The sequence below is a fragment of the Pseudorca crassidens genome, chromosome 16 (genome assembly GCF_039906515.1).
Source record: "Pseudorca crassidens isolate mPseCra1 chromosome 16, mPseCra1.hap1, whole genome shotgun sequence".
Classification (NCBI taxonomy): Eukaryota; Metazoa; Chordata; class Mammalia; order Artiodactyla; family Delphinidae; genus Pseudorca; species Pseudorca crassidens.
In genome coordinates, this window is record NC_090311.1 from 20,053,411 (window position 1) to 20,124,581 (window position 71,171).

At 45.0% G+C, this 71,171-nt stretch overlaps 1 protein-coding gene across 8 annotated transcripts; it reads left to right on the forward strand.

Annotated features, from left to right (window-relative positions):
* Positions 1 to 576: 576 nt before the first annotated feature.
* On the forward strand, positions 577 to 55,342 carry XPNPEP1 (X-prolyl aminopeptidase 1). Of its 8 annotated transcripts, none has more exons than XM_067709459.1 (23): positions 577 to 789; positions 929 to 1,021; positions 1,512 to 1,634; positions 8,440 to 8,528; positions 13,416 to 13,540; positions 25,297 to 25,360; positions 26,570 to 26,674; positions 30,096 to 30,188; positions 30,442 to 30,585; positions 32,820 to 32,915; positions 35,054 to 35,135; positions 36,702 to 36,912; positions 40,950 to 41,039; positions 41,651 to 41,701; positions 42,886 to 42,944; positions 43,079 to 43,156; positions 45,058 to 45,129; positions 46,873 to 46,933; positions 48,423 to 48,492; positions 49,357 to 49,530; positions 50,147 to 50,223; positions 51,442 to 51,540; positions 52,549 to 52,693. In XM_067709459.1, exons 2-23 carry the CDS (start codon positions 990 to 992, stop codon positions 52,561 to 52,563), a joined length of 2,010 nt encoding a protein of 669 aa, XP_067565560.1. In that variant the 5' UTR covers positions 577 to 789; positions 929 to 989; the 3' UTR covers positions 52,564 to 52,693. The 8 variants fall into 8 exon arrangements, with proteins under 8 accessions (XP_067565560.1, XP_067565559.1, XP_067565558.1 ...); XM_067709457.1 differs by lacking the exon at positions 52,549 to 52,693 and adding an exon at positions 54,792 to 55,342 and having other exon boundaries at positions 579 to 789; XM_067709458.1 differs by lacking the exons at positions 26,570 to 26,674; positions 52,549 to 52,693 and adding an exon at positions 54,792 to 55,342 and having other exon boundaries at positions 578 to 789.
* Positions 55,343 to 71,171: the final 15,829 nt, after the last annotated feature.

Below are 71,171 nucleotides of genomic sequence, written 5' to 3' on the forward strand. Positions count from 1 at the left end.
TGGGGCATGAGTGTGCCTGGCTTTTTCAAGGAAAGCAAGGAGGTCAGATTCACTGGAGCAGAGCGATCAGTGTGAGAACAGCAGGAAATGGTTAGGGGCAAATCAAGCAGAGATTTTAGCCTGAGTGAAATGAGGAACCATCAGAAAGTGCTAAGCAGAGCAGGGACAAGATCTCAGACTTCAAAGGACTGAGCTGGCTGCTGTGTTTAGACTAGACTGTGCAGGTGCCCGTGGCATTAGGGAAGCCTGAGTAATCAATCTCAAGGGTGAGAAGGTAGTGACGCAGACCTAGAGGGGGGACAGGTGTGGGTAGTGAGGAGCGGTTGGATTAGGGATCTGTTTTGAAGACATGGCCGACACGATTTTCTGACAGACTGGACGTGGGGTGTAAAAAAGGCAGGGATGACTCCAAGATCTAGCCACTGATTGTTTGGTGGAGCACAGTTTTGTTTTGGTGCATTGGGCCAGGAGTGCCGTTCGGACATTGTAAGTCTGAGGAGCCTATTGGCTATCCAAGTGGAGTGTGCAGCGGGATTTTGCCTGTATAAGTGATCTGGGGGATATGGTAAAGCTTCAGGAAGTGAGGTCGTGCTGAGGTACTTCCAGAACCGGCCACGTCCTCCTAAAAGCTAGAACATCCCTGAAGGGCAGCTCATCGCGCCGAAGCCCCTTCAGCCGACAAAGCCCTTCTTTTTCCTCCTTGGGGAATGGCGAGAAAAATGAACAGAACTGACGCGCCGCGGCACAGCCTCCACCCTCTCGCTCGCCGCAAGGAAAGACGCGATGCGGGTTGGGATGGGAGCGCAGACGGGTCCCGGGGGGTGGGGCGGTCTGGAGGGCGGGTGGGCGGGTGCCTGAGGGTGGGCGGGGCCGCGGCGCGGGCGTACGTCACAGAGGCGGGCGAGGCCGGCCTCCTTCCCTCTCGCAGGTCCACGGGAGATCAGCTGGTCTGCGCTGCTGTGACGTCGGCCGGGGTACGTCACCACCGAATGGCAGCCTCCAGAAAGGCACCGCGAGTAAGGTGAGGGCACTCTGCCGCGGAGCCGGTGTCCGGGCAGCGCGCGCCACCCCCGGCCCCGAGCGCGCATGTTGCACTCTGGAGGGCAGGGACGAGCGGGTGAGGAGCGGTGGGCTGCCCACCGCAGTCGGGCGCCGGCCGGGGCTGACCGGAGCCCCGCGAGCGAGGCCACGGGGAGGGAGCCATGCAGCCGGGCAAGTTCCGGTTCGTTTCCGGCGGGGTCGCGGGCATCCCCGGGCAGCCCGAGCCGGGTCCCCGGACAAGTGTGTGTGCGGAGCTGCGGCGCTCGGCCTGAGGGGGCGGTGGCCATCGCAGCCCCCTCCCCGGCCCGGCCAGAGGCCCCGCTGTGGCAGGAAGTTGACCCCTCCTGGCCCCTCCCGGGGTTCGCGGAGGCGGGCGAGCCCCTGCCCTCGCCCCTCTACCCTGGGAATGTAATTCTCAAATTACAGTATGACACCTTCAGTTCGTCTTCCTGATCTGTCACCGCCACTAGGATCGGCAGCCGCGGCCCTTCCCACCTAGATGGTTTCAGAGGCTGTGTACGGGAATACTTGGGCATAATCTCCAGGAAAATCCCACCAGTAACCTGCCCTGGGTTCTCCCTGGATTCAGGGAGGTGAGAAGGATAATCCTCTGGTTTCACATTAAACGGCTTTCAGCCTGTGCTTCCGCCACAACCAGGGTATACTTAACCAGAGCAGCTGACAAAATGGGAGACTGAGAGTTACGTTGAGATGTCACAAAGGCCAGAAGCCAAACTCCCTGGCAATCCGCACGGGATCAGCTGTCCTCTGAACAGTTGCAACTTGAATGAAGAGGCTGGACAGCATGACCAGACTCACTTGCTGAACACAGACCATGGCTTGTGCTTGTGTTTGTGAGTGGACAGATCCCAAGCTGACCTTGACTTGGACTTGGCCTTGCCACAGCATGTTGGGGATGAGTAGAGGACCTGCCCGCTCGGTGGAAGGGTGTCTGATGTGCGGCTAACCTGCATGGGGAAGGAGCTGCCTATGTGTTAAGTGCTGGAAGTGGGGTCAGGCAAGTGGATAATGAGTTCTCTTTCTAGAAACTTATAGGCTGAGAAGTAGCCTTCGAGGACCAAGTTGGTCTTTGCTGGATTCATAGAATCACAACATTTTAAGGGTAGAAGGGTCTTTCAGTATCAGCTGAGAGAGCCTCCTTACCTCACACAAGAGGCAATTGAGAGGCTGAGAGAAGGGAGGCCATTTGCCCCAGGCACCTCCCCTAATGGCAGAATTTGAGTGCCATTCAGTGTAAACATGACTTAGTTTAGGTGATGGAAACTAAACTCAAATGGACTTAGGTAAGGGGGTGAGCTGGCTTCTAGTGCAGCTGAGTCCACGAGACCACACTGGCATCAGACTTGGCTTCTCTCTTACACCTCTTGGCTCTGATTTCTTCAGTGTTGGCTTCATTCTCAGGCAGACTTTCTCCTTTGGCAGGTTATGACAGTTCTAGTCTGACAGCCCCCGCAGAAATAGAGCCCTTTTACCCAATGGTTGGAGCAGAAATTCCAGATCTGATCCTTGCTGGACTGATTTGATCCTAATGTCCATCCCAGAACCGATCATTGTGATTTGGAGGGGTGGATTGAGCAGGTCTGGGTCCCAGTACTTGGTGGGTGAATGGGTGAGGCTCATTCCAACTCTGTGGACTGAAAGTGGAGAAGAGACGTTCTCAGAAAGAAAACCTAGGTGCTCTGATCAAAAGAAGGAGGGTTGGATTCTGGGTAGGCAAAATAACATTGCCCACTTCTTCATCCTAGAACTTGTTCCATTCTCCCCTTGTCTCACCTCACAGGGCATGATTGAGCATTTTGGTCCTTGTTTTGCCCCATCCTGAATGATATACATGTACGATTCTCATCATGGACTGGGGGAAGGGGGAGGGTAACAACACTGCGGGGAGTTCTTTAAAAAGAGAGAGGGAGAAAAATGTGCCATAACCATCTTATAAAAAGATTGAACAGGAAGTTCTCTGCATGCTTCTTTCTTCTTACCCATCTCATGACACATCATGACACTGAGAAGGTGTAGACTGAAGAAGTCCTGGGCAGGAGAAGAGCACTGAGCTGGAGGTTGACAGGCCTGGACTCCAGTTCTAGCTGTGTCATCCTATAGCCCCGAGGCCTTGAGCGAATTGTGTGATCTCTGTTTCTCAGTTTCTTTCTAGAGGGGGGAGCTGAGCTGGATCATCCCTGAGGTATATTCTAGCTCTAACATTTAATGATAGCCCTGCTTTGACTGAGAGTCTGAGAATGTGTCTGTCCAAGTAAGTGAAGGGTAGATAGATCTTGGACTCTACAGAGACCAGGGTATGACAGGAGCATGACCATTTTAATGTTTAGCTGCTTTGTGGCTCCTTTGATCCTTACAGGCAGGTGGAGGTGGTGATGCTGACAGAGAGAGCTTAAACTCAAGTTCTCTGTGAGCATCAGCTGTCAGACCTGATTTCTGGTCTTGGCTTTGCAGCTCCTGATGTGTATGGCCTGTGGCAAGTTATCTTTGTTTCTTCTCTTGTGAAGTGAATGAATAGGGCTACTTCTGAATAACCTCCCTCCAGCTCTCTTGTCCTGTGTCTGAACCAGTCACTGGCACCAGTTAAATTTGAATAGAGAAATTGACTTCCTTGGTTCACCATCTTGTAAATGTGCCTATGAAGTCAATGGAGATCAGGTGAGAATGTGACTTGTATCGCTGTCCGAGAAAAGGTTTCTTACTTTGTAAAATATAACAGCTTTATTGAGATATAATTCATGTACCACACAATTCACCTATTAAAAAGTACAATTAAGTGGTTTTGAGAATATTCCCAGAGTTGTACAACCATTACCACGGTCAATTTTTAGAACATTTTAATCCTCCACAGAAGAAACCCTGTACACATTGCAGTCACTCCTCATTTCCCCAACTCCACCGCTGCCCTAGGCAACCATTAATCTACTTTCTGTCTCTATGGATTTGCCCATTCTGGACACTGAATATGGAATCAAACAATATATGGTCTAATTTGACTGGCTTTTTTCACTTAGCATAAAATGTGTTCCAGGTTTACTGTGATGTAACATGTATCAGTAATTATTCCTTTTTATTGCCAAATAATATTCCATTGTGAGTTGAGACCACTTTTATTTATCCATCAATTGATGGACGTTTGGGTTGTTTCTACTTTTTGGCCATTATGAATAATGCTGCTATGAACATTTGTGTGTAAGCTTTTTTTTTTTTTTTTTCCATTTTGGGCATTTTAACATGGAGACAAAAGTGGTAACAATAGCAAAGCAAAAAAAAATAATAAAAAAGACCAATATTTAACTTTCCCGTCACCCAAGTCTCACACTGAAGTTCTATTCCCGTGTCCCCCATAAGCACCACTGAACTAAAAAATCTATTTTAAAGCACCCAAACCAGTCCAGACCCTCTCGAAACCAAGAGCCCCAGCCAGAGCTGTCGTCTCTCTTGGGTCCAAGCGAGAGGAGGGTTCCGGGAAAGGCACCACCTCATAACTCACGCAGTGCAACGCCGGGGACGGGTTCGGGCACAGGGCACTTGGCGGGGAACCTGGGTGGCAGTCACAGCCTCTGTGCTGACATGCAGGGAAGGGGACTTCTTCTGTGATCCCAACTATTTGGTTACACAGCCAAGCAAACGTGACTAGAGAGTTGGGTTAGCGGAACAGGAACCCGGGCCTCAGAAACAGACCAGGCTGCTTCCAGCAGGATCCAGTGCGGGGAAGGGGGTTGGAATACAGACAGAAGCACAAAGGCGATAAAGGCTGATTGTGTGTAAGCTTTTATGTGGACTTAGTTTTCTTCGGTATGCACTTAGGAGTGGAATTGCTGGGTCATAGGCTAACTCTGTATTTAATCTTTTCAGGAATGCTAGACAATTTTCCAAAGCTATTATACCATTTTACATTCCCACCAGCAATGTCTGGGTGTTCCAGTTTTTCCACATCCTTGCCCATACTTGTTACTGTCCGGTTTTTTTTGTTTGTTTGTTTGTTTTTAATTATAATCTTCCTAGTGGATGTGAAGTGGTATCTCATTGTGGTTTTGATTTGCATTTCCCTAATGAATGATGATGTTGAAAATCTTTTCCTGTGATTATTGGCCATTTGTATATCTTCTTAGGAGAAATATCTATTAAAGCCTTTGACCATTTGAAAATTGTAATATTTGTCTTTTTATTTTTGAGTTGTAATAGTTATATACTCTGGATACTAGAATCTTATCATATATATGAGTTGCAAATATTTTCTTATTTTATGGGTTGTCTTTTCACTTTCTTTATGGTATCCTTTGAAGCATAAAAGTCTTTAATTTAGTGAAGTCCAGTCTATTTATTTTTGTTTTGGGGCATGTGCTTTTGATGTCATATCTAAGAAACCATTGCCTAATTCAAGGTTAGGCAGTGTTTTCTTCATGCCTGTGTTTTCTTCTAAAAAAACATTTATGTCTGTGTGATCCATTTTGAGTTAAGTTTTGTATATAGTGTGAGGGTAGATGGTCAGCTTGGTTCTTTTACATGTGAATATCCAGGTGTCCCATCATCATTTGTTGAAGAGACTATAGTTTTCTCCATTGAATGGTACCCTTGTAAAAAATTGGCAGTAAATGTGACGGTTTATTTCTGAATTCCATTTCATTGATCTATAAGTCTATCCTTTTGCCAGGACCACACTGTCTTGATTACTGTAGGTTTATTAGTTTTGAAATCAGGAAGGGTGAATCCTTCAACTTTGTTCTTTTTCATGATTGTTTTGGTTATTCTGGATTCCTTGCATTTCTGTATGAATTTAGGATCTGCTTGTAAATTTCTACATAGAAGCCAGCCAGAATTGGATAGGAATTGCATTGAATCTGTAGATTATTTGGGGGAGTATTGCCATTTTAACAATATTGTCTTCCAACCCATGAACATGGAAAGTCTTTCCATTTATTTAGGTCTTCTTTAATTTCTTTCAAAATGCTTTGTAGTTTTCAGAGTATAGGTTTTTTACCTCTTTTGTTAAATTTATTCTTAGGTATTTATTGGTTTGATGCTGTCATAAATGAACTTTTCTTAATTTCATTTTTGCATTGTCCATTGCAAGTATGTAGAAATACAACAGATTTTTGTATATTGATTTAATATACTGCATTCTTCTTTTTTTGGCCACGTTACATGACATGCAGGATCTTAGTTCCCCAACCAGGGATCGAACCCGTGCCCCTGCAGTGGAAGCGTGGAGTCCTAACCACTGGACCACCAGGGAATGCCCTGTATCCTGCATTCTTGATGAGCTTGTTTGCTAGTTCTGATTTTTTGTGTGGATTCTTTAGGATTTTCTATATTGAAGATAATGCCATTTGCAGTAGAGATAGTTTTACTTCGTTTTTGCTAATCTGGATGGCTTTTGTTTTAGTTTCTTGCCTTATTGCCCTGGATAGGACCTCCAGCACAATCTTGACTAGAGGTAGCAAGAGTGGACATCTCTATTTTGTTCCTGATCTTAGGGAGAAAGCATTCAGCCTTTTGACATTAAGGTTGATGTTAGCCATGGCTTTTGTAGTATTCTTGATCAGACTGAGGAACTTCTCCTTTTCTAGTTTGTTGAGTACTTTCATCATGAAGGGGTGTTGGATTTTGTCAAATGCTTTTTCTGTGTTTATTGAGATGATGATGTAGTTTTTGTTCTTTATTCTATTGACGTTGTGTATTACATTAATTTTTATATGTTGAACCAATCTTGAATACCTGGGATAAATTCCACTTGGTGATGGTGTGTGATCCTTTTATATCTTACTGGATTCAGTTTGCTAGTATTTTGTTGAGGATATTTGCATTTATATTTATAAGAAATATTTAGGTACCTTACTTTTTAATGAAAGAGTATACGGTTCCCCCAGTAAAGGACACCTCATTCTGTCCAAGGAAATTAAAGTAGCAGCCATCTAAGAGCAGGCCTGGAGTGACTGGTGAAAATGTCTGGCTGTGTGGTGGTCTAAGCACATACAAGTGTGGTAAAATTAAAACTATTTTTAAGTTCATAGCTGAATAAAACCTAAAACCCTTTCTATAGCCAACAACAGGCTCCTTGTTGCCTCTGATCTTGTCTCCTAACCACTTACCTCCCTGTCCTCCAACACACACATCAATACCACACTGGCCTCCTTGCTTTCCTTCAGGTATACCATGCGTTAGGGCCCTTGCACTTGCTGTTCCCCTTTTCTGGAGTGTTCTTCCCCTAGACATCCACATGGCTCCATCCCTCACTTTTGTTTAGGTCTCTGCTAAAATGTCATCTGTTAGTAAAGAGGCCTTGCATGGCAACCCCATCTAAAATAACCTTTCCTCTTACCTCTCTGACAGTCTTCCCCTTGCCCTGCTTGACTTTTTTTCATAGAACACATACTCACTGCCTGTTAGACTGTTTTCTTGTGTCTGTTGCCTCTCCTCCTATATCCTCCCCTTCTAGGATCCTCCTGCTTTCCCCTGCCCCACCATGTAAACCTCTTGAGGTCAGAGATGTTCTCTGTTTTGTTCACTGTTGTGTCTAGAATAGGGCCTGGATTATAGAAGATTTTCAGTAATTCAGTAAATATTTATTGACTGAATGGGCTTGAAAGAAAGAGAAATCCTCAGGTGCCAGAAATGTAGGGGAGCTTAAAGCCTGCATGACATCTGGTAAACTGAGCCTTGAGGGATTTTACACGCTGTAGGCCTTCGTAGTTGGGGTCCATGGCACCAGACTATCCTTGTATGAGGACAGGACACTTGTATGTAAATCTCCTTGCTGAGAAGTTAAAGTGAAAATTAATCTCAGAAGCAAACAGCAGGGACAGTAGTGCTTGTACAATCCAGGATACGTCTCATTCTCATAGATAAAATAGTCTGTGAGTCTGTAAGAAAAAGAATGACCCACCAAGAGGGAGCCAGCAGACCGAGCAAACTTGAGGATTACTATTCCAAGACCTTCTAGTGGAGGGTCTGAAATGAATTTTAAAATAAGGGCCCCAAATAATTAAAGCTAAGAGAAGGAATAGAAACCATAGTGAAGGAATATGACACCATGAAGAAAGGACAGGCAAATTTGAAAAAGAACCAAATAGAGCTGTACATGTGAAAAATATAGTCATTGCAAATAAAATATTTTTAGACTAGTTAAACAGGAGATTAGACATAGCTGAAGAGAAATCATGAATTAGAGATTGAGACTGAGAAGGTTTACCTGCCAGTGGTCTTGTTGTATCTGCAAGTTTTATCTGAAACTTATTTCATCACTGATACTGGGGTGAGAGTTCTTCTGACTCACGAAGGAAAACGGCTAAGTCAAGTTGATGTTCCTCTCTGACTAAGCCTTGCCACGTTTACTAAGGTCAAAGTCTGCAATATCCTGTTCTTTCTCTTCCTTAGGGCAAACTACCAGGATTTTCAGCTGAAAAATCTAAGAATAATTGAACCTAACGAGGCGACACACTCAGGAGACCCAGGTGTAGAAACAGGTAATAATTTTATCTGTTACTGAGATGGAACATCTCAAAAGGATTTTGGGTTCCCTCACCCCAACACCAAGTTGGGAGAGAAGAGAGGGTAAGGGATTAATAATTGATCATGCGTGGGGATGAAGGGATATATATCTGGAAATTAAAAACCATTTTGTCTTTTGGTTTCCCGGGTTGTTGGTTATTGTTTTTATGTGTGTGTGTGCGTATAGTTATTTTTCAGTAGAAAGTTAGAGTTATGGTTTTTGCATTTCCTGTTCTTGGGATGGTGGTGACGGTGGTGGTAGTGGTAGAGACAGGTTGTTATTGAAAAAGTCCTATTCTGATTTTTCTAATTTCTAATGTAATCCTTTATTGACCACCTTAGAGATTAGCTTTCAGTTTTCATCATAAGACTATGAAATAAGAAAAGTTTATGGTGTATTATTGTGCTTTATAAATTGAATGGGCATTCAGGAAAATCTTTTTGGGAAAATTTTCTGGAACCGTATCCTCTTCCCAGGACTGGTTAGTTATATTATTGGGTTGCCAGAAACCTGAATTCTGAAAAGTGGTGTATTTCTATATTTCTGGCCCATGTAAACTGGTGCTTTTCTGTGGGCTACCCAGGAGAACTATAGTGTTTCCTTCTAGTTGACTGAAAAAATCAATCCCGTGAAGCACATTAGAAACCGTAACGGATCTTTCTTTGGAAGGTCAATGCTGCAGCTACATCCAATTTTAGGTCCTTTTTCTTTAAAAATGTAGATGTACCCAACACATTTGGGGCCGTGTTAGGAGGGAGGAGAGGAAGGAATGGGAAAAAGAGGAAGCAGGAAAGGGAAAAGTGATAGAATAATTGAATTTAGAGTTTGAAGAGAACTTACCTTTCTTTTTATTACATATGAAGAAATAGAGGTTCAGGGAGCTTCAGTTGTCTGAGGTTGTAAATCCCAGCTGGAAACTGGAAAGCTTCAGTTGTCTGAGGTTGTAAATCCCAGCTGGAAACTGGAGCCCACTTGTTTCGATTCCTTTGGTCTTAGAATGCTTTAAGAGAGCCTCTGTTATGTCCCCTAGATAATATGATCTAATAGAGCGTGGGCTTGGTGATTCGCTAGAGCTGGGGTCCTGGTCCTGATGACCCAGCTGATTTGGGCAAGGATTTAACTCCTGTTTATTTATCTGTAAAATGGGAATAGTGAAATCTCCCTGGGGGGGATTATTGTGAGAATTAACCACTAATGTATGTAAAGCCCTTGGCCCTTGCTCAGCAGTGGGACAGAGAAACAAACCACCATCTCTAAAGCTATGGATGCTGGAAAAGCAGCTTGGCATCTGTACAAATGTTAAGATGCTGAAATTGGAGTAAACTAGTCCCTTCTCTTATAACAAGGCATGGAGGAATCCCAGCTGGTGCTTCAGAGTCAGATTCAAATAATATTTCTTGAGCTTCTACAATGTATCAGATGCTGTGCATGGAGCTTTCACACATGCTGTCATGTTAAATTCTCCTAGCCACCCAGTGAGGTAAATAGGGTGTGCTCTTCATGTACTTCCAAGCAGTGAAAAGTCTTTTGTTTGTGATAAAGGCTGAAGGTTTAGGAGCTTATGTCTAAAAGCAGACCCACATATGCAAGAGACTTTCAAATGAGTCATTCTTTTTAAAGCATGATTTAAAAATGCCTGGCAATGTATGGGCTAATTTTACATCATGGCCTAGGTTTGTTGTTCTTGGCTCCCCGCTTCCCTGCACACCCTGATTAGCTCTTGGCTGCTTCTAACATTTCTGAAAAGTAATGGGATATGGAATGAGCAGATGCTATTATACAGCATCTTCTAGGATACTAGCTTTCTTTCACTGAAGATTCATTACTGTTATGCTGAGTCTGAAAAGATCATAGACACAAAGTTGTGATATTCATTCAGCCATCTTTGAGTGAGTGTATGCATATGTTAGGTGCTTGGCTAGATACATGGATTCAGAGATGAAGATGACATGGTCTCTGCCTTAAGGAGAAGCAATATATACACCTAATGCACCATTTATCACGTTGCTTTCATAGTTAGTTAATTGTGTATCTACCTCTAGTAATTGCAAACAGAACATTTACTATATGCCAGGCCCTATTTCTAAGTGCTTTGTATATAGTAGCCCATTTAATCCTCATAAAAATTACCCTATGAGGATCACCAGCCATAATTTTCACCTCCGCCATCTTGACTCATTTCAACTGCTGCCACCTCATTGGCTGGGTCTTATAATTATACCTGCTCTGTCTCCTCCTCAGCTCTAGCTGCTCACCCATTCAGTCACTTTTAAGGCCTGTTGGCCTGTGGCCACCTCTCCCTCAGCCACCTTTGCCCATTGTATCCTCCTCCTTGATAGGTGCTTCCACTGCCACAGCCCATTCGTTGCCTCAGCCACTGCCCCTTATCACATCTTTTTTTTTTTTAACATCTTTATTGGGGTATAATTGCTTTACGTTGGTGTGTTAGTTTCTGCTTTATAACAAAGTGAATCAGTTATACATATACATATGTTCCCATATCTCTTCCTTCTTGAATCTCCCTCCCTCCCACCCTCCCTATCCCACCCCTCCAGACGGTCACAAAGCACTGAGCTGATATCCCTGTGCTATGCGGCTGCTTCCCACCCCTTATCACATCTTATCTGTTAGTTGTGGTATTGGGAGTTCTTTCATTGGGTCTGATATAGGTGACAAGTGGCTGCATCAGACTCAGGACACCGACCAAATATGAAGGGCATGAAGGATGAGGAAGGAAGGCTCAGGGGAGATGTTAATAGTGGTGAGGGGGGCAGGTGGCATTGTGGAGGGAAGTGTGAAGATGCCACTGTAGTGGAGTGAAACTGAGGATGCTGGTGATTCTGGGGAGGCCAGTCAAGAGGAGGAATGTAATGATGAGGCAAGAGATGGTGATGAAGGTCAGAATGTGGTGTTGAGGAGGACGGTTGTGGTGACCAGGAAGCAGAGGATGTCTTTGACCGGCTCCATTTTGCCTTTGATGGTTTTCAGTTTGTAACTGAGGATTTTGTGCTTGCCGTTAGTTCTGTTGACTTCATTGATGAAGTCAGTAACAAAATATCGATCCATACTACAGTCAGTGCTATAAACACCTAGTCAGTGCCATCAAAATCTGTTAAGTCAGGATGTGCCCAAATAGAAGCCCAATTCTATGAGGAAATTAATGATCTTGAAAGAAAATATACTGGCTGCTGTCATATAGTTGCTTTTTAAAATTCCAGATGCTCAGGCTGTACTCCAGACTAATTAAATAAGTTCCCCAGGTAGTTCTTATGTGCAGCCAAGGTTGGAATACTGCTCCAAAGGATGTCTACGTTTTTGCTTGACTTTTAAAAATGTTAAATTGCTCAGAAATATGGTTCGGAAACACAGATTTATTCTGAAGCTCCTGAAAGACGTCATAATAAAGTTTTCAGATACTGGCAAGCTTATGAGGTCATAATAGGCTTCATTTTGAACCCAATGGAGGTATTGACATATAAATTTAGGTCAGATTAGATACTTCTGATCCCTCTTTTTCAAGTACATGAGAAATTATAGGCTCAGTAGGTCAGACAAAAGGAAAGGATGTCCCTCTGAAAAGTATTCAGAAGCATCTGTAATGCAGGGATCATGGACATGTTTGAATCATGAATAGGACCATTTCCATTGTCTCTCTCTTTGAGTACTTCTGTCTTTTGGAGACTTCTGAGTGGGAGCCCTGAGGCCAGCAGCTGAAGCTGCCCTTGCAGATTATGAATAAAATGGGGCACTTTTTCAGTGAGTCCCAATAGTAGTAGTATGGTACCTCGTAGGGGAATCTGTTGGAGATAACCATAAAGACAGGCTTTTATAGCCTAAGGTGCTGGTGATGATGGAGAAGCAGCAGATAAAAATGCTAAAGAAAAAAACCAAAAAAAGGATCTATACCTAGCAGAGTACAAGCCACAGTGAGCCAGGGTGTAAATTCTTGAGGATAACCTGTAGTACAATAGCCTCAACGTAAATTACTTACAGCATTGTACATTAGGATGTTTTTGGTTAAGTCAGGTATTTTGTATTTGTTTAAAAAATGGGTTGGCAAAATCCAAAAGTCTGACAACACCAAATGGTGGCTAGGATGTGGACCAGCAGGAACTTGCATTCATTAATGGTGGGAATGCAAAATGGTACAACCACTTTAGAAGACATTTTGGTAGTTTCTTACAAAACCAAATATACTCTTACCATGTGATCCAGCAATCATGTGCCTTGGTATTTATCCAAAGGAATTGAAAACTTACGTCTACAGAAAAACCTGCAACATGGATGTTTTATTTTTATTCATAATCACCAAAACTTGGGAGCAACCAAGGTGTCCTTCAGTTTGTGAATGAATAAACAAACGGTGGTACATCCAGACAATGGAATATTATTCAGCAATGAAAAGAGATGAACTATTAATCCATGAAGAGACATGGAGGAATCTTAAATGCATATTGCTAAGTGAAAGAAGCCTATCTGAAAAGGCTATATACTGTAAGATTACAACAATATGACTTTCTGGAAAAGGCAAAACTATGGAGACAGTAAAAAGATTAGTCATTCCAATGGATTGGGGGGAGGGGAAAGAAGGAGGAATAGACTGAGCAGAGAGGATTTTTAGGGCAATGAAAACTATTAAACTATTAAATCATAATGATGGATACATGTCATTATACATTTGTCAAAACCCATAGAGTATACAGCACCAACAGTGAACCCTAATGTAAACTGTGGACTTCGGGGGATCGTGATGTGTCAATATAGATCATCAGTTATAACAAATGTACCACTCTGGTACTTAACTAGTCATTGAGTGGCGTGGAGCAGTCTGGTTTTGGTACAAACTCTCCTGTTGTTGCAGACAGCAGAATGGCTCCAAAGGTAACTTCGGAGCTGCTTCGGCAGCTGAGACAAGCCATGAGGAACCTGGAGTATGTGACAGAACCAATCCAGGCCTACATCATCCCGTCGGGAGATGCCCACCAGGTACTGAGTGGAGATGGGCTGGTGATGGAACTCGTCAGCCCCTCGTTTCTTTTTATTCCTTTCCCTCAGCCCCAATGTGTTTGTAGGATTCAAGTTGTCAACTCACATCTAAGCATGTTCTCCAGGGCTAGGCACAGGGACCTGTGTCCAGTAGAGTCTCACTGAATGCTTATTGATGTGGCCCTGGCTTCCTTATTTCCAGTGTATATAGCTAGCTTTCAATAAATTGTGGAACAATTAGGAGATAAACGAAGGGGCAGAAGTCTGGACCTCTCTGTTGCTTATGCACTTTACCCCATCTCCTTTGCCACACCATGTCCCCAGCAGAATTGTCTGTCCTGCCTCCCTTCTCCCCATCCAGACTGTCCTGTCCCACTGGCACAGCCAGAAGGGCAGCCAGAAATTCATCTTGGATCTCCACTCTAGCAGGTTTTAGGGATGATTCTGTATATTACCCCCGTCATCCCCCCAGCCACTGCCTTTGGCGGAAGCATTTCAATAAGTGCCCTCTATATCTGAGAACACGAGTGATTTAATTATGGGAGAGTCGGGTTTAGAGAGGTGGAGACTGCATGTGATGGGGCTGAAAAGCAGAGGACGAAAGGATTCTAGGATTTACTTTTTTAGCTCATTGAGTCAGCAGGTGTTTGGATGCCTACACCATGGTCATGGTACTGCAGGGTTACAAAGACGAATTTAAGTTTGAATTCCTGCCCTCCCGTGTTTACGGTTTAGTAGAGACCTGAGACGGTATACAAAGTGCTATTCTTCCATAGAGTCATCTACACATATACTTTTTATAGCCTTTGTTTATGTGCACTGCCTTAGGTATGGTACATGACACAAAGATGAGAATGGTCCTGGTCTCAAGAAGCAGACAGTTTAGTGATGGAGTTAAGATATGCATACACGTGTCTATATTGCAAGGTGGAATGTGGATGTTCCATCAAGAAAATCTGGGCAGAGGGCTGTGGATGTTTGAGGGTAAGAGGGGAGGGTGATGGAAGGCTTCATGGGCACGGGAGGCATGTGAACGTGGCCTTGAAGGACGCATAGAGTTGGGTAAATAGAGAAGGGGGAAGGGATTCTAGATAGAAGGATTAGTAGGAGCAAAGGCAGAGAAGCAGGGAAGCTTAGGGTGCTTTTCAGAAACAAGGTGGTAAGTTCCTCTGGCAAAAGCCTAAGGAAGTAAAAAGCAATAGTCAGAAATACTGGTGTTCTAGAATTCTTTAGTTGCAGGCAATAGAAACCACCTTGAAGTACTCTGAGCAATAAAAATGCTGCTTTATAAGGACTTAGGGGCAGGGCCACTGCACTGGCACAACTCCAGGTTGTGAATGGTACTCTCTGGAGTTGTGCCTCAGGTAGGATGTCCCGTGGAACCTGAGGGCAGGGTGCAGCTGGCCCCCTAGGAGGACTGGAATGGGAGGGGTTTCAGCTCTTGCTGCAGATAAGTTTCTTTCTGTCTCAGGCAACAAGGTAGATAGTGAATAGATGGCCACCCCACAATTTCTGCATATATATCTCTTTATCTGTTACTTTCAAGATACCAGATTGAACCAGAACCTTAATTGCAAATCCGGAGTCCTGGGTGAGAATTTGATCAGTGTAGTAGCTTGGTGTTTACCCTTGGTCACTGTGAGTGTATAAGTACGTGTGTGTGCGTGCGTGTGTGTGTGTGTGTGTGTGTGCGTGCTCACAAGTGAGATCACGTGTGGCACTGACATGACTGATGAGGGTCTGCCATGATGGAGGGGGTGGCAGATAAGGGTATTACTGTTAGCTGAAGCTAAATTCCCCAAAGAGGTCCACCCTAGCTGACCTCCTTTCTGCCCCTTCTCCAACGGTGGCAAACCATATGGTCGTGACAATATCAGGCCAGTGTTAACCTGGGGACAGCATCAAGATTGGACCCCTGCTTGGAGGCACAGGAGTCTTCCTGGCCTCAGAAGCAAATGAAGGGCTGAAATGAATAACCAAAGGGATTGGATGATTTGAGGCGACAGCATGACATTCAGGATATTTTGATGTTTAGAACAGAGTTTCCCAAACCGTATTCTACAGCATTCCTGTTGTGTTTTGTAAGGTGTTCTGCAAAAAATGTAGTCAGGGGTCAAGAACATAGTGAAATGAGCGGAACAGTTCCTTTTTTTTTTTATTGTGGTAAAAAAACTTAACATTTAACCATTTTTCACACCACTGTACAATGCATCAGTGTTAACTGTGTGCACATAATTGTACAGCAGATCTCTAGAACGTTTTCGTCTTACAAACCTGAAACTACAGCCACTGAACACCTCTCCCTGTCCCCGCCGACTTCCATCCTACTTTCTAAGAATTTGACCACCTTAGGTGCCTCATCTAAGTGGAATCATGCAGTATTGTCTTTTGGTAGCTGGCTTAATTTCACTTAGTGTAATGTCCTCAAGGTTCATCCATGTTGTAGCTTATGACGGGATTTCCTCTTTTATAAGGCTAAATAATAATCCATTGTATGCACATACTACATTTTCTTTATTCATTTGTGTATGAACATTCAGGTTGCTTCCACCTCTTGGCTCTTGTGAATAATGCTGCACTGAACATGGATCTGTAAATGTCTCTTTGAGATCTTGTTCAATTCTTTTGGATATATACCTGAAGTGGGATTGCTGGATCCTATAGTAATTCTATTTTTAATTTTTTCAGGAACCTCCATACTGTTGCCCATGGTGGCCATGCCATTTTACATTTACCCCAACAGCGTGCAAGAATTCCAATTTCTTTACATCCTTGCCGGCACTTGTTATTTCTTTTTTTTGGTGGTGGTGTCCTAATGGATATGAGGTAATATGTCGTGGTTTTGACTCATATTTCCCTGGTGATTAGTGATGTTGAGCATCCTTTCATGTGCTTGTTGGCCATTTGTGTATCTTCTTTGGAGAAGTGTCTATTCAAGTCCTTTGCCCATTTGAACAGTTTCTTAACTGTAGGATTTCTCAGGGCCTTTAATATATGAGTGTGTACTGTACAACTCTAAGGAACAGATGAAGTATTCAGCACTTTTCAGATTTAAATGTCCATGGAATTTCCACAGTCATCTCAGGAGTGGGGTAGGGACTCTGTTCCATGGAATTCCTTAGTCTGTTGACCTTCAGTAGCACTTTTTGTACCACAGTGGGTTTGAACTTGCTCCTTGAAGACGTGAGAGGAAGCGGCGGTGTAAAGAGGAGAGGCCCCTGAAGATGAGGGTTTGGCAAGTAGAAGTGGTTGAAGGGGTGAAGGGGGAGGTGGGAGAACAATGTGTAAGTGTAGGAGAAGCAGCAGATCAGGCCAGAAGGGGGCTGTTGGCACGTGAGAAAGCCGAGGTGGCCCTGTACTGTAGACGGGGGGAGGTAAGGAGAGACTGGTGGGGTTTAGGGTGGGGCTTTGGTAACAGAATTCTTCCATTCACCTCTGTTCTCTAGATGAACAAGATTCACCAGCTTCATAGGAACCAAAGTTTCATCTTGACTAAGGGCTGGATGAGTAGGTAGGGTAGCCAACATAGCTTGGGCCTGAGGAGGTGTAAGTAGCAGAGGAACTGGGCATCCCACCATTTAAGAAGGGCAGACCTTGTCCTTGTCCTCAAGGAGCTCCTTTTTTCTTCTCCTGCCTGGGTGCCTCTGATGGGCTCTTCCTTGCCTCCTGTCAGGCCCAGGCTTCAGCCTTTGGACTTGGGCCTCCTGTCACATGGATTCTCTGCTGGATTCAGCAGTGGTGTTTTTCATTCTCTGCCTTTCAGCTGATTGGATGCAGCCCATGTGTATCTGTGAGGGCGATCTTTATTGGGTCTACCAATTCAAATGTTAATCTTTTCCAGAAACAACCTCGCAGACACACCGAGAAATAATGTTTTACCAGCTGGCTATCTGGGAATCCCTTAGCAAGTCAAGTTGACACATAACCTTAACCCTCATAGCACTAGCACACTGTTTTCCGAAACTGGGTCTCTCCTTTGAAAGGGTCTCACAGGCTGTTGTGGAGCAGCAGCCAAACTCCTACTAGTTCTGCTTTATTTATGAACCTTCACCTCTAGGTGAGGCCTCATCGTATGGAAAGATTTGACCTGTGAGTATTACTTGCAGTAACCTTTGAAGGTTTCCAGTTAAGGGTGTGCTGGAAGCTTTGTAGTGTTGGTATTTAGGTTTCAGTTTTCTTTTGCCTGGAGTTAGGATAAAATCTGTGTTTACTGGTAGGGGACGTTCTTGTAGCCAAGCCAAGTTTATCTTGATGTTCTTGGTCCTGGGTGCTGTTCCTGAGCCAACTTTTTTTGGTATCATAATGCTGGTTTTTGGTCTAATACCCTGATTGATGTTTTAAAATTCTGTCTTTGACATTAGGTGTGACCTAATAGACCCAAAGCAATTTCCTATTCAGCTTTGGGAATGGCAGCGACTCTGGCCAAACCCCAGTGATGTTCCAGGCTTTCCCTCAGTGTTTCACCTCCTGCTAATGGATCTGGAATATCAGAATTGGATGGCTCCTCCCTAAATGAGGAAGTTGAAGCTCTAATCCTGGAAAGCTTGCTTGATATGAGCTGGCGGCACTTTTATTGCAGAAGTGTCTATTTGTTTAGGCTTCACAAACATATTTTTGTACTCTTGCTGTCCTCTTCTCTCTCACTTCCCTCCCCACTAGCCCCCCCCCATTTTTCTTTTATAATCTTTGGTTATCATTTCTATTGCTGTAGCTTAGCCATCTGCCTTACAAGGCAGGGGAAGTTGTGTTTTGCTTGTCTGGTACATATTTCCTGACTGCCATATCAGGGCCAAGTATTGGGACAAATGTAAAAGGCAAGCAGTTAGCATACAGGTAAGCGTATGGGCTCTAGAAACTGTCTGGGTTCAGGTGGCAGATTTGCCACTTAACTAGCTGCTTGACCTCAAGTAAGTTACCTCAAACTCCTAAGTGTCAGGTAAACTCTCTGCATCTCAGTTTCCCCACCAGCAAAAATGGGACAGTGACATATCTATCTCTTAGGGCTGTTGTTAGGATCAAATGAGTTAATAGATATAAATGCTTAAAGCATGTCTGTCACCTAATAAGTCTCATTATATTAGCTGCTATTTCTGTTGTTGTTATTATTACTATTATAGAAATGAATGAGGGAAAATATTCCCTTAAAGAGGTTAAAGAGTAGATAGCCCCAGTCACAAATCTAACACAAAATGTGACTAGTAAATGTCATAGGAAAGAACTTAATCAGCACTGTCCAGTAGAAGTATATGAGGCACATATGTAGTTTTAACTATTCTAATAGCCATAGTAAAAAAAAAGTAAAAAGAAACAGTGAAATTATTTTTAATAATACATTTTATTTACCCCGGTATGTCCAAAATATTATCATTTCATCACATCATCAGTATAAAAAATCATTAGTGAGATAGTTTACATTTCTTTTTTTATACTGAGTCTTCAATTCCGGTATGTATTTCATTACAAAACATCTCAACTTGAATGTGGAATGTTTGTTGGAAATATTTGATCTGTATTTAGATTTCATAAAATTTACAGTTGAAAAAGTGGCCTTACATACCAAAGTTGTTCTAAACATACTTAAAAGTTTTGTAATATCTGAGCCTTGAGCATCAGTTTTAAAATTTATATTTAAATTAGTTGAAATAAAATCAGACATTTAGTTTCTCAGTCACATTAGCCACATTTCAAGTGCTTGGTAGCTACATGTGTCTGGTGGCTACTCTAATGCTAAGCACAGATTTAAAGTGTGGACTGAACTCATAGGTGAGAGGGAATATTTTAAGCTGGTAGGGTCAAGGAAGGCTTCATGATGGAAATGCATTTAAATTGGAATGTGAACAGATAGAATTTGGGTGCTTATAGGTAGAGAGGTGCAAGAAATACCATGGGCAAATCCATGGAAGTAGGAGAACATGAATAATGATAACCCTAAAGAAGAAAGAATAATAGGGTCTGGTCAAGGCCACTCAGGAGCCACCAGAGTCAGGAGTTTAGGTTTCTGTTACACAGTAGGGACCCACTGAAGGTCTTTGAATAAGAGAGTGACACGATCAATCAACGGGAGCAGTGTTCAGTGTGGATTGGAGAAGGGAGACACTGGGAACTGAGAAGCCTGTTCCGAGGCCAGTGCAGGATCCCAGCGTCGGGGTACAGAGGGCCTGGACTTGGGTGCTGGTCTTAGGAGCAGAGAAGAAGGGAAGGATTTGGAGGAGAAGCGGTAGATAGATTGAGCGAGGACCTTGCAGGCAGATGACCGAGGGAACTGGGAAGTTTGGAAGCTGAGAGGGTTTGTGTTGCCATCCAAAGAAAGAAATGAGAAGCCCCACGTTCCTTGTTTCAGGTCCTGTGGAGAGGAGGGCCCTCGTTGGATGACTGTTAAGTGGGACTCTGGGTCCTTGCCAGGACTGTGAGGACAGGAAGTGCTGGCTTTGTGTGTGACCTGCCGCAGGAGCCTCCTCAGTAATAGAGAGGCTGCTGTGCTCTGGGGCTCTTGTTCCTGTTTCGTTTCAGGCTAGATTCAGTGTTGATGGAATTTCTCCTACGGTTGGGGAGGGGGAGGGTGTTAGAGAAATGAAGAGGAGTCTTGAATCTGTCCTTTGTGTACTTTCCAAAGCACAAATACACACACCCACACACTGTTGCATGTTGGAGACAACACGCACCCTGAATATGTAATTGTGCAAGGACTTGGCACTCCAGGGGTCTGCTCCTCTCTGTCCTTTTCGACTCTAAGGTTTTTTTCTTTTAAACTCAGAACAATGGTTGTAGTATTAATGAGTTTGGGCCCGGGGGGACTTTTGCAGTGAAGAAGTGTCCATTCTCTCTTGTAATCTAGGTGTTTTCTTGTACCTTCTAAGGCAAATGTTGGGATTTGCGGGCACGACTGGCCCCAAACCAGGGGAATCATTGGCTGGGGCCAGAACTGCGCTGGCCCCACCTTTGAGAATTCCGAACTCTTCATCCTCCCCTTCTGTGAGGCCCCTCGTCTGCTTTTGGGCTCGGCTTAGTCCACAGATCCCATCCTTGTGGGGGTGGCTTTGCCACCTTGAGCTTTTGGCTGTGTTTATGGTTCCTCCTTCTGGAAGACATGACTCCGATTTTCCGAAACTCTTTTTGATTCTACTCCCATTCCTCCAGGAGCTGGCTTCCTGTTTGTATTTCTTAAATAGGCTTTCTCCTGGGGTGGAGGTAGTGATTTTTATCCCGGAGTGATTTTATTCACCGTATTAATTAGAGTAACACTAGCTGTGGTAACACATCTCAAAGTTTCAGTGACTCTGTATTGCAGAGCCTTATTTCTTGTTCATGTAGCAGTCCAGAGTGGGTGTTCCTGGTTGGTGGGTGACTTTCTTCCACTAGGAAGAAGAGTGATTCAGGGATCCAGGCACTTTCCATCATGTGATGCCACCATTCCAGCTGGAGGAAGGGAAGGAGTATGGAGAGGGTGCGTCCATCTTTAACTGCCCTGACTCAGATATCACTTCCCACCCTCTTTCCATTGGTGAGAACTAGTCATGTGATCCTGCCTAGATGCAAGGGGGCCTGGGAAATGAAGTCCTGGATGGGAAACCAACCGCTCTTCAGTGACTTTACAGTAAGGAAAGGGCGTGAATCTTTGGGCAGCTATCCATTTTTCCCACGTACCTTGACTTGGTTTCATTTAAGAGACAAGAAAGCCAGTAAGTGGGGGAGCCAGGCTTGAACATAGGTTTGATTCCTGCATGTAGGAGACATCTGTTATGTGGTTGATGAAGGTAGAGGTGAATGGGGGGCAGTTGCTTGGCAGTGTGGCAAAGGCATGGGCTTTTGAAAGTCAAACCTGAGATCAGATCTCGGCTCTGCCACTTAGAGCAGTGGTGTCTTGGTTCGGGCGGGGTGGGGGGGGGTGGTAAGTAAGTAATTTACTTCTCTGAGCTGCTGATTCTTCTTCTTCTTTTTTTTCTTTAAATCTGTAAATGGGAAGGATGCTACCTTCCAGAGCTGCTGTTGGGGTTAGAATTAGGGGAAATGAAGATAGTTATTGGCAAGTAGTCAGTCTTAGCCAGTATTATTTGTTATCATCACCCAAGGTGGGGAGCATGGATGAATGCCATTGTGGATGGTTTGGTAAAATCCAGAGGTGTGGGAGATCTCTGAAAGCCGGCTGGGTCAGAAAGCGTTGTGGAAGAGGGCATGTCTGAGCTAGATTTTGAGACATGGCTGAGGCTTTTTTTTTGTTTTTCTGTAGTTTACTGATATGCTTTATTTGTCTGTGTGTTATTTAAATTGTTTGAATTAGGTGCCAACGTTTAAAAATTGAGTGATCTCTCACGAACATACATATATTTAGCTTTTCCTGAAATACTGAAGGTTGGCAACACGTGGTTCACATTCCAGCATGACAGGAATCAGAGCTGAGTGGGAGCTGCTCTCTCTAGAAGAGACAACCTCTTGTCCTGCTTTACTCATTTCGTTTACCTGCCTGTACCCTAGGGCTTTTGAGTTTGAAACCCCAGTTGTAATCCCTTCTGGCCTTTTTCCTGTTGGATAAAGCATTAGTTTCCTGTTGCTGCTGTGACGAACTTAGTGGCTTACAACAACACAAATTTATTATCTTACAGTTCTGGAGGGCTGGAGTCTGCAGTGGTCAGCAGGGCTAAAGTGACTTCTGGAGGCTCTGGGGAGAATCCATTTCCTTGTCTTTTCCGGTTTCTAGAGGGCACCTGCATTTCTTGGCTTGTAGCCCTTTCTCTGTCTTCAAAGAGGTGGCTAAGGTCTTAACTACGGAGAAAGGTTCATCTCTCTTCCTGCTCTTCCTTTATTCTGCAAGTATTGGTTGCGGGCCTAGTGTGTGTCACCTGTGCCCTGTACAGGGACAGTGACAAACAAGACAGACAAACACCCTGATCTCATGGGACTTACATTCTGGGGGGCAGGACAATAACAGTGTAAAAGAGTCATTAAGAAAAGAAACATCTAGAAAAATGTACTGTACAGAGAGGTAGAAGAGGCTGAGTGGCTACTGTAGTTGGATAGTCTAGGCAAGCCTCTCTGGGGAGGTGACATCTGACCTGAAATATAATGATGGGAAGGAGCCTGCCATACCATGACCAGAGGGAGACTTTTATAGGCACAAGGAAAGCATGTGCAAAGGCCTTTAAGCAGGAATGAGATTGGCAAGCGCGAGGAGCAGAAAGCAGGTGGTGTGGCTGGAGCACTGTGAGTGGGAGGACTGTGGGCAGAGAGCAGGGCGGGACCAAGCTATGCCTTGGGGACCGGCCTGGGGTTTGGATTTTATCCTAAGTGTGATGGGAAGTCATTGGAGGATTTTAAGCGGGATGCTAACATGACACATACACATTTTGAAAAGCTCCCTCTGAGTGTGTGTGAAGAGTGGATTGTAGGGACAGTGGTCCAGGTAGAGATGAGGGAGGCTTGGACAGGGACATATTAGAGATGGAGATAAATGGACAGTTTTGGAGAAAAAAGCCAACGGCTGTGTTTCTTTGCGGCTTTTTCCTAGTATGCTAAGGCTTTGGCTTATTTTAGGCCTTTTGCTGTTCTCTAGGGAGAATGTTCCCGGGCTTTGCCAGCTTCATGGCTGGGGGAAGAGTGGGAGGCCCAGGCCCAGTGCTTGTCTGGCCTCTGCTTAGCCTGTTGGTGTGGAGGTGACAGCTTTGGTCAGTGATGTCTTTCTGGCGTGTTGACCACTTAGGTCATGTCTAGACATTCTTGCTCCACCCTCATCTCGATCCCAAACCAAACACATCCACCTGCTGTTAATTCCATCTCCCTTTGGAGAAACTCTTCTCCTGCCTTTGCTGAGAGGCAGCTCCAGGTAACCCCTGGGGGGACGTGAGCCTCCGCCCCGGCTTCCCCAGGTAAGGGTGAGGCACTGCTCGAGAGCTGTGTCCCTGTGTGCCAGAGCCCAGCCAGGCCGAGCCCCTCACCTGCCTCCTCACTGTGCGTCGGGTGGGAGAGCACCCAGCCAGGCGGACCTCCTTGTTGGTCCAGAGTGCCCCCTCTGTATTTTCCTTGTTGTGTACTCTGAGTTTTAGCACAAGGTTTTTTTTGTTAACTGAGTTTTCCCAGCCTCTTAGCTGCTTTTTCACCCCTCAGGAGGAAGAGATTAATATCGTCTCTTCTGTTGCATATACGCAGCACTCCCAGGTTTCTGGTGAGTTGTTTTGAACATTCACTTACTGTTCCTCACAACAGAACTAGGAGAAGGGTAGGAACAGACTCTCCCATTTTGGCCTTTTTTTTTTCAGTCTTGCACTCACTAATTCCTGGGTCAGTAAACAAAGGAGGGCTCTGCAGTTCACAAATGATGCCGGAGGCCACTTCCTTTTATGTCCTTAGTGCTGTCTGGTCAATGTTCCCTTGTGTTTTCGGGATCAAACATTTGCTTGCCATTGCATTCAGCAATCTGAAATGACCCGTTGTAGAAATGAGGAACTGAGGCTGAAAGAGGTGAGGAGACTCGTTGCAGACCACATAGCTGGGCCTGCTAGAGGGCGGGTGCGACCCAGAGCTCTCAGAGCCCCTTCATCCTGCCATCATGATTCTTTCTGCTGACCCTTCCAGCACCTCTGTGGGTCATGGTCTTGTGACTGGTCTGAGGCTGCGATTGTGGCTGCCTTGGTGAAAGGGGCAGCTCTCATCCACGCGGCAGGACTAGAACCTGGGAGCCGTTTTCCCCTACATCATGTTGACTGTCCCAAAATGCCTTGGGGTCCAGCCAGCAGCCCCCTTCTCTATCCTAAGCATTCTTAACCCTGCCAAGTCCTTTAGCTCAGGAAAAACCTGCTAACAGGAGAAGGAGCAGTGGCTCTGGTCTCGAGTAGACCAGATCCTGGCCCTGCTATTGATGTGTTGGTTACTTAAAGATTCTGTGTTTGAACCTCAGTTTTCTCATTTGCTATTGGTCTTATCCTGGAGAGTTATTTTGAGGATGGGATGCGATGTGTTTTATGGGGGCAGCGTGGCATAGGGCTTCAGAGTTGAGGCTCTGAAACCGCCCAGGTTCAAATCCTGCCTCTGCTACTTATTAGCTGTGTGACTTTGGACAAGTTACTTGACTCTCTGTGCCTCACTGGCTATTACCAGAAGTTACACAATGTGGCCTCGTACCCTTTCCCCAGGAATGGGAACCTCTTACCTTCTTAGCCCTAATCCCATTCCATTCAGAGGCAAGGGATTATCGGCTGGGAAGGACCTGGATTTGAACATGATGTTTTATTTTGCTGAAGCCTCCTGGGTTAGAGGAAGCATTTCCCTTTGTTCCCTAACAGGAAGGGACAGGGTCTGCGTGGGAGAGATTGGTGACACTGCCTTGGATGGAGGATACAAACAGGAAGTTCAGAAATAAGCTGATATCTAAAGAGACTTAAGTTAGAGAATTATTGGCACATAAAACAGAAATTCGGGCTTTTGAGAAAAATAACAGATGCCTAAATGTCAGTGGCAAGGAAGGGAGAAGGCTATTGGTTTGTTTTTTGAGTAAGATCTCAGTGAGGAAAGAGCAGTTTTGATCTGTTTCTCTTGACTTGCTTTGTTCTCCAGATGAAAAAATTGAGGTTTTTAGCCCGTAATTAATTAGGGTCTTCTGTAGTGTGCACTAATTAAAAAAAAATGTTCAGCTTGCCTTTTCAGCTAGATTGGCAGTTCCTTGAAGGCAGGTGCCCAGCTTTTGCCAGCTTTGCAGCCCTGCTGGGCTGAGCAGGAGTCGCATGTGACTGATCAAGGTCCAATTCCTTGTCCTTTTTGTTTTCCAGAGTGAGTACATTGCTCCCTGTGACTGTCGGCGGGCCTTTGTCTCTGGATTTGATGGCTCTGCAGGTGAGTTTCTAAATTCTCTTTGTTCTTTTGGTACTTTTGTTTGCCACTCAAAAATAACTAGAACCGGTTTCAGCCTGTGATATAGAACCAAAAAAAAAAAAAAAAAAAAAAAAGCAAACCAGACGTCCCCATTGAGCCTCTGCAGAGGGGATGTGGTCCCAGCATCCCCAGCTCCTAAGCTTACATTTTAGTGTCTCTTTTCTCTATGCCTTTGCTTTTCAAATCTTAAAAAATGTTACTTAAAAAATATTTTTGAACTTTTTATTAACTGTAACATACATACAGAAAAGTGTATCAATTAACCTGAATACCCTGTGTAACTAGCACTCCAAATAAAAAGTGGGACACTAATAGCATCCCTTAAAACCCCCTCCTTAGCCTATTGGTCCTGTGTAATTGTCTAAGCGCTTGACTTTTGGTTTCTCTGTTTTCAGTTTCAGCTTAAATAACAAAGATGAATGTTGAGCTACATTGTTGCCCTGCCCTAACTTTCCCAAAGCTGTTGTGCCCTTGAGATTTAGGATGGGTTCCCCCCTTCAGACTCCCATCCTTCAAAGCTGCTAGACTCCGTGCAAACCCCTCTCCTCGCAGTTAGCGCACTGCTTCCGTTGATGTAAAAGGCACTTTAGAATTGGTTTTGGCTGACACCTCTGCTGAAAGCCCTGAGTTCTGTTGGGCCTGTGGGAACTGAGGGCAGATAGAGGTGGGAGGCATAAACTCCTGGCTGGTGACCAACTGCTGCATCACAATGAACACTGACAGCATCCAGGTGGTCTCTCTTGGGAAAGGTGAAACACCTCCTTTAGGGTGTCTGGTGGAGCAGATGGCTGTGATCACTGAGCAGATTCACTGCTGTCTTGTTAATTACGAGACCCTTGTGGCCACAGGTCCACAGACCTCTTTCTACTGACCTTGACTCATGCTGTACAAGTGGGGTCCTTTCTGTGCAGGGCCCAATACCCAGGCTGACTCAGGACTGTTTCTTTCGGAGCTTGGCCCACAGCTGTTTTTCAGTGGTATCATCTTCTCTTGCCTGGAGGTTCTCTTGGAGTTAAAGGCCCCGCTGCCCCACCAGAGGCCCCACCGGAGCGGTGGTGAGGCCACATGGGATCTGGTGCCCCTCACCGTGCTTGCCTGCCTGCTGCCGTTTTGTGCAGCTTCTAGGTGGTGGTCAGAAACTTTTCTCATCTCCTTGCTCCCCTGCTGTAGGCACAGCCATCGTCACAGAAGAACATGCGGCCATGTGGACTGATGGGCGCTACTTCCTCCAGGCTGCCAAGCAGATGGACAGCAACTGGACGCTCATGAAGATGGGTGCGTAGAGGCACAGCCATCTCAACTTTAGTTGGGCAGCTCTGGCAGGGGACCCTAGGGCTCCTCAGGGCTTCTGGATCTTACCCCTTTTATGGGGCCACGGGCCCCTTTTAGAATCCAAGGTGTCTTAGTCTGCTCAGGCTACCAAAACAAAATACCACAGACTGGGTGGCTTAAACAACAGAAATTTACTTTTTCATTTCTGGTGGCTGGAGGTCTGAAATCAGGGTGCTATTGTGGTCAGGTTCTGGTGAGAGCTCTCTTCCTGGCGTGCAGACAGCCTCCTTCTCACTGTATCCTTACATGGCTATCTCTCTCTGTTCCTCTGCTTAGAAGGCCACCAGTCCTCCTGGATTAGAATTCTACCTTATGACTTCATTTAACCTTAATTTCCTCCTAAACCTCCTGTCTCCAAATATAGTTACATTCAACGTATGAATTTTGAGGGGACACAGTCCAGTTCATGGCACAAGGAAAAGCAAGAAAATGACATGCTGATATACACATACCATTACGCATTTAATTTTGGAAGATCCTGGTTCAGGATACTCATTTCAGTGAGGAGAAACTGAGGGCCAGAGAGGACAGTTGCTTTGCTGCAGCTCACATAGCTTGCTGTGCATTTGATTCATGCACTGGGGCCTTTCCATTGCTCTTTGCTGCCTCATGATTCAAAGTGAGATAAAGGTAAGGGGCCATTGGCAACTGAAGCTAGGAAGCTCTCCCTCTGAGGATCCTGACTTGCTTCTGGCAGCTCAGCCATAGGGCAAGAGCATGGGTCTGGAACTTTCTTGGGCAAGTTGCTTCACCTTCCGTGCTTCAGCTTCCTCATATGTAAGGTGAAATAGTAATAGAAAGTACCACATAAAATGGTGAGGGTTAAAGAAATAGTATATGGGAAGCATAGAGCTCAGTGTTTATTGGATAATGATTGTGTGTGTGTGTGTGTGTGTGTGTGTACTCTTGTTTTTTCATTTAATTTTATGCTGTATTTTTCCTTGTCACTATAATAGTCTTTTGAAACATGATTTTAGTGGTTGTACAAAGGCCTCTGCCTTCTGAATTTTGATCTTGGACAATAGAAGGAGGGAAAAGGGGCTACCAGGGCTGAGTGAGGAAGAGAAGATGAGGCCAAATCCCTGGTATTTCTTGTTTGTAGTTGGAAGTAATGAGGAAATCAGGTTGTTACCAGACTCACGGTTCACGGAACAGAGGGCTGTTGACACTGAGTTGAGTTGAGTTGACTCCAAGATCCAAGCAGTTAGCCTACTGAGGTAGTGTGTGTGTGTGTGTGTGTGTGTGTGTGTGTGTTTCACACACTCTCCACATATATAAGTGTTGTTTGTCTTAGGGAAGGAGGAATTAGGAACGTTTTTATCCTGGCAGTGGATTTATTTTAAATTTCCGTTTCTCAAAAGTCTTTTTAAAAATATAGAAACATCAAAGCTACAGGTGGTTGTTGCCCCAGTTGTTCTCCGTCTTCTCTCTCTCTCTCTCTCTCTCTCTCTCTCTGTCACACACACACACACACACACACACACACAGGCACTTGGGGTTGTAGGGCTGTTATAAATGGATAGGCCACTAGACCTTTAAACTTTTTGATTACATGCCTCTGTTGATGGTATATGCGCCCAGTCCATCTGTATTTCAAATACAAGCAAAGATTGATATCTTATTTTTTAAGAAAAATTACCAGTGGAAGTCCTAATACTTTCTGCTTGTACCCCAGTGGATCATTCAGTGTGCCTCTGGGGTGTGGTCATCTCTCTTTGGGGCCTAAACTCCAGCTGTTAGATAAGTCAGCGCTTTGGGGGTCAGAGTGTCAGAGGAGCGAATACTGTCTGCCTGTCCTCTAAAACAGCCCCAGCGGATGAGTCCTTCTCCCTTCCAAGCCCCTCTCTAGTTTCTGCCCTAAGCCCACCTCCTCACTGTCTCTCCTGTGTAGGGAGATTCTGGTGGGTGTAGTTGGGGAGTGGTTCATCCCTGGGGTTTTTGCCAAACATCTGTCTTCTAGGAGATGATATGACTTCATCCTGTGAAAGTTATACTAGGGGCATTAAAGGAACTTTGTTAGTAAGTGGCTTGTTTAGCGGTTTGAAAAAAATAGGAAAGAATCAAATAACAAAATAACAACTCAGTGCCAGCTTCTAGGCAGTTTTTTAGAACAGATTCATGAGCTCATTTCTTTTTTTTTTAATATTTATTTATTTGTTTGCTTTTTTTGGCTGCATTGGGTCTTAGTTGCAGCACGCGGGGTCTTAGTTGCGGCATGTGGGCTCTTTGTTGTGGCGTGCGGGCTTCTCTAGTTGTGCCGCTTAGGCTCCAAAGCATGTGGGCTCTGTAGTTTGTGGCACACAGTTTCTCTAGTTGAGGCGTGTGGGCTTGGTGGTTGTGGCGCTTGGGCTTAGTTGGCTTGGTGGTTGAGGCACGTGGGATCTTAGTTCCCCGACCAGGGATCGAACCCACGTCCGCGGCATTGGAAGGCGGATTCTTAACCACTGGACCACCAGGGAAGTCCCATGAGCTCATTTCTTTACAAACCTTTGAACGTCCCTTCTGTGGTTATGTGGTTATCAGTACTCGCTAGGGAGAATAGTAAAACAGTACTATTTCAGAATATGTGAACTCTTGCTCTTAATATTTTCTCAAAATGTTAGTTGTTTAGCAAAAATTTGATGAAAAAAGTATACATCTGAAACATACAAGATACTGGGTCGAGTTAAAGAAAAACGGGGATATAAAAATAACTTTAGTTCCTTTTTTGAAGCTTATTTGGTGTCCTATGACTGTTTGCTCTTGGTAGTTGGGAAGCCCAGGGAGCCAGTTAAAGACACGATGTTGGGTTCCTGTGTGTCCCTCTTACAGTCTTTGGATACGTTTCTCTGCTGCCAGTCAGGCCTGGTTGTCTGGCGGGGGCCTTCACTCTGCAATGCTGCCCTACAGATATGGGGAGGGCACTGTGGTGTGTGTTCCCCTTACCTGGTGTGCGATGTAAGGGAGGCTCCCAGCTCTAGCCTTCACCATATCACCACCCACCCTCTCATCACCAGTAGTGGTAAAGTGACCGAAGGCTGATACAAGACGATCTTCACGATGACACCATGTACCTGTATTGCAACGATTCCTGGGATGCCTTTTTACCAGGGGTCTAATGAAAATCCTGTTTCCTTTTTTCTTCTGTCTCACCCATTCCTTATATACCATCTTACTTTATGTTTTCCTTTTATAGCATCTTACACTTTTCATAGCCTTCCAGGATTAAGGGAAGTTCAGATTTTCCAAGTGCTGTCAATTCTTTTTGAAGAAGGTGCTTAATAAAGACCCTGCTATCATGATGTTGGTGAATTTCCTCCTTCTGGATAGGACAATGAGCTCGGGTCCCCTGGGAATTGTTTCTCATCAGTTCTTCCCTCTGTAGGTCTGAAGGACACACCAACTCAGGAAGACTGGCTGGTGAGCGTACTTCCTGAAGGATCCAGGGTTGGTGTGGACCCACTGATCATTCCTACAGGTGAGTAAGCATAGGCCCTTTCATCTTGGGTGAGGAAGTGTGTTCTAGAGGCCTCTCCATCCTCCCTGTTTGCTTGTGGGTTGTGGAACATTTGGAGGCTCAGCATGATTTGATGTCACAACAAAGGTCAAGGTGAGGAGAAGAGTTAGCACAGGGCCACGGGATAGCCTTTCAGAAGGTGCCAGGCTCTCAAAGCCCTGCTGCCTGTAAAGGGTGTTCAGTTCATAGCTAGACCACGTGTGTTTCTCCTCAGATTACTGGAAGAAGATGGCCAAGGTTCTGAGAAGCGCTGGCCACCACCTCATTCCTGTCAAGGAGAACCTTGTGGACAAGATCTGGACAGACCGGCCTGAGCGTCCGTGCAAGCCCCTCATCACACTGGGCCTGGATTACACAGGTCAGAACCACGGCTGTGCCCAGAAGGCCCCCGACCATCGGCCCCTTCACCTCAACGAAAGTCCTCTGAATCCAGGTCGAGCTTGAGCTGACTGGAGGATTTTGCCCCGCCCTGGCACATGGGGCATTTGATGCAGCAGGAGTTCAGTTTGTTTCCACAGTTGCCACCTACTTGCCACCTACTTTGGCACAGTTTAATCTTGCAAAGCTCCTCTGGGCAGACCTGTGGGTGCTGCTGAGATGGCTTTTTTACCATTCAGTTGCTAACTGCCCCTCTAACGTGTCTTATTGGAAACAGACTACAGGTTTCTTTTCTTGTTTTGATTTAGTCACCTTGAGAGTTTTATTTCTTTATTTAAATTTTTTTCCTTCTCATATTTATTAATCCACAATCAGTGTCAACAGCTGATTGGGTTGTATACACACCCAAGCCTTAGCAGATTGTCTTTTGTTTTGTTTTGTTTTTTAAATTAATTTTTATTGGACTATAGTGAGCCTAGAGGTTTCTAGATTCCATTTCCTTTTCTTCTGTCAGCATTTGTACGTTTACCTTCCCAGGCGCCCTCCTCCTGTCTGTCATCTGCTTTAGTAGCTTTGGGGTGTGGGTGGGTTTCTTTGGCTTGTGTGATAGTGGTGAGTGAGGAGCAAGTTCTGTGAACGTTTTGTGGGAGACGAAAGTGTGATTTATGGAAGAGTGAGGAGCGCAGAGGGAAAGGCCTGGGAGGTGGGGCTGCAGGGGAGGGAGCCTTGCTGTAGAAACAGCAGAGGAGAGGTGGATGGGGGATGTCTGGAATGTAGGCACATTGCCCAGAGGGGTCCTGGGAAGAAAGCATTACAGCCCAGACTCTCAGTCAAGTTTTAAACAGCATTCCCGAGCTGGTCTTCAAAGCAGCGTTTAGTTGTGGGGACAGCCCCCAGCTTGCTTTCCTTGTGACACCCTCACCTGAGGGTATTAAAGATTAGGGGGATGGGTCCAGTGAGTGGCCCAGGGTCAGCTCAGCATTTTCCATCAGCGTGTTTTGAGTTTTGTTCAACTGAAGCAGAGGCTCTGACCTATTGCTTATAGAAGGGGGGAGAGCAGGTGTGGCTGGTAAAACTTCTGTTCAGCAGACACATGAGTGCCTGCTGTGTACAGGACACTGCTAGGTGCTGGGCGAATAAGACACATGTCTGCTGTGTTCACAGGTGGCTGCGCCCTGCGTTACATGTGCTGTTTCATGCTGGGTGGTGGTGGTGGTTGTAGTGATGGGGTAAGCTCCTCTAGGACCCCAGTTTCATCCTGGGGAGAGCAGGGAGGCCGTGGCTGTGTCTGACAGTGCAAGTGTGATTTGGAAGTGGTTGTCACACTGAGTCAGACTGTAGAGAATTCCTCGGTCTTAGCACTGAAGGGCAAGTCTCGTATCTCCAGGAATGTAAAGTGGTAGGTGATATTCCCCTGACCTCTAAGACTCGGTGAGTTCTCTCTGCTGGGTAGTGTGTTATCAAAGCTCCCTGTACAGAAGTGTAACTAATTGCTGGTTTTTTGGTGTTTTTTAAAAAAATTATTTATTTTATTTTTGGCTGTGTTGGGTCTTCGTTGCCTTGTGCAGGCTTTCTCTAGTTGCGGCAAGCGGGGGCTACTCTTCATTGTGGTGCGCAGGCTTCTCATTGCGGTGGCTTCTCTTGTTGCAGAGCATGGGGTCTAGGTGTGCAGGCTTCATTAGTTGTGGCACACGGGCTCAGTAGTTGTGGCTTGCGGGCTTAGTTGCTCCAAGGCATGTGGCATCCTCCCAGACCAGGGATCGAACCCATGTCCCCTGCATTGGCAGGTGGATTCTTAACGACTGTGCCACCAGGAAAGTCCCACTAATTGCTGGTTTAATTGTCTGTCTTCCCTTCTAGATTGTAAGCCCCATGAGCTCAAGGACTGCATGTAGCTCAGAGCTGTAACCACAGTGACCAGCATGGTACCTGCAGATATCTATGCCTGGGAAGTGTAGATGCTTCATAGACATTTGTGGGATGAACAAATGAATTACTTTTTCTTTGAGGTAGTCAGGGCTCTTGACAGTCAACTAGCTTAGAGTCACTTCTCATGTATGGGGCTTGAATCTGGGCCTCCTGTCTGCTCAGATAACATGCTCCCTGGGATATGGTGCTGGTTAAAAATGTTTGGAATGGGTTCTTTCACTTGGCTTCCGCAGGTCCCTGGGACCAGACCAGGGCTGGAGTCGCAAGTATGTTTGTTTCTTGCAGGCATCTCCTGGAAGGACAAAGTTGTAGATCTTCGGTTGAAAATGGCCGAGAGGAACGTCGTGTGGTTTGTGGTCACTGCCCTGGATGAGATTGCATGTGAGTGCTCTGGTTTCACTGTTGGGGTGTGTTACCCAGTCTCTGCATTGGTTCTCTGGGAATCTGTGTGTTCATGCAATTCAGCTTTCTGAGTGGCCAGGGAATAAGCAAAAGACTGTCACCAGTGGGGTATATGATATGCCGAGTAGGATGGAGAAGTAATTATAGGGAGTCAGGGAGGGGAATGTAGCTTGGTCTGGAGCTGTATTACAGCCAGGGGCTGATGTTAAATCTGTGATGATGTCCCTCTCTGGCCAGTCTACTCAGGACTTCACATCTCTAAGGAGGGACATTTCCAACAAACTTTTGGTGCCTGTCAACATTCGTGTGTCTCTATGGGTATAGAAGTAAGATCACAGGAGATATTTTTTTCTTTATCCTTTTCCTGTATATCCCCAAGTTCTTCACAATGAGGATGTTCTAGAAATATTTCTACTTCAGAAAACTCAGGAACTGAAAGTTCTTCAACAAGCCTTTTGGTACAATAGCAGTTTTTTAATCTTTAGACCTTAAACTATCCCTATGGAATTGTTCAGTGCCTTCTAGAACCTGAAGGAATCTTCTTAATATGTCTGCTATTTTCTGACTGGATTTGACCCAGGGTACCTGAGACAAGGCACTGCCTTATTCTTTGATTTTTCTCACTAGAGAAAGAAAGTTTACTGCACAGTGTCCTAGCTCTCTAATTCCCAGTACCAAACTTTGTCAAGAGTGTCAGTGATTTATATCCCTAATTAACTAAATAACTTTAACGTCGGAGAAAATAACATATAAAGCTAATTTCTCTCCTTTATTATTAAAAAGACACACATTTCCATTGCGGAAAACCTGGAAAGCGCAGAGGAAGTAGAAAGAAGAAAAAAAATCACCTATAATTTCCTTACACACAGAAAATCACAGTTAACATTCTGCACATTTGTAATTTTGTAGCTAGATTTTTTCCAGTGTATCGGAATACTCTAAGCATACATAAGCATAATTTTAAGTGAATATTAAATGTCTCATCATATGGTTGTATCATAATTTACTTAACCATTCCCCTACTTACGCCCTTTGAGTAATTTCCAATGTTCTCGTGATTTTGTTAACATCCATCAGAGTCCTGGTGCATCACAATCCATGTCTTAGTTTCTGATAATTTTCTTCCAACTTCTGGTTGGCTTTAGAGGTGGTGTTATGGATTAGAGGGGGTGTGCATGGCAGGGCTTTGACCATTTTGCCATGTACCTGCCGGAAAGGTTGCACAGGCGTGTGTGAATACACCCCTCTCGCCACACCCTTGCCAGCCCCAGGTGCTGTCATTTAAAAAGAGTGCTAGTTTGGTCTGATAGGTAAAACATGTTGCCTCATTGCTTTACTTTGCGAGGCCATGATGTTAAAATAGAGACAGTGCTTTTTACGCCAGGGTCTTCTCTGCACTCTGATCCTCAGGAGAGCAAGCATTAGGCAGCTGGAAGTCCTCGGACGGGAGCTGTGCTCTCTGCTGGTCCCTCTAAGTTTCTCCAACACGCAGTGACCTCACTAGACCCCCTGACACTGGCCAAGGCAGGTCCTCCACCCAGCCGTGGTTCCGGGTGGGCTGCAGGCTCGGGTTTCATTCGTGGGCTGGAGCCCCGCTGACTCACTGCTTTTGTTCCTCTGCCGGGAAGCCCCGCCTTCCTGGGGCTCTTGACCCTCGCACAGAGGGCCTCATCTGGCCTCCCTCATGGGTGGGTCTCAGTTTTTCTACTCTAGGTCGTTCCCCTCAGAAGGGAGCGAGTGCTTGGCTCCGTCCCCTGTATTTGGGAGTGCCGGAGCGTTTTTCTGTGGCACGTCAGGCCTGCTAGGCCTGGCAGGTCACCGCCAGGTGGACCATTTCAACTCTTGTCTGGAGGGCATTTGTTGGGTTTTCTGACTAATAACTCTTCCATCCCCTTCTCGGGATGGTGATGCGGTAGCGTAAGAAACAGTTCTGGTGCCATCATTTGGCGGATATGAGCAACTGCAGCTCAGAGGTGGGACCAGGAAGTGAGGCTCCCAGCTTCTCTGAGTGATGCCGCCCAGTCCTTCCCTAGCGAGTGGAAGCTCTTCCCTTGCTCTACAACCTACCCCTTAAACTCTCACTCAGGCAGGTGACAGGAACTTTTTTTTTTTTTCAGGGCTATTCAATCTCCGAGGATCAGATGTGGAGCACAATCCAGTATTTTTCTCCTATGCAATCATAGGACTAGAGACCATCATGTGAGTGTTGGCCCCGCACCTGGAAGTCCTTCCCCACGCTCCTCGGAGCCCCAGTCGCCCCCTTCTGGCCCGGGCCCGCCAGCCTCGGCCTGACGTGTGCTAGAATGCTGCTTTTCTCCTGCCCTTTCCCTTTCCTGCCTCTCTTCCTTCCCCTTCTTGTCTTCCTTAACAATAGATAATTATTTATATCCTGCCTCTCTTTTAATCCTGAAAATGATTTGAAATCTCTGAAAGTCTCTGTAGTACTAGGAGATAAAAAAAATAGGTGGTCGAGGACATCAGAACAAAACTGGAGAGAGTGAGGTTAGTTCACAAAATTCCTGCTGCAAAGTCTTATTCAGGCCATACATTTGATTCCAGGTTTCCTAGCAGCCAATGCCAAGGGGAATATGGGCTCTGTTATACAATCCTGGGTCCACGATGCAAATAGACCCAGTCATTTTGGAAGGTCAGAAGTGACACAGAAAAACCCCCTGAGCTGTGCCTTGTCAGTTTATCTTTTAAACTGCTGCTTGTGGCCAACCTGCCATTGCTCTTCTTATTTGGATGGCTTTCTGCATTCAGACAACATATTTATTGAGTGCCTGTTATGTGCTGGGGTCTCTGTTAGGTGTTGGGGTGAATGAGACAGACAGGGTCCTGGGTTAGAGTTGCAGAGATGAGAGGTTTCCTGAGGGCATTTGGGCACATAGTGGGCACTAACTTGTCATTGGAGTGGGTACGGGTGTTATTGGAGGGGCCTGACCTGGTCAGAGGAGGCTCTTGGGGAAAGTAATATTGATTCCGAGATTAAGGGTACGTGTGGGTTAGCTAGGTGAGTAGGGGGCGGGGAGGAAGAGGAACGGTGATCTAAGCAGGGGAAGCAGCATTTTCAGAGGCTCTGGGCAGGAGAGAGCACAGTATGCGTGGAGGACCCAGAGTGGTCCAGTGTGGTTGAACCTGGAGTGGGAAGCCGGCAGGTGGGCAGGGCCCCCGTAAGGAAGGCCTTGTGAGCCAGGTTCAGGAGCTTGGGGCTTTTGTCCTGAGGATGCTGCGGAGCTACCGAATGAGTTTTTCACACGGAACTACATGGTCAGGCTTGTAAATCATAAAGAATGTTATGATTGGAGTGAAATTATGGGGTGAATTATGATTGCTGCGAGAAATAGGGTGGATAGGGAAGACTGGAGGCAGGGAGACCAGTTAGGAGGCTGTGGTACTGATCCAAGTGAGAGATGGTAGTGACCTGTACCTGGGCAGCGACTGGGCCAGGCTACAGTGAAAGCTGGAGAGGTTTGAGGGGTGTTTAAGCTATAGGTTCAAAGATCTCAATGTAGGAGTGAAGGAGGAGCATCAAGGAGGAGAGTGCCCAGGTCCTGGCTTGGGGAGTGGGGTGGAAGGTGACGGCATACGCAGGGCAGGGAGTGCAGTTTGGGGAGCAGGATTTGGGGAAGGCGTGGAGGAAGGAGGAACTGCTTGGCTTGCATGCCGGGAGGTAGAGCCTGTCGCTTGTGTGTGGGTCTGTGTTCTTGTCCTCTCACTCCTGTGCCCGCCTTTTCTGTCACCTCACCTCTGGCCCCTCTGCAGGCTCTTCATTGATGGCGACCGCACAGATGCCCCCAGTGTGAAGGAGCACCTGCTGCTTGACTTGGGCCTGGAAGCTGAATACAGAATCCAGGTGCTTCCCTACAAGTCCATCCTGAGCGAGCTCAAGACCCTGTGCGCCAGCCTTTCCCCGAGGGAGAAGGTGTGGGTCAGCGACAAGGCCAGCTATGCCGTGAGCGAGGCCATCCCCAAGGTTGGTAGCCCCAGAGACCCGTCTAAACCTGCCACTCCAGCTGCCAGGCCCCTTCCAGTCCTGGCATCGTGCGGCTTGTCTTTGAAGCAGAGGTTGTTCAGGCAGATTTCCAGGACTGGCTGTTGGGTCAGAGGTGTCATCTCCCTGGATGAGCCCTTTGGGCTGGAGTGTGAGGCTTTTAGAACCCATTGAGTTCTCCAAAACCCATTGTGTTCTCCAAAACGTGACATGAGAGATGATTTTAGGTGGTACACATTCATACTTAGGTTTATTTAAATGTCTCTGTTTTAAAAGTGTTTTAACAGTTACAGAGAATGAACTAGTGGTTACCAGTGGGGAGAGGGAAGGGGGGAGGGGCAAGATAGGGATATGGGATTAAGAGGTACAAACTACTATGTATAACATAAATAAGCTACAAGGATATATTGTATAGCAGAGGGAATATAGCCAGTATTTTATAATAACTTTGAATGGAATTTAACCTTTAAAAATGATGAATCACTATGTTGTATACCTCGCACTTATATAATATTGTATATCAACTATAAAAAAAGTGTTTTAGTGTGTACTAGAAAAAAATATGATTAGCATATGAGACCATATATTATAAAAATTGTTTCTTAAGAGAGAGTTGAGTTCAGTAACCTATGTTGATTCAAAGATAGTCTAAAGAAAAGTCTTAGTAAATAAGGGTCCAGGGGGTAGCAGCTAGGGTAAGACCTGTGCAGGTGGTATGAGAGTATCTGAAGTTTGGGAGACACTACCCTACACCCACCTCTCCCACCACATTTCATAGTTAAGGAGACCTGAGGCCCAGGGAGGCTTTGGGAGTTGGGGATTTGTCAAAGGTCAAATGATACTGATAGCCCTGCCCTTGACTGAGCCCCTGCTGGGTGGTGCTAAGCAGCTGACACCTTCCCCCTCATTTTAACTGAGGCCTGGCACAGGAGTTCAAGGTACCTTAGTTGTAGCCTTTTTTTTTTTTTTTTAACATCTTTATTGGAGTATAATTGCTTTACAATGGTGTGTTAGTTTCTGCTTATAACAAAGTGAATCAGTTATACATATGTTCCCATATCTCTTCCCTCTTGCGTCTCCCTCCCTCCCACTCGCCCTATCCCACCCCTCTAGGTGGTCACAAACCACCTAGCTGACCTCCCTGTGCTATGCGGCTGCTTCCCACTAGCTATCTATTTTACGTTTGGTAGTGTATATATGTCCATGCCACTCTCTCACTTTGTCCCAGCTTACCCTTCCTCCTCCCCATATCCTCAAGTCCATTCTCTAGTAGGTCTGTGTCTTTATTCCCATCTTACCCCTAGGTTCTTCATTACTTTTTTTTTTTTCTTCGATTCCATATATATGTGTTAGCATACGGTATTTGTTTTTCTCTCTCTGACTTACTTCACTCTGTATGACAGACTCTGGGTCCATCCACCTCACTACAAATAACTCAATTTCATTTCTTTTTACGTCTGAGTAATATTGCATTGTATATATGTGCCACATCTTCTTTATTCATTTATCTGTTGATGGACACTTCGGTTGCTTCCATGTCCTGGCTATTGTAAATAGAGCTGCAATGAACATTTTGGTACATGACTCTTTTTGAATTATGGTTTTCTCAGGGTATATGCCCAGTAGTGGGATTGCTGGGTCATATAGTAGTTCTATTCGTAGTTTTTTAAGGAACCTCCATACTGTTCTCCATAGTGGCTGTATCAATTTACATTCCCACCAGCAGTGCAAGAGTGTTCCCTTTTCTCCATCATTTCTCTAATGATTAATCATGTTGAGCATTCTTTCGTGTGTTTGTTGGCAATTTGTATATCTTCTTTGGAGAAATGTCTATTTCGGTCTTCTGCCCATTTTTGGATTGGGTTGTTTGTTTTTTTATTATTGAGCTGCATGAGCTGCTTGTAAATTTTGGAGATTAATCCTTTTGTCAGTTGCTTCATTTGCAAATATTTTCTCCCATTCTGAGGGTTGTCTTTTGGTCTTGTTTATGGTTTCCTTTGCTGTGCAAAAGCTTTTAAGTTTCATTAGGTCCCATTTGTTTATTTTTATTTCCATTTCTCTAGGAGGTGGGTCAAAAAGGATCTTGCTGTGATTTATGCCATAGAGCGTTCTGCCTGTGTTTTCCTCTAAGAGTTTGATAGTGTCTGGCCTTACATTTGGGTCTTTAATCCATTTTGAGTTTATTTCTGTGTTTGGTGTTAGGGAGTGTTCTAATTTCATACTTTTACATGTACCTGTCCAGTTTTCCCAGCACCACTTATTGAAGAGGCTGTCTTTTCTCCACTGTATATTCTTGCCTCCTTTATCAAAGATAAGGTGACTGGGCTTCCCTGGTGGCGCAGTGGTTGAGAGTCCGCCTGCCGATGCAGGGGACACGGGTTCGTGCCCCGGTCCGGGAGGATCCCACATGCCACGGAGCGGCTGGGCCCGTGAGCCATGGCTGCTGAGCCTGCGCGTCCGGAGCCTGCGCTCCGCAACGGGAGAGGCCAGAACAGTGAGAGGTCCGCGTACCGCAAAAAAAAAAAAAGATAAGGTGACCATATGTGCATGTGTTTATCTCCGGGCTTTCTATCCTGTTCATTGATCTGTATTTCTGTTTTTGTGCCAGTACCATACTGTCTTGATTACTGTAGCTTTGTATTATAGTCTGAAGTTGGAGCCTGATTCCTCCAGCTCCATTTTTCGTTCTCAAGATTGCTTTGGCTATTTGGGGTCTTTTGTATTTTCATACAAATTGTGAAATTTTTTGTTCTAGTTCTGTGAAAAATGCCATTGGTAGTTTGATAGGGATTGCATTGAATCTGTAGATTGCTTTGGGTAGTAGAGTCGTTTTCACAATGTTGATTCTTCCAATCCAAGAACATGGTATATCTCTCCATCTATTTGTATCATCTTTAATTTCTTTCATCAGTGTCTTATAATTTTCTGCATACAGGTCGATGATATGATAATATACATAGAGAATCCTAAAGATGCTACCAGAAAACTACTAGAGCTAATCAATGAATTTGGTAAAGTAGCAGCATACAAAATTAATGCGCAGAAATCTCTGGCATCCTTATACACTAATGATGAAAAATCTGACAGTGAAATTAAGAAAACACTCCCATTTACCATTGCAACAAAAAGAATAAAATATCTAGGAATAAATCTACCTAAGGAGTTGTAGCCTTTTTGACTGTCCTGCCCTGGGCCTCTCTCCTCCACTTAGCAGTGGGCCATCCTGGGAGGAGCCCAGGCTTGGCCCTCTAGACCTGGCCTGCCATTGCACCCCTGTCACTGTCACACTGCATGACATAGTTACTCAGAGCTTTACCTCCTTGGGGATCATACCTGCCTTTGTCTCATGACAGGTAGGTATCTCAGAGAGAGAGAGAGCAAGGAGAGTGGAGAGAAGGAAAGCCCTTTGAGAAGCTCTGTGCTAGTGCAAGTGCAAGGTGGTGCAAAATCCCTCCCCCCTCCCTGTAACACAGGGCTGGATTCTAACTTGTTTTCAAATTGGGAAGGCTCCTCCCCGGCCCTTTAAGGCCCTTTAAGATCAGACCTTTAACAGTAGCTGATCCCTGAGCAGGAGCCTCCCCTCCCCCCTCATCCATCATGTGCGTCCCTAGACAGTGGGAAAAAGCCTCCTTTGTGCAGCCAGAAAGGGGTTGTTTCGGTCAAGCTTTGATCTGTTAGTGAACTCTGACCATGACCTTGGAGGTTTGAAAAGCAGTATCTCTCTGATGGCTGGCAGCCAGCAGTCTCAAAAAGCTACGGGGTGGGGGATAGATGAGAAATAACTTGTTTTATGTTTTTACTTTGTCTTTTTGGATGAGCTCAAGCACCTTTCGCCATGCTCAGAGTCACTAACCAAAAAGGGCAGGTGTTCGGGCCCCAGGGGACAGCTGGGTGGGTCCTGAGTGGGAGCTCTTCCAATGATTTGTCTTAAGTGTGCTGTGCTGGGTGGAGAGGTGATAGCCTTGGTCTTGGGTGAGTGAGCCAGACTCGATTTCCCATATGACTGCCTTTCGCCCCAGGACCATCGCTGCTGTATGCCTTACACCCCCATCTGCATCGCCAAAGCTGTGAAGAATTCTGCTGAATCAGAAGGCATGAGGAGAGCTCACGTGAGTAAAGCAGCCTGTGCAGAAGAGGGGATGCATGGTGGTCAGAAGGCCCAGCTCCCTCACCTGCTGTGTGGCCTTGAGCCTGGCACAAGGTGGGAACTTCTCTGAGCTTTCCAGAGTTAATGAGAGAATGAAATAAAATACTGGATGGGCTAGATCTCTACATAATATAAAACACAAAAGGAGGTTGATGATGATAGTGTAGGTGATGGTAATGATGAAGGTGAAGCCTCTGAAGAGGCCTAGATTTGTGTTTCAAGGCCAGCAGTGGATCTAGAAAGATTTGGGGCCCAGAGACGGCTTTTGACAGTGGCCTGTCTTTCCTGCTCCAGTAGTACAGGAATGACCCCTCTGAGGGTGCTCCTGTGTGCTCTGAGGTGGGCCCCTTCCTGATTGTGCCTGAACTACTCAACAGCAGGGGAGCCCTTTCCCCCATAGTGGAAATCGCTGCACACTTGTTCACAGGAAATGCCTGCATGTAGAGCCCTGATTGCTGATGGTTTGTAGCCCTATAAGTGCAGCCCTCTCAGTATCACATTAGGGCTGGGCTTTGAATCTGCCCATCTGATTTTCAGTAATAACTTTAAAAAATGTCTCTGTTATTTGCACAGATTAAAGATGCTGTTGCCCTCTGTGAACTCTTTAACTGGCTGGAGAAAGAGGTCGGTTCTTAGTCTTTGTTTAACACATGGATATAGATTATTCAGAAATTATCTACATGTGATTCGAACTGTGGCTCTGGTTGACCACGAGGTCTAAGATCTTGATCTAATTTTAGTACTCTCTTTTAATAGTTCTTTGTGGGAATTTGGTGTGTGTGTAAAAATTCTTTAATTATGGACAGTAGTAACAAAGATGAAGAAAGAAATTCCTTAACAGAATGGATCCTTTGTGGTTAAGGAATTGTCTTATAACTAAGTGGAGTTTCATTATAAGAAAAAATGACTCTTATGATATTACAGGCAAGCTGACTGTGTTAAGAGAAAAAAGATCTTTGTGTATGTTTTGAACTTTAAGCCATGAAACTTTTTATATTAAATTGATTCCTGGGCATTAGTTTCTTGCCCTTTCACTCCTTGTAGTTGACAGGAAGGTGATTTCTTTGTGCTCTTATTAAACAATATCATATTTCCTTTAAATATTATATAAACAACTCTTTTAAAGTAGCTTAAATTGGAAGAAGAAAATATCGCCCTGATTCCCACTGGTGTAGCAGTTTTTTCCTCTTCGGCAATTGTTCATCTGTGTACATTGTTTTTTCAACATAAATCATTTTTACATGTGTCTCACTGTACAGCTATGATTTTGTATTTTATTTTATTTACTTATCATAGTGTGAGCATTTTCCATGTGCTTTGAGGTCTTTAAAAAAATGATTCAAATAGAGACTGTGTTTAGTAGCTAGACTGATTTATTTACCCATTCCTTCTATTTTCAAATGTTTTAGATTGTTTAAAATTTTTTTTGCACTTACCTTGTAATAATATCTTTGCATTTATCTTTATTTATTTAGGATCACTTTCTTAGGATAATATCCTAGGTGGGGATGCTTTTTAATTTTTAAATTTAGGTGTATTAAGTTTTGGGAGTTTTCAGGATATAACACTGAGGGAAATAGTTGAGTGAAAAATTAAATGTATAGAAACGCTTCTACTTTTAGATGGCTTTAGTAAGAGCCTTTGGAAATTCCCTCCTTGTAAAGATGAGACATATGCTGTGTCCTATAGATTGGACAGTTGGGACATGGGGATTGAGGAAAAAGTAAGCTTTTAATGCACCTCCTATAATATGTAGGAGACGGATGAATTTATCACACCCCAGTGGTTTATAAGCAACTTCCTTATAGGTGCCCAAAGGTGGCGTGACGGAGATCTCAGCTGCTGACAAAGCTGAGGAATTCCGCAGGTAAGGATCACTGTGGGGGCCCATGAACCTTGTGCTCATTTCCTTGGCAAGTTACATGAAGCCGGGAGGGCCCCGATTCTTGGCACAGTAAAAACCTTTAAGCCACTCTGCTCTTGTGTATCTTTCTGTTCCAGGCAGCAGGCTGACTTTGTGGACCTGAGCTTCCCAACAATTTCCAGTACGGGACCCAACGGCGCCATCATTCACTACGCGTAAGGCATGCGGAGGAGCACGCTGCCCGGCTTTGCTGCTGCTTCTGCACAGGAGCCTGAGCAGGGGAGAGACATTATTCTACCAGAGGCCCTGGCGCCCACCTCCGTGTGTCTGTTGAGATTGTTCTTATATGGGAAATAGGACCTTGGAGGTCTTATTTTCTCTTCTTTGCTCTAAATCCTGTTGGGAGCCAACTCTTAGGCACAGAGGTTTCGCATTGACATTCTCGCGATGTCAAACGGGTTGTCCCTCTTTCCTTTGAGGATGCAGTATCTGTATTCATAATCCCTGAATCTTAGTAGTTAGAATTTTTAGTGTTTTTCTTTTCTGACAGTGGCAGCCTTCTCGATGCAGTAGTCCAGACGTCCTGTGAGCTCCATCACCTCCATACCAAAAAAGCTTATCACTAGGTTGTGGAGCACCCTGCTACGGTTGAAGAGATAATCTGTAACCTCTCTTTCCTCCCCAGCCTATGGGGGTTTGTACCACATGACCTACAAGAGCCCATGGACCCACAGAGCCATGCATCCCTGCACTGTGAGACAAAGGGGGCGCTGATGTATTTTAGAACTGCTAGACCTGCCTGTAGAGGTGGTGGGAAGTGGGGCTCCAGCTTCAGCTTCACCTGGCTTACACGGTTCTGCCTCGTGCGGGCATCTTGAGTCCTTTGCTCCCCACCCGTGATGTGCATAGTGAAGGAACACTTGGCTGTCTCACTGTGCTGCAGTGCTGTACGTGGGCACAAATTCCTGCCCCCCGCCTTTTTAATCACTTTCAGAGTTTTTAGTCTTGGGACAAATTTTGAAGCTGTTGTGTGGGAGACAGTCACAGATATGTGACTGTACAGTTCTCTCACATTAATGCCTCTGTTCCAACATTAAAATAGCAAAAGGACTTTAGTTTTATCTTATATTTAATGCAGGTGATGAATTTCCTGGCTGGATACTACTCTAGAATTTTGCATATAATTAACACAATAAATAATTTCAGACCAAGGGGGGAGAATTTTGCTTCTCCTTTGGTGTCTCTTCGTTGTGGCTGTTGGAAGCCTGTTGACAGAGAGGGTGCTGAAACTGGGCCCGTGTCTGGTTGTCTCTTCTGCCAGTTGGGCTCGAGTGCCCACTTTCACCCTTATTGCCTGGAAATGAAGGAGAACCTCTCTGAGAACCTCTCTCGGCTGCAGGGCGGAGACTTGGAATGCTCGCGTCCCTTTTAGCTTTTCCCAGTGCAGCATATTGTCTGGAAAAAGGCATGGAGAAATCAGATCACTTTAAAAAATACCAGATGTTCATTTGAAAAAAGAGCTCCAGCATAAGAGCATCATGGCCCATTCCTTTCCCCAGCAAAAATCCTGTTAGGTTTTCTCCCAGACTGAGACACTGACCTTCTGCCTGTCTGGTGGTCTAGGAAGCAAGTGGGGAGGCACCTGGTGGGATTAGGACTGAGGGAGGGAAGTGGAGGCTGAGGCAGGGGCCTGGACCACCCCCACCCCCACCCCCCCGCCGCAAAAAAAAAAAAAAGACAAATGACTGCGGCTGCTCTCCTCCCACTTCCCAGCTTGGTCCTATTGCTTCTGTTGATGATTATTTTTTTGTAGCTTTTACAATTATCTGATGAACACTTGTTTTCTTCCAGTCACAAATGGAGGAAGATACAAAGAAATATGTTATTTCCTTCTCCTGAGCTCTTTATCTGTTGGGGAGATAGGTTGACTAGGACTTTGAATAGTAGAAGGTTAATATTAGTTGAAATAATTAACCTATTGGGTAACTTTAGTGTGATATAATTTAAGGCTTACATAAATTGTTCGCACAGTACAAAGAACTCTTGTATTCCTTCCTCCCAGATTCAGGAAGCATTTACATTTGTGGAATAATTAATTTTTAATTAACTTTCTTAGGCCGGTCCCTGAGACGAATAGGACCTTGTCTCTGGATGAGGTGTACCTCATTGACTCGGGTGCTCAATACAAGTAAGTGAATCGGGGCTGCGTAGAGCTTGACTCCACTGAATCAAGGCAGATGAGTAGGTGGACAAGCCAGGCTCCAGCCGAGAGTGCTCAGCTGGTCATCTCATTCTGCGCCAGCCACTGATGGAATTGTTTCCACGTCTTGTCCTTTTTTTCACCCCTTGTTGAAATAGCCCAGTTGTGATCCTGTTCCCACAAAAGACTGTTTGATAGAAATGTTTAGTCCTTGGCTGGAAGCTGTTAAACACTAAATAAATAACTGAAAGTAAGCTTTCAGAACCATTGGGAAGTCTTCTGCTCCAGCCCATATATCACCTGGCAGCTCCCCAGACTTTTAGTGGCCCCAGGGCCTTGTGAAGTGATGGCATAATTTTGAATGAATGAATGAGAAACGAGGGCTGTCCCTGAATTTCTGAATTTCCTTCTTCATGCCTTGCTGCTTTCACAGTCATCATCTAGAATAGTTTCTCAGAGAAACCAAGATTTGGTTGGGTCTTGATGTGGAACCCACGAGGAGGAGAGGAATAGGTGTTGTCTGCATTGAGAGCACACGAGCAAGGCCTTTTACTACTCCTTTCTCCACTTAAGTTGGGACTTTGCCTGGTGGAGATGGAAGCCACAACCTAGCCTTGGGATGTGTGTGTTGGAGTTAATAAAAGCCTAGCGCTAAGGGTATTTGGATTTCTTGGGTAATGGTGTTCTAATGGTTCACTTCTAAATTTTAGCAGTATTCTGGAAGTTACTCTTTCTGTGTCAAGGGGTGGATTAGGGTGTTCTAAAAGATGCATTTGGGCATTTTTAGGGTCCAATAAACCGCTTGCCATCCTGACAGGAGGAATTAGAGTTTGACCTTCTTTTGCTAGAAACAGGTTCCTGTTTACTTTGTCCACCTCCCTTTCATTCATAATCCCAGGGATGGTGTCTTCCGTGAAACAGTCCTCACATTGTAGACCAAGAGTGTGTGTGTCAGGGCCTGACTGAGTTCACTCCCACTACACTGGGCCATCCTTGCATTCACACTTTGTCTCATTTTTTTTTTTTTTAACAATTTCATTGAAATATAATACAGCGTACTCATTTGAAGTGTACAATTCATGGTTTTTAGTTTATTCACGGAATTGTACAACTGTCACCACAATCAATTTTAGAATATTTTCATCACCTCAAAAAAGAAACAGCATTCCTGTTAGCAGTCGCTTCCCACTCTCTCTACCCAGGGAACCACTAGTGTACTTTCTGTCTGTTTGGATTTGTCTATTCTGGACATTTCATATACATGGAATTATATGGCCTCAGTGGCTGACTTCCGTCACTTAGTGTAATGTCTTCCAGGTTCATCCAGGTTATAGTGTGTATCAGTACTTCATGCCTTTTTATTGCTGAATAATATTTCATTGTATGTGTATACTACATTTTGTTTACTCATCAGTTGATGGACATTTAGGTTGTTTCTACGTTTTGGGTATTATGAGTGATGCTGCTATGAACATTCATGTATAAGTTTTTGTGTGGACATATGTTTTCGGTTCTCTTGGGGGTTTACCTAGGAGTGGAATTGCTGGGTCCTAGGGTAACTCCGTGTTTAACCTTTTAAGGAACTGTAAACTGCTTTCCAGAGTGGCTCTCCTATTTTATATGTCCACCAGCAGTGCATGAGGGTTCCAATTTCTCCACATCCTCATCTGTCTCACATTTGAGCAAAAGCTTATTCTGAGTGAAAACTAATTTGTCCTTCCTTTTGGAAAGGGATGGAACCACAGATGTGACTCGTACCATGCATTTTGGAACCCCTACAGCCTATGAGAAGGTAAGAGAAAACTTGAGAGGCCCTCTCTGCTCTTTGACAGTTCTCTCTTGTGAAAAGGATTGTATACATAAGTAAAAATTATATGTGGGGCAATAAAATAGCTCATGACTGTGGAATCAGGCTATCTGCTTTATGACATCCATTTAATTATTGGAGAGATTTTAAAAGCATTCTGTCTGCTAAGGTCAGAGTGGCTCAGATTCAAGTTTTAATAGCTTTGGCCTTCTCTTCAGTCAGGAAGTTTCTTTGGGGAAGGGAGTGGGGTAGTGAAAATATGCCTTTTTACGAACAGTGGCTAGATTTCATTCTGAAAGCTACCCCCGTTCTTTTTTCAAGTTCAGCATTCCTATTTGTAGGCTCAACTCGCTAGGAACACTCTGAAATGACATGCACTGCTCAGTTTCTGGTCTGTCTGGCATGGAAAAGAGGAAACAGCTGTAAGGTAGAGAGATGTGTACCATGAGTCTGGAGACCGGGCTTCAGATCTTCTCTGCTGTTTACAGACTCCATGACCTTGAACTCAACACTTAGACCATCCATAAAAGCGGTGAGAAGAGTACTCACCTCCAAGGCTGGCTGTGAAGGTTCTGTGAGCCCAGCAGATTCTTGGATGATAGTCACTGCTTGGCAAATACTGGTTGAATCTCTGAGTATATCTCTTTTTCCAGGGAGCTCCTTCAGGAAGCTTGTCCAGGGAAGAGAGCTTTATTGGGTAGAGCAGGGCACATTTCCCAGAGTTGGTCCCTTGTGTCATTCATTTGCAGGCACCAGCAGATGAAGAAGGGTGTGACCTTGGCTCCAGATACCTACCTTTGGTGTGACTCTTCTTGTACTGTGTTCAATCCAGACCAGATTGAACAGTGTGGGGTTTAGTCCTGACTCTGCACCTTACTGGCAAGCCACTACCCTTCCAAACAGCACTTTTCTTGTCCAGGCAGTAGGGACTAAACCCTGAGTATAGATGGTGGTGAGGTGCACAGAGGCTGAAGCAGGGCTGCCTGGCTCCAAGGCCACATGCTGCCACTTATGAACTGCGTGACCTGGCATTCATCTATGAAGTGGGGATGGCAAGAGTGCCTCCAGTAAGAAGTGTGGGATTAAACGCACAGTGCTGTGCGCATCATGCCTGGCAGAGGAGTAGCTCAGTAAGCGTTAGCTAGTGTCATCAGTACTTTTTAGTACTTTTCCCCAGTCTTTCTGAGGCTCAGATGGCCGAGAGTATGGCAGAATGTTCATTACAAGGGAAAGACTTGTGGGGTCATCTCTCAGTCAGTTCTCTTTTATTAAATGCAATTTCAAGATTTTCTGGAAAATTGGTACCAAGGCCAAGGTTTTTCTCCACCACCAGATTTTTTTCCTTTTTCCTCTGATTTTCTCTGTGGTATTGCTACAAAACCTTCAGAGGCAAGGTTTTCAGAGCTGCCCGAAAACGACAGGATTAAAACGTCTTTGCCAGTCCTGAACATGCCCTCTGGGTTTTCTTTGGCAGGAGTGCTTCACATGTGTCCTCAAGGGCCACATAGCTGTGAGTGCAGCTGTTTTCCCGACTGGAACCAAAGGTAGGTGATTCCTTCAATCATATGGCAGGCATCAGACGTGTCTAAGTTTGGGTGGAAGAACATGTCCTTCCCTTGCCGTACCAGCCCCCAGCCTACTTCAGGCCCATCCTGGGCAAATGGGGGTGCTGCATGGACTGAGCTGAGAGGACCTCCAGGGAGCCAGGCTTCGGACTGGGCCCAGGGTCAGGTGTGAGCCTCCCTCCTGACCTATTATGGTGTCGGGTGACCCATGTGGGTGGCTCCCAGGAGAGGGCAGCAGGGCATGACGGCCTCAGGGCCCCAGTGGAAGTTGGCGCAGCCTCCTGTCTGCCCTTCAGTGCTGGGCCAGTGCCTCCTTTCAGGACCCTCATTGGGATTTACTTTACTGAGAACCTGACTTGAGACATATACCTTTTTGCATGAGGATGGGTGGGTGGGCCATTGCACGGGGAGTTGACAAGACCTGGGCCTTGAGTCTGCTTAGGCTGGGCCGGCACTCATCTCCCTGGGCACCACTTTCCCCACGCTTGCAGTCTGGTTAGAATCTCATCTTGTAATTCTGAAACTGTAGGGTCCCAGCGCTGGGAAGGGAACGTCCATGTCATCTACTGCAGCCCTTACCTGCTACAGGCGACCATTCCTCACCAGCATCCTCCAGCTTCAGACTGAGCTCTGACTGGTGGGGGAGCTGCCCTCCTCAGGAGCTCTGACTGTGAGAAAGTTCTTCTTTGTGTTGGGCTGAAACCTGAATCCTCCAGTAACTTTTACCCGCTGGTTTCTGTTTCACCTTCTGCAGCCAAACATAACAAATGTAATCTCCAAAGTGCTTTGCAAGTTGAAAAGTACTGTACAGAATCACCGAGTGCTTCCTACTGTGTCTTTCAGGCCACCTTCTTGACTCCTTTGCCCGCTCAGCTTTATGGGATTCTGGCCTGGATTACCTGCACGGGACGGGACACGGTGTTGGGTCTTTTCTGAATGTTCACGAGGGTCCTTGTGGCATCAGTTATAAAACATTCTCTGATGAGCCCTTGGAGGCCGGCATGATTGTCACTGATGGTAGGTGTCCCTTACCTAGAGGGTGTGCATGGGTCCTCTGGCCTTTCTGAAAGCTCTTTGTTGTTTCTTATATTTTCATTATTATAAAGTAAATTGGAAATAATTTCCCCCTCCTGAATTAAACAACAACAAACAACAACCTTTTTTGATTATAAAAGTGATAAATATTCATTGTAGAAGAAGTGAGACTATGGAACAGTATAAAGAAGAAAATGATAATCATTTGTAATCCAGACACCCAGGGGAAACATGGCTTAATAATTTGCTACGTTAGCTTCATGTCTTTTCCCATGTCGTTACCACATCTTTGTGAATGTATTTTACTGCCTGCATCATTGTGTCTTATGGATATGCCCCATCATTTATTTGGCGGATCCTCTGTTATTGTACTCCCTACCCTGCAGCCAGTTCTCAGGAACTTCTGAGCCTTTCTCTGTCTGGACCTCAAGTGCCTATTAAAAGTGCCCTGCGGGAGGAGGCTCTCTGGGCTCTTACACCCAGATTGAGTGGCCCTTCATCTGTTTCTTCGGAAGCGCTGTCGTCCCAGGAGTGCAGGCTTCTCTGTGCTTATCTTCATGGTGGGCTGTTTCTCATTTTGGGGTTTGGTTTGTTTTAGAGCCAGGGTATTATGAAGACGGGGCTTTCGGAATTCGCATTGAGAATGTTGTCCTGGTGGTGCCTGTGAAGACCAAGGTGAGTAATTAGGATTTTGTTTTTTAAATTCCCTTATTCCTTAATGGGGGAGGATGAGGACTTTTGTCCTTGGAACCAAGAGCATGTCATTCTGGGGCCAGAATGGAGCCTCCTTCCCCTGATAGTGGTGCCTCTCCTGGAATTCATTCTCCTCTGCAGAGCCAGAAGGAAAATCCTTAGTGAACTGGGACCCTGAACTGGACCTCGTGGAGCCCCAGGCAGCCCCCTGCTGCTGTTAGTTGGGGCTCCGAGCTTACTGGAGGCAGCTTCTTGTCGTCAAGCCGCCTCTGCTGTGGGGGAGGGGTGCTCGCTTAAAGGCCCCTTCCAGACACTGAAGCAGAATCTACAGGGCTGGGGCCCGGGAACTATTTTCAACAAATGCCCCAGATGATTTTTATCAGGTAAAGCTGAGGAGGCCCGAGTTACCCCCTGGGTCGGGCCCCACAGGTGTGGTGCCCTCTGGAAGACAGGTGTGTCACCCTCTCCCCATCACGTTACCAAGAGGTCACAGGCTTTAGGTGCTGGGCTTGACCTAGAAGACGTGTTTGCTTCTCCTCCATGGGTGATTTTGGAAGTGGAACCGTTGGAGGGAGGTGGCTTCCTCAGTCTTCAGGGAAGCTGACTGCAGGAGTCTGCTCTCTGCTTGCACACTCATGTCACTCTTCTTGAGAGTGGCCTCTCCCCTCACTCCCACAGGCCCCGCCAGGAACAGAGACCCAGCGTGCCCTGTGTACCCTGGCCATTCCATGCCACGTGCACCGGACAGACCTGTTACCTGTCACCTGGTGGGCCTGGCTGGGTCAAGGCAGGCTGCACGGTTGATGTCAAAAAAAAAGGGATCTGCTGGGGAACTTATGCCTTAGCAGAGGCTCGAGAACCAAAACCAGAGCTCCCCCTGCTTCCAGACACCCTCTGTGCCTCTCCTCCATCACAGCAGGCAGGAGCCTTGTGGACCTGCTGCTGGGAGCCCCTCAGCACTCTTTGGCTCTTCCTGGTGGCACAGGCTGTGGTTTGCACAGTGGAGCAGCTCTTGGAAAGTGGCATCCGCTGTGTTCATCGTGTCTCCCGTGTCTGTTAAAAATGGTGACCAGCTAACCACGTCTCGATTCCTACTTACACCTGGCTCTGAGGGACGGTCCTGTCAGGTGGGAGTGACCTCGTGGCGGGTCATTGTGGTAAAGAGGAGTAAAAGCTTCTGTTTTCTTCCTTCTCCCACAGTATAACTTCAGTAACCGGGGAAGCCTGACCTTTGACCCTCTAACTTTGGTTCCGATACAGACCAAAATGATAGATGTGGATTCTCTTACAGACAAAGAGGTAACAAGGAAGCCTTGGGGGAGGGCAGAAGCGTGTGGGGTGGAGAGCTGCCCTACGTGCTCTCCTCCGCTGTCACTTTTAAGTTAGAGCCTAGGCCAGCTGAGTTGGAAAATCCTAGGTCTCCTGAGGACTGGAGGTGCTTTTCCTGTATTTTTGGGTCTCAAGGTAGATACAGCCCTGCTCTCCTCACTGTTGGGGATGGTAGGGCTTCACAGGTGGGAATGAATAGTGTGCTGTTGTTTTCCAGGAGGGCCAGAGCCATAGCTGCCCTGAGGCGTGTTTAGCAAACATGGGCATGTGTCTTCCCTGCATTTTTGTGGGTGGGTGGGGCCGTTGCACACGCCAGATTGTTTTCTTGTGTTTCGTGAAACTAAGGAACTGAGAAGCAAACGCTATTACCATATGCCGAGTTTTGTCACAGGCAGGGAGAGAGGTTGTTGCTCTGGGCTCTGAAACCCGTCACAGAGCAGACGCACAGCAGCGCTCACCTGTCAGGCTCAGAGGGTGACAGGTCTTGGAAGCCCTGCAAATCCCAGCACGGGTCCCCAGGCTCATGAGGCCAGGTGAGGCGGCAGGCCCAGGAACCTGGAGTAAGGCTTGAGGGATGGGGCAGGTGATCAGGGTCAGAGCAGGGACAAGGGTCAAAACAGGGTGGAAACAACACCACCCTGTCTGTCTGCTGTGAAGTGGTCAGGCCCAAGCCAGGAAGCCAGGAAGCCAGAAGCCAGAAGGACAGGAATTCCAGAGCAAGGCAGGCAGGCAGCAGTGCAGCAGAAGGCAAAGGCAGGCGCGTGGTGCAGCACTCGAGGGATGAGAAGTTCTTGTTACCAGAGGCAGCCACTGGCCTCACCCCAGGGGCTTCTGAGGCAGAAACGTACCCTCAATGGAGCCTGCGTGGGCCCTGTGCTTGGCACTAGAGGAAAGCGCCTCTGAGGGCTGAGGAGCTCCCTTCTGCAGGGCCGTGGAACGGGCTCCTCCCAGCCAGACGCTCCCCTCTGCCCCATCCAGCTCACAGATGGGTGACAGAGGAAGGTCATCCACTTGCTGCTTCGATTGCCTCTGTGCTTGGGCACCTCATCTTGACCGCCAGTGCCTCGATTCAGCCAAACGTTCCCGCTCACAGCACCCAAACGAGCCCTGCTGATGCTGGTTTATTCAGGCTGTAGATGGATACACAACAGGCAGCAGCCTGTCAGCAGCACAGTGTCAGGTGTGTCTTTTCAGCGGGAAGAGTCTCTCCTGCGGCCCTGGGCCTCTTCTCCGGTCCCACAGGGCTGGCTTAGGTGAGAGGGCATGACAGCACAGAAGTGAGCACGGCAGCCACCCTGCTTACAGCCCTCTGCCCAAGGAGCCAGTCTCTTCTTGTGGCCCTCGAGCACAGCTTCCAGGGTCTTAGCAAGGGACCCTCTACTAAGAAGTCACTTTACCCTCTTGGAAGCCCAAGGCTGTGGCATCTGCCAAGTGATTCCAGGTCACATAGGCCTTGCTGTCCGCGTGAAGTGTACCAGTCAGGACACATTTCTCCCGCGTGACCTTCCACTTTATCCAGGGAAATAGTGCCTGAGGAAGGTTAAGCGAGGCCATTTTTCCTTGGGGGAGAGTCTTTTTAACCTGTGACTCCCCCGTGACATTGGACAGAGACCAGTGCTGTCTGCCTGGTCCAGTGTTCATTACTGTACCTTACATGCCCCAATCACTGAACTATTCTTTTAGCCAGTTAGTTTTTATAGGACAGATAATATCTTCTTACCTTGGAATCATTAGCAAGTTTCCACAAATTACAAGTAGAGGACAGTATTTAATATTCCAAGCAGAGTGTATTTATTACCTCTTTTAGCAAAAGTGTTCATTTCCCATATACCACTCAGTAAATCTGGGGCTTCATTCTGTCTTAAGGCATCGTAATACCCCACAGCAAGATTCTGTCCATTGGGCTTTTAAAGTACCAGTCATTGCCCTTTACCGTCTCCCAGTCTTAGTAGAAACTTTAGGGAGTTTTGGGGTTAGTGCTGCATTCCCATCGATTTGTCACCAGGTGGCAGCAGAGGACTTTGGTTGGACATGAATGTGTGTGCTGTAGGCTGCCAAGGCTTTTGTGACGTTGCTCCAGCCCCCTGCGGTGGCGGGTGCCCCAGCTTGCCCCAACCAAAAGGGTCTTGGGAGTGTCTCTGTGTCCCCAGGCTTGCTCCTGTCTGTACTGTTGAGCTGCTTTGGACGGCAGGCTGCCTTACAGCCCTGCCTGGCCTTGCTGCTGATATGCAGCCGTTTGCTTGTGTTTGATATCCGACCCCTCTTCCCCACCTCTTATCCGTGGGCCTAGGAGCACCAGTTGGGTCAAAGTCATCGGCGACACCAACCCGTCTGTCTGATGTGATGTGGTCAGGCCCCCTTCGGGGCAGTGGGGAGCATGGGTTGTCGTCGTCTTGGCAGAGCGGGCTTCCCTCCAGCCCTCATCCTCCCTCACTCCTCACCCAGAGGAGATTGGCAGAACCCTTGTCATCAGGTTCAGCGCATCAGTATCCCCCGCCCCGTCCCAACAGACAGACACACACACACACACACACACACACACACACACACACCCCAAGTCCGGTCAGGTTCCATACTTTACCTCTTTTCTATCTCCTGGTGTGGTGGCTCCATTCATTTGAGGCTCTGAAGGTCAAGCTTACTCCCAGCCTCACCCTGCAGCAGCGCAGGCCTTGACCTCCAAAGGCTTTGGGCGCATCCAGACGGCCACACTCACAAGACCCTCACCGGCTTGACTGATCCTAGTTTATTCAGCTTTGTAGGCGGACACGGGATAGGAAACTCAGCGCGTTGGCAGGACAGCCTCAGGTGTGTCTTCACAGCAGCTGAGGCAACCAGGGTGGGTGCAGGAGCTGTGAGACCCCTGCCCCCACTCTCTCGTCATGGCTTCCAGGGGTGTTGTCGAGGGGGACACCCGGTTACAGGTTACTCTGCATCCAGAGCCACGGCTTACCGTCAGGCATTCGTGGTTCCCTCACCGTCACTCCAGTCCACATGCAGGTGGTTCCAGGAGCATTTTCACCACCGGCCATGTGGCCTCGTCCCATCTGTTTCCAGGGAGGTAGAACACAAGGAGGTCGCTTGTCCATGAGCAGGGAGAAAGGGTTTTGTGCTCCTTTACTCATCCTGTGATCTCAGCACATGGTGCCTCACTGCTCGCTGCGCAGCCTTTGGTGAAGGTGTGATGGTGAGACCACATCTGTATTCCTTCCCTCTTGCAGTGCGACTGGCTCAACAACTACCACCTGACCTGCAGGGACGTGATCGGGAAGGAACTGCAAAAACAGGGCCGCCAGGAAGCCCTCGAGTGGCTCATCAGAGAGACGCAGCCCATCTCCAAACAGCATTAATACCTGTTTGTTTTTGTTTTTTTAAACGCTCTGGGGAAAGGAAGAAGCCTGGCCCACCCCTGACATCTTTTCCCTTTCTCTCCTTCTTCCTTACCTTCCCGTTTTACTTTTAGACTCTGAGAAGAACTGAAAATCTTATCCTCTTTGATATTTTCTTGCAAACACTCTATCTTTTATGAATTTTTTTAAAATTGTTGAGAATGAGCCAAGAATAAATTGCTGTCCCAGAAGGAGGATCGCCACAAAGCCAAAAGCCTGATCCGGGGGATGCCCCGAGCAGCTGCAGGGAGTCCTCTGGCCAGTGATGGTGAAGCAGTGAGTGCTCTGCGACAGTCACGTTCCAGGTGCTAGTCCCTTGTTCATGATCCCCTTCATGCGCACGAGACTGTATTTATGACCAGTGAATAAAATGTCAGAACGTGCTTCATCTCCGCCGTCTCTCTTCTTCCGGCACCATCCACCCTGTGTGTGGGGTGGGCTCACGTCCAGGGCACGTTTTCTAGGTGGAAGGACCCCTTTGAGGAGAGATTCCCTGGCCTCCCTGCATATTTTCTGACTTACTTTCAAGCCTCTTAAGTCTTTTCTCTAGAAAACCTAATATTTTGTTGAGTATTCTAAGTTTTTCTTTCCAGATTTTAAAATACGTCATTGATATTAAAAAACAACAACAACAACAAAAAATCATGTCGAAAGTGGCAGTCTACTGTGGTCTACCCTACAGTGGACAGTGCAGGCGTCTCATTGTCTCACTACTTATAGACAGTGGTCTTTGGCAGGTGCCTGCTACTCCCTATCTGGCTTTCTCTGGACTTGCGCACGAGGGGCAGCCTGAAGGGCCGGCAGAGCTAAAGCCCCTGAGGCCTCAGACCATGATGGTTGGGCATGGGAAAACGGACTCCTCTTCCCTTGGCTGGGATGTCCGAGGCGTGGTCTACACTGCCTCCTGGGGTTTCTCAGTGGGACTGAGCCCTCCTTGCCCACTGTGGGAACTTGTTCAATAACACACCCTTTATTTTCTTCCTTCCCTTCTGCGTCTGACTTTCCCTTTCTCCCACCAGTGTTTCCTGGAGCCGTCTCCCCTTAAACCACTTACATGCAAATCCTTGTCTTTGGGTCTGCTGCTTTAGGAACCCAAGTCATACCCCATAGGTATAACCACTATTTGCTATGTATTTTTGCCAATTTCTTTCTTTGTATTTAGCATTCATTAATATATAGAAAAAGTATGTGTGCATGGATAAAAGAATATTTATGCACACATACACATCATATGCACAGACATTGGGCCATTCTGTACATATGCAATTTCCTTTTTTTTTTTTGCGGTATGCGGGGTACGCGGGCCTCTCACTGTTGTGGCCTCTCCCATTGCGGAGCACAGGCTCCGGACACGCAGGCTCAGCGGCCATGGCTCACGGGCCCAGCCGTTCCGCGGCATGTGGGATCTTCCCGTACCGGGGCACGAAGCCGTGCCCCCTGCATCGGCAGGCGGACTCTCAATCACTGCGCCACCAGGGAAGCCCTATTGATTGATTTTTAAATGTTAACCCAAACTTGCATTCCTGTGACACCTCCCACTTGGTCATAATTTTTTGGCTTTTTAAATATATTGCTGGATTCACTTTCTTAATTTTTAAAAAATAATTCTAAAACATCCATGTTCACAAGGGATGTCAGCCTGTAGTTGTCTTTTCTTATAATATCTTTGTCGTACACTGATTTTTGTATGTTTATCATTTTTTTTAAATGTAAGCAAAGTTATAACTTTTCCTACAGACACTTCTTTTTATTTTATTATTTAAATTGAGGTATAGTTGAGATACAATATTATATAAGTTTCAGGTATACAACATAGTGATTCACAATTTTTAAAGGTTGTATTCCATTTATAGTTATTATAAAATATTGGCTATATTCCCTGTGCTGTACATGGATATACTGCAGACACTTCTTTAATTGCATCATATGTATTTTGATATGCTGTTTTAATTTTCATGAATTCAACATTTTTTCTCATTTCTTTTGTGATTTCTTCTTTGACACATAGGCTATTTAGAAATATGTTAATTTTTAAATGTTTGGAGATCTTTAAGACATCATTTTGTTATTAATATCTAATTTAGTTGTATTTTGGTCAGAGAAAATACTTTCTTTGATTTCAGTTTTTAAAAACGTATTGATTCTTGTTTCATTGCTTAGCATCTGGTCTGTTATGGCGAGTGTTAGATGTGAAATTGAAAACAATGTGCATTCAGCAGTTTGGGGTAGAACGTTCTATAGATATCCATTAGGTCAAGTTGGCTATAGAACAAAAGATAGGATGTTATAGCTATTCTATGGCCAGGAGCAAAATCCCCTTCATTACATTTGAATGTACATCCTACAATTAAACCAGATTGAAACAGGTTCCCAAATCCATCTTGAATCAAATGTAACACTAATCCATATTTAGAGATTGTTCCTGATCCACTGCTTTCAGCTGGTTCCTTTCTAAAAAGCTATCAACATAATTTTTGGTATCAACGTAATTTTTTTCCCACTGAAAGCAAGTAAAACGAGAGGTCCAAATTATTAACTCTGGCTCCATCACCACGTAGAACTGTGTATTTAAAAAATGACCAAAGATAAGTTTACAACTTCTAGATAATATTACATTTTGTAGATAGAGAAGTTAATTTTATTAATGGCTATAATTCAGAAATTATTTACTATGATAAATAAAGGAATTGAAAATTATGGTTAAGATAAGGAGTTTCTTACCTCCACCTATATCCAGAATCCCATTAAAAATAACTCTGTCGGGACTTCCCTGGTGGCGCACCAAGGTAGGGGACACGGGTTCAAGCCCTGGTCTGGGAGGATCCCACGTGCTGTGGAGCAGCTAGGCCCGTGTGCCACAACTACTGAGCCTGTGTTCTGGAGCCCATGAGCCAACTACTGAGCCCACGTGCCACAACTGCTGAAGCTCGCGCACCTAGAGCCCGTGCTCCACAACAAGAGAAGCCACCGCAATGAGAAGCCTGCGCACCACAATGAAGAGTGGCCCGTACTGGCTGCAACTAGAGAAAGCCTGCGCATAGCAACGAAGATAGCAACGAAGACCGAACGCAGCCAAAAATAAATAAATATGTTAAAATAAATTAAAAAAAATAACTGTCAATTAAATTTTAAGAACCTGTCAATTAAATCTGACCTGTGATCAATTTGACCTGTGACTAAGTAAAATATATTCTGCAATAAATGATATGGTGGTAATGGTGGCTGAGAAAAAGGAAGGAAGAAGAGAAATAGGAGATAGGGGATAAAAAACTATTCAGTTTTTTAAAATAAAACATGTACTTATGTTTAACTGCTCTAAATGACACATGCTTGTTTAAAGCAAAAATAGTAACAATGTTTTGTGTGTTTATAGCATACATAAGATTAAAATACATGACAATGATAGCACAAAGGACAGGAAGGAGTAATTGAAGGTACACAGTAAAAAGGTCCTTAACAAGTATAGTTCAACTATATTTCCACTCACTACTTTTATTATGAATACTGTTATGTGTATTTTACCACAATAAAAAATTGGAAAAAAATAGGCTATTTCGAAAATTATATGTGGATAAATATAAATCCTACAAAATCTTATATCATCTTAGAATGTTTGGAGGGGGCACAGAATTTTTACTGTTGTTTGCACTGACATTCTTATGCCTTTCTTCAGTTTTTCCAAAGGGCAGTACTTCTCAATGTTCAGTCTTTCTTTAAGGGGGAGCAGAAAGCTGAGTACATAGTTGGTTATCAAAAATCAGTCTAAAAGATTCTTAATGTATTATTGAAGTAGTGTGGAGTAGTCGAAAAAAATCATTTGACTTCAAGTCAAGAAATTTGATCGGTATATAGTTTGTCACCCTTTTCCAAAACACTGTGGATCTTAATTCATAAAGAAAAGTGTGCTGGACTAGAAATTCAATGGGTTCTTTTCAGCCCTAAAAAAATCTATAACTCTGATTGATCTATGTTGCTGTGGAGATCAACGTGGGAAACTAGACTTCTGAGTTTGCCAGTGGTGTAATATCAGTTAGTACAGTTCCTGTTGCAAGTAACAGAAAACAAAAACCAATGCCCACCCCAATCACCTTAAGCCAAACAGATGAGCTCTGTGAACACGGATGCTTACTTCACCAGCTTAGCCAGATAGGAACAGCGTCCCACCACCTTTGCCATATTCTATTAATTAGAAGCAGATGTCAGGTCCTGCCTACCTTCAGGGGTAGTGGTGAGTCTTGTTAAAATCTTTTTTGCGGTCTGCCTTCAGTAGGGCATTAATTCCATGTTCACAAGTTTTCTTCCTTTACTCTTTGCCATCCTTAAGGTCAAGTTTTTGCAGTTTTTGATGATCCTTGGAAATGGCAGAGAACCAGTCAGCTGCAGAAGACAGAAAGTTCCTGCTCAAGGCATTGTGTGGGTTTACCTTGCTTGATCTTCCAATTAAACCTAATCAGCAGTAAGTTATTGTTACTCCAACACACTGCTTTCTCAATGCCCAGGGGAAGACCCCTAGGTACCCTGGGGGTGTAAGGAGGCCAGGAAAAGAGGGTCTGCAAAGAGAACAGGCAGAATGAATCTCATTTTCAGGGATCAGGTGAATTCCTTCAACCCAAAGACACAAAGTTCAAATTAATTTGCATCCTTGTTTCCCCATGAATGAAAAATGCTTCAAAGTAGATAAGCAGCTACTTTCATCTGGGTCACTGATTAAAACAGCATGTTTATTATGTCCTATTTGAGGGTGTAGGTTTTTGGTCTGACATATATAGAGGTTGCATTCAGCATCTAAAACTTATCACCTGCATGTTTCTAGGGTGAGGCTGCCCCAACCCCCTGAGAAGGGCAAGGTGGTAGAATGGGAAGAATCTAGGGCTTTGGAGACAGATCGGGGATTGTGTTCCAGCCTGCCCTTGCTATCTCTGTGTCATTCAATGAGCAGATTTTGAGCTTCAGATCTTTCATTTGTATACTGGACTTAATAATACCCAAACTGAAGATCAAAAGAGTGGATACTAGTGAAAGAGTTTATAAAGTACAAGTGCTCTATGTATGAGGTACTATCTGATTATTAAATCATGGTAGATTTTTCACTGAAGTCTTGGGTCAAGTAAAGGGATATGTTTATCTGACGATGCCAAGATGGAAAACCATAGCATCTTTGCTTGGACACTAGAGTGCTAGGTGGGAAGGACACTGATCTGCCCCAATATAGTAATGACTATATTTCATATATTTTGAGTTTGAAAAGGCTTCTGCAATGCTCTGCAAGGCTGTATAAAAAAATAAATGGACTTCAGAGAAATTGCCATAAACATGTAGTGGGAAAATGTGCTGTTCAGAGAGTAAAATTTTACTTGTTGATGGACAAAAATTATATGCAGATCCTGCAGGAAGCTACGTATAACACAGTAGTTTTTACCATGAAATGTTAGCAGAACTTACCCTCCTGTTTCCAGAGAATTTTTCCTTTGATCACAGAATCAAGAACAGGCCAAGAATGAGAGTTCTACACTGATTTTCTCCCATGGGACCAGAGAGTTTCTTGATAGTTGAAAAAGCGATTCTTTAATACCTCCTTTCCCTGCTTTTGTTCTAGTTTCTGATGAATTTGGCCACAGGAAAGTAGTGAATCTTGCTGTCTTTGGATATAACTGATTTCAGCATGACTTAAAGGATTCAGCCTAGAGAAAAAGTAAAATGAGGAGAGAAAAATCCTATTAGGATCATTTTCTTCATTCCAATATAGCTGAGACTGGGGCCTTCCTGCCAGCACATCCTTGGTTTCTTTGTCCAGCTGATTTTTAAATAACTCAGGTGATTGGCCTCATTATTTTCCTTGGGAACTCAATCTACCATGTAACAGAGCTGACTCTGAGGAAGTTCTTCTTGACATAATATTGTGTGTGTAGTTTCTTCATACATCTTCCCTTTACTCAATTCCATTCTGTAAGGAAATCAATAAGCATAAAAAAAGAGAAAAGAAAGTAGTTAGGAGATAGACAGGGTAGGGGAACAGGAGTTGTTGGCTGGTAGGATGAGGGAGAGGAAGCAGGCTGTGCCCAGAGTCACCAAAAGAAAGGATGAGTGGAGGGAAAGTGGCCCTCAGGGTGGACTGGAAAAGGCAGCAGGGGCTCAGGAGCAACAGCAAATATCCTTCTTAATTTTGAGCTCTCCCTAAACTGAGGTGTGCCTCAAGACGCTGATTTCAGTAATCTCTATGGATTTGGTCAATTTTTCGGTTGCTACTTCAAACTGATATTTAATTATTTTCAAAACTCAAAGGCTATTCATGTTAGCTGGCATAAGCCAAGATTCGAACACCTGTCCCAGGAGGGCTGGGGAGTGAGGTTGAGGAAGATCCAGTTACCCTCCTCCACGTGGTAACTTAGCCGCTGGTTTTCCCACAGACCTGACCCACGCCCTGCTCCCTAGTTCACCTCCCTCATTACTCCATGGTTGAGCTCTGGCTCACAAAGGCGTGGATTTCTGAAGGAAACACAGGAGGGCAGATGCGCGGCGCACAAGAGGGCTCTGTATCCAGAGCCAAAGGAAAACTGGGCTCCCCCCATCTGGGCAGAGTCAAGAGCAGAGATTCCCCGCAGATGCTGAGAGGACAAAAGCCTCACATGACATTCTTCAGGTTCCCTTGTAAAAAGACATACACAAGTTTGAGAGATATTCAAGAACTGCTTCATATCAGTCAGAGGCAAGCATGCTTTCAACAGTCAAGCCTTGTTCTACTCTTCGTTACTGGACCACAGATCCAACCATTTAACACACCCCAGTGACTTGCCATTGTTCTTGGAATGAAATTCAAGATTGTCCATGTGAGCACAAGACCCTGCCTGAGCCGGTCCTTGTTTGGCTCTCTGGCCCCATGTCTGGCCAGTCTTGTCTATATTCTAGCCACCCTGATCACCGTCTGGTTTCCTCAAATGTGTCACCCTCTCTGTGCTAATGGACCTCCAGATGCTGCTTCCCCTCCCCCAGTTAATCCCCACCCACCTCTATACCATTGCTTAATCACCCCATCTTCAAGGAAACCTCTGTCTCTCACCTAAACTCTCACAGAGCTCTGCCTCCAGAGTAGCTATGATTAGACAATCACACAGGTACACGTGTAAGTGCGTCCATTGCGCTGGACTGTAAACTCCATGAGGACAGAGACCTCGTCTGCTTTGCTCACTACTATATCCCCTGGACTTCCAATGCCTTGTCCTTACTGGAAACTTACTCATTTCTGTAGGAAAAATGACTGTGTAGGTTACAACCCATGCTCAGAGACAACCCCATTTAGAGTAAGGTGTGACCCATCTGGAAATGGCCAGAGATCAACCACCAGGATCCAGAGACCTGTGGGGTGGTTGGTCAAAGTGATTAGAACAATGAACACCGACTGTCTAAACTAAGTAAAGGAAACCTTTTCCATTTGGAAACTAGTTGGCTGCCGGTTTAAGTCATCAAAGCAACACTCCAAGCGTCTCACAGGCACCTTCCGGTGGGTTCGCAGGTTTATTAAACACATGTTCAGAAACACACCCCTCCATGCATCTCAAACATTCTTACAAAGTAATTAACAATCTCTTAGTATTTTGTCTCCTTTCCCGTTGTGCTTTCCCTGATTTCTTAGATATTATATATATATATTTTTTTTTTTTTTCTTTCTTTCTTTCTCTAATTAGTAACTCACTGAAACTCACCTCTGTTTCTTCACAGCAACCAGTGCACTGTTAGATAACACTTACAATAATACTTAAGGATAACAACCACAGAGTATGTCTTGGGGAAAATAAGAGGCTTTTAGAGAACTTTTTATTTTTCTTATATTGTGGGTAGCTCACGGGGATATTTAAGTCCCAGTTAAATGTGTATTAGAAGAGTGAAGAGATTCACTGATGTTACATAGATGAGCACAGATCGTCAATTATCCAGAAGCTGCATCATTCAAAGATACAAGGAAAGGGAACTGGTGAATAGAAACCCCCTTGGCTGCAGGAGTCACCCAAGCACATGAATGAGCTAATAATTTCGGGAGAAAGGAGACTGTTCCAGAGGGGAAAGGGACGATGAAGATTTGGAGAAATGGGGATGAAGAGCGCTAAGGGCCCTGTGAGGAAGACACGGGGCTTGAAAAGTGTTATTAGCAGGACCATGATACCATCACCACCATATAGTGTTTATTTATTTATTTTTATTTTTTTGTGGTACGCGGGCCTCTCGCTGTTGTGGCCTCTTCCGTTGCGGAGCACAGGCTCCGGACGCACAGGCTCAGTGGCCATGGCTCACGGGCCCAGCCGCTCCACGGCATGTGGGATCCTCCCGGACCGGGGCACGAACCTGCGTCCCCTACATCGGCAGGCAGACTCTCAACCACTGTGCCACCAGGGAAGCCCCCATATTGTGTTAAGGCTGAGTTGGTGAAGAGCTTCCCATGCAGCCTTGGCCAGTGTTGGGAACACGAGGAGGTGGCACAGGAGCTGGAGCTCATGTTTCCAACTTTCGTATCAGTCCTGAGTAGGAACACAGGAGGGCAATAATGGATGACGCTACGATGGCCCCAAATGAACCATCAAGGTTAAGACCCACAGGCCCAAGAGGAGGTGGTCAGCAAAGGGGAGAGAGTCAGGACCTCCTCTCTAAGTCTTCCTCCACCTCCACCCCTAGGGGTCTTTCCCTCAGCCGGACTCTTGCTGTTCTCACTGCTGTTTCACCCACTGGCACTGAGGTTTGATGTTGCTGGCAGTCAGTATCATTAATGGGGAGCTTCCATGTCTCTCTGGTTAGATCAAGGAGACCACGGTCCATTTCCTGCCACTGTGTTGGTCACCTCAGGGCATGCTACTGAGACGGATGCTACGTAGCTCTAACAGCTGAAAAAACAGTCTTGCGTCCAAGTCACACATGTAGAAATCCCTGGGTCCATCCTACTGATGTTTCCTGATATCTTTTAGTCTTAATGCTGACCTCCCAACAGAAAAGCTCTGTATTTTCAAGCCCGGCTGCTTGTCGCAGATCCCCTCTGATAGAACATCAAAGAAACTGTAGCATGTCTCTCTCTGAGTCAACTACAATAGTGGAATTTTCTTTTTTTTTCTTCTCTCAGTGCTACAGTTGTTCAAACAAACACTGGTTATTGACAATGCAGGTGCTCCAGCTTCATTCCCTTCTGTGTGCTTTAATTTGCCTCCTTTCTGGGTCATGTTGTTGGTCTCCTTCTGGGTGTCACTGGACACAGGACCATGTGGGTGGTCTTGTGTTTCCTTCCTGGATTCTGCAAAGATTATTGTTTTTAGTTGTTTTGCTCTTGCTGCTCTCTGAATACATCCATAATCATGTCTACTCTATTATCCTCTGATTTAAGAACTTAGGTGCAGGATCTGGAGCCAAGATGAAGTGGGAAGAGAAACCAGATTATTTTCCTATTTTTTTAGCTAAAAACTTTGCAGGAGAAAAGCCTGGTGTCTTCAATTTCAGCTGTTAGGTAGGATAACAGAGTGGAAGATGGATTAGAATAGATTTTATTCTGTGCTTTGCTACCACCTTGCCAAATGACCTTGAACCAGTCATCTCAACTTTTGTGGACACTATTTTTTTCATCTAAAAAATAGAACGATTTCATAAAGTGGACCAATTCTAAGGCCCTTTCTGGCTCTAACATTCTGGAGAGACATGGTACACAAACCTCAAAGTCTTAAGGAATGTATCTGTTCTAGTCCAGTGGGGGATTTGAACATGACTAATACACGGATCATTAGAAACTGGAAAGTCACAAGGTGATGCCTTTCATTTTCCCCTCTGAAAATGACTCTCATCCATGGGGTTCCTATGTGCAATGATGTTACATAAGGCAAGTAAAAGAGATAACAACAGGAGAGACAAAAAGTACTTCATAGAGTAAGCAAAAATCATTAAAATTTTCACAATGTTAGGTAGACATTATTATTTTTGGAGAACAACACTCGAATGACCTTTAGCGTGCTTAAAATGAATCACTTTACAAAAAGCACAAACATTTTTTAAAATGTAACTTTGGACAGAGTACACAAATTAAAATAACGGTATCAAAAACCACCGTCGCATGGTCCGATCCTCTAAAATGGACTTTAGGAATCTCTGAGCAATTTACTAGGATTCTAAATGTTCATCCAATGAGCCTAGCTATGTTTCTACAGATTCGAATGTTGCACTGAGAACAGCTGCTCAAAGATGAGTTCTCTCTGTCAGTCTCCACAGTTTTTCAAGGTCAAGTTACCTGTGAAGCTATTTGCATCCTCACTCCTTAAAAGTGTGCTATGAAATAAACCAGCAGGATGTACTGGGCGGAAACTGATTCCCAGAACACATATGGATAAGCAAGTCAAACATTAAACATTTTATTTGAAAGAGAAAAAAAGCAAAGAAAGATGTACCAATACACATCGTTCAAGGAATAGGAGTTTCTACTAAAAGACAAAAGTTGCGCAGCAGCAGTTATGACTCTTAATGGCATTTTGTCACATGGGAAGACATATCCTACCAGATATCTTGCAGGGAAAACTTTCAAGAGAGGTCATACCTAATCTATCCCATATACTTAAAAATGGCCAAATCTGAAACTCAACAAGTTGTTTTAGAGATGAGGGAACAGGGCCACAGAAGTTAGGTGCCATCGTTCATGGCCATCTGGAGTCAACATTTTATTCACTAAGCCCCTGGCTGAAGCACTCTATCCTTTACTGCAGGACTTCTTGCTAAAAACCCCATGCCATCAAATGTCCCCCTGTTCTAATCACAAAGTGGTCTGCAATGTTAGCCACCTACTCCTTAGTTTTCCTTGAGGCCAGATTATCACCAGCCGGGACGTCTGTATAAGGACCTTCCCCACACTTGAAGTGGTGTATTAATTAAGTCAACCGCAGGCCAAGTTCTTTAACGTTTTCTCTCTTGGGATTACTTCTCTGCCCTGGATGAGCATCTGCTCTGCACCTCTCGGGCTAGGCAGTCCTGGATGTGCTATGGAGTCCTTCACCTCCATTCCTAACCCACCTGCTACCTGCCACCTAAACTACTGGAGGGAGCTGAGACAGAATACTGGTTGGTTGACTAGTCCTAAGTGTAGGATACAGCAATTTTACCCCACCTACTAGAAGTGGGGAACTTCTCTCATTGCTCACATGGCAAACCTTGTTTGCTTTTTTTTCATGTGTGCACATATCGTAATGGTACAGTCTGCTGGTTCTAGTTCAGTGTCTATAATAGATAGTTGATGCCACCTGCAAAGCCCACTTAAATCTACAAAGTAAATTACTCTTTTACTCACATTTATGCACCTAAACCAATGTGCTGGTTCTTTTTATTTTTTAAATTTATTTTATCAAAGTATAGTTGATTTACAATGTTGTGTTAATTTCTACCGTACAGCAAAGTGATTCAGTTACATATATATATATATATATATACACACACACACACACATATTCTTTTCCATTATGGTTTATCACAGGATATTGAATATAGTTCCCTGTGCTATACCGTAGGACCTTGTAAGACTCTGTCTTTTCTGTACTACATTTACTATTTTAGATCATAAAGAATGCTTCCCAATTTTTTTCATTAAAGTAATATAACACTGATTTACAAACTGAAAAAGACAATAGTTATAGGGCAACTGATTTTCTTCACACAACCACGTACCCAGCCATGAGCAGAGGGCAATGTGCTGGTTCTGGACGGAGAAAGAAAGACTTAGTGAGCGCTTACTTATCACTTATCATCAGCTGGTAGAGTGTGTACACATGGAGGTGGCTGTGCGCTGAGTTACACACTCGCTCTACGGTGGTTCCCTGTCATGGGCTCTACTTGTGGAAGTCATGGGTTCCTCACATCAGTGTGCTTATTCAGAAGCACCTTACATAGAACTTCAGAACGAGGAGAGAGCCAAGTGATAATCTGGTCCAGCACCAGACTGGCTGGGGCTGGGGCGCTGGACCATACGAGGATTGGTACATGACTTTGGTCTCAGGTACATCATGTTCTTCTGAATTAGTTGAGACTATTTGATTTCAAGTAACTGGAAACCACTTAAGCTAGTGTAAAGTAAAAATGGGAATTTACCATAAAGATAGGGGAAAGGGGACTCATAGAGGCAAAGGAAAACAGCTGAGCCTCAGGAGCTGGAACTGGGAAAGTGCAAAGTGACAGGAACCCAGGAAACCCTTGGTGCCTCTCACACCTCTGCTTTGTTCTGTTCATTTGTCTATATCTGTAGACTGGCTCTCTTAGCAGATAATTACATGGCAGAAAGGATCTGGATTAGATCCACAGGGGTAACTTCTATTCTCCATCCCCATGAAAAGGATTCTCATTAATCCACCTTGCGTTAGATGCTGTGTTAATTACATCATTGGCCCCAATTCTTTACTGCCCTTTCAAAGAATTATATTTCTACAATCACTGTATGGTCTCTTGGTGAACAGACGGCAGTGAGAAAACTCTTATAGGATGCTGGAAGAATGGCAACCCGTGTTATGTACTGGTAAATATTTTGTGAAACTATTGCCTGTGGCAGTCTGGAAAACAGAGTATTCTTGACTTGGGTTAGTCAGTTTTAAAGCAGAATTTGAAAACGTGAGCTGGTTGCTACTAGCCTTTTTTGATAAGGTAGTACAAGAAAGGGATGGGCTCAGGGAAGAAAGTTTGCCAACAGATTCAGATAGATATAGAGAGCCCAGGGATTCTGGGACTCTCAGGGTTGAAAATGAAACTGCTTCTAACCATTTCAAGGTGTGGCCATTAAAGCACAGCCTTAGGACCGAGACCAGATCCAGAGCACAGCCACTAAGACAAAATCTCAGAGCAAACAAATGTCGCAGTCTTTGTTAACTCTTCTGAAAAGGCAGTCTTTGTTAACTCTTCTGAAACTCTTCTATTACCGAGTAGATCCTTTTACCCAGACAAAAGTGTTGTTAGAAATACTAGGGATGTGGTCCCACCTAAGCCCAGGCGGCAGATGCTCCTGGTGTCCCACCCAGACTCCCTTCACCAGGTTGATGCCCTCATCCCCCAGCTGCCGCTAGTGGCTCTCACCTGCCATCTCTTCCACATGATGACCCCTAGCTGACTAGAACTGTCCCAACCTCCTGCTGGCTTATGGCCTTTGTCTCTTCATTCAGTGGCCTTTTCACAAAGGATTTCCAATGACTGCAAACTTAAAACAAGAAGGCAGAGTTTAAAATGGAAACCTAGAGCAGCTCTAGAAGTTAACTCATCAGTGAGGGTGTGGAACAGTGACTCTGCTTTATATATTTACTTAATAAGTGAGATCCCAGGAAGACAATCCCACAGCATTTAAGCAACTTTCCTCCATGTGATGTAGATAAAAATAATACCCGAGTCACAGGCAGCATCCTTTTTTTTTCCATTTTCCCTGATAATTCTGCTGAAGTTTAAAAGAGAATAGGAAAATGCGGAATATTATATAGAACACATCACAAAGCCATCTCACAAAGCCTCAGTGACTGTAACAAAAGGCAACTGATATGAATAGTAAGAAAAGGGAATCATTATTACCCAGAATATCTTTTTTTTTAACATCTTCATTGGAGTATAATTGCTTTACAATGGTGTGTTAGTTTCTGCTTTATAACAAAGTGAATCAGTTATACATATACATATGTTCCCATATCTCTTCCCTCTTGCATCTCCCTCCCTCCCACCCTCCCTATCCCACCCCTCTAGGTGGTCACAAACCACCGAGCTGATATCCCTGTGCTATGCGGCTGCTTCCCACTACCTATCTATTTTACGTTTGGTAGTGTATATATGTCCATGCCTCTCTCTCACTTTGTCACAGCTTACCCTTCCCCCTCCCCATATCCTCAAGTCCATTCTCTAGTAGGTCTGTGTCTTTATTCCTGTCTTACCCCTAGGTTCTTCATGACCTTTTTTTTTTTTTCTTAGATTCCATATATATGTGTTAGCATACGGTATTTGTTTTTCTCTTTCTGACTTACTTCACACTGTATGACAGACTCTAGGTCCATCCACCTCACTACAAATAACTCAATTTCGTTTTTTTATGGCTGAGTAATATTCCATTGTATACATGTGCCACATCTTCTTTATCCATTCATCTGTCAATGGACACTTAGGTTGCTTCCATGTCCTGGCTATTGTAAATAGAGCTGCAATGAACATTTTGGTACATGACTCTTTGGATTACGGTTTTCTCAGGGTATATGCCCAGTCGTGGGATTGCTGGGTCGTATGGTAGTTCTGTTTCATCTCACACTGGTCAGAATGGCCATCATCAAAAAATCTAGAAACAGTAAATGCTGGAGAGGGTGTGGAGAAAAGGGAACTCTCTTGCACTGTTGGTGGGAATGTAAACTGATACAGCCACTATGGAGAACAGTATGGAGGTTCCTTAAAAAACTACCAGAATATCTTGACAGGTGAATGTGGCTGACCTTCTGATGCAGAGTCCTGAAAATTGCAAAAGGGGAAACAGTCTCCAGAAAAAATGTGCTGCTCTGTTCAATGTAAAGCAGTGGTTCTCTTTAGCTCTGATTGTGTCAAAGGTTCTGTGGCTCTGTCAGCACTCTTCTCCTAGTATCAACTGATGTGGAGAAAAGCCACTGCTCCCAGGAACCCACTGAGCAAGGACTGTCCAGGGCCTTCTCAATCTGGCCCCCTGTCTAAGCTCTCTAGCCTCCTTTCTCACGACACTTCCTCTCCCTAGGAACCACTTTCACTCCTATCTTGGTTCACTTCTAAATGGGCAATGAATGCATATATCATGCCATTCATTCATCTCCTCTCTGGTTAAATCATTCTTTAGGTCCAAAGATACCTAATTTAGAGGAGGGAGGTGAGGGGATGAGTGAATAGCTGAGGGTAATTAAGAGGTACAAACTTCTAGTTGCAAAATAAATGAGTCATGGGGATGAAACGTACAGTGTGGGGAATACAGTCAATAATTATGTAATATCTTTGTATGGTGACGAAAGCAGCCACTTATACGATAAATAAGTACTAGGGATGTAATGTAATACAACATGATTAATATAATTAACACTGCTATATGTTGTATATGAAAGTTGTTACGAGAATAAGTCCTAAAGTTCTCATTACAAGGAAAAAATATTTTTTCTTTTTCTTTTCTTTTGTATCTATATGAAATGACAAATGTTCATTAAACTTACTGCGGTAATCATTTGATGATGTATGTAAGTCAAATCATTATGTTGAACACCTTAAACTTATACAGTACTGTATGTCAATTATGTATCAATAAAACTGGAAGAAAGAAAACAACAGAGATACCTAACTTCATTCTTTAAGTGGAGCAGAGAGGTCCTTCCTCCAAGCTCTGTCAGAATGTTGCATACAGCTTTTTTGATGACTTTGCACTGCATATAGGATAAAATCCAAAGTCTCTTCCATGGCTTGCAGTGTCCTGAATAATCTACTTTGATTCCTTTTTATGCATCACCTCGTGTCTCACAAGTCTGTAGCCACACTGGCTTCTTCTAATTCCTCAGAAGCAGGGAAGCCATAGGGCCTTTGTCTATTCTGTTCTTTCAACCCAGAACAGGTTTCTCCCTACTGCTCATTTGTCCAATTTCTACTCGTCCCTCTGATGGCTTAATGACACTTAAAAGCAGCTTTGCAGAGTGGTTAGTAGTGTGTGCTGCACAGGCAGAATGTCTGGATTCCCATCTGATTTCTACCACTTATAATATTTGAAACTGGGAAATCTGCTTAACCTCTCCAGGTTCTGGTTGCCTCATCTGTATCATAGGAATAATAATGGTAAGTACCTCAGAGGGTTGTTAAAAGGCTTAAACAGATAACCCAAGGGAGCCTGGAATAATGGCAGTGGTGGCATTCTTTTGTCATTTCGCCAAGTACACCTGTAAAATTAAGCAGAGCAATTAGGTAGGAAAAACTCCAACTCCCCCAAGTTTATAGTCAACAGCTACAAAAAAGCTAGTTGACCAAGTATCTTCATAAACAGTAAGTATGAGTAAGTGGCGCCAAACCACCACCAACTCCAAGACCTGAACTGTATTCACAACTGCGCCGGGGAAAGCAAAGGAAAGCAGTGGGGCATCTGACATATGCCACAATCTCCCAAACAAGCAGACAGGTGTTCACTGGAAGCTTGAGGGCCAACCTGAGAACAACTGGTGAGACCAGGACTTTTTCAGGCTCTGCCAGCCTGTGTGCAAG

Coding starts and splice junctions, on each gene's coding strand:
- XPNPEP1 (XM_067709457.1), top strand. CDS start 990: ATGGCAGCCTCCAGAAAGGCACCGCGAGTAAG. Junction 30,189..30,441: donor CCCACTGATCATTCCTACAG/GTGAGTAAGCAT, acceptor GTTTCTCCTCAG/ATTACTGGAAGAAGATGGCC. Junction 46,934..48,422: donor CCCCTACAGCCTATGAGAAG/GTAAGAGAAAAC, acceptor TTTCTTTGGCAG/GAGTGCTTCACATGTGTCCT.